Consider the following 65,475-nt stretch of genomic DNA (forward strand, 5'->3'; position numbering starts at 1 on the left):
GCAAACAGTGTGACAAAGCAGTTTCAAAAAACTGGTAAGTGGTCAGGAAAAACTTTGAAATGATAAGGAAACCCTGAATCAAAATGAAAGCCATGCTTGTCTGGGCGTTATCAGTTATTGGGTTTATAACATGGTACTCTTTCATAATTTTATACTACAAATTAAAACAGTACCAAATGTGTGTGAAGGATGTTCAGTACTAGAAGATTATGAATAAAAGTTCTGAGATGAGCACGAGTATGTCTGTATGACTACAGCAGGAGATCTTTTTACATACGTTATGGTGGTTCCTCTGCCCAGAGTGTTGCCTCGTGGGTCCTCGATGACCGAGAACTCATTCGAGTCAGACTCCCAGATGTGCTGGGTGTCGTTGTTGTGCTTGGATGTGACGATGACTTTGTCAGCCACCAGGAAGGCCGAGTAGAACCCGACTCCGAACTGACCAATCAGCTCAGAGGTGGACTGGCCTTCTGCCTGCATATCAGTCATTTTGTTGAGGAACTCGCTGGTGCCCGACTTGGCGATGGTACCCAGGTTCTTCACAAGTTCCTCTTTGGTCATGCCAATGCCAGTGTCAGTGATGTGCAACATGTTCTTCTCTTTGTCCGACTGGGGAGAAAAAAAAAAGAAAAGAAACAGTCAATTTCTTGCTGTTTCCTGACTGTACTACAGAAACCATGCTTCATTTTAAAGGAGCCTCTTACTAACTGCTTGTCTTGACTAAAAATTTGTTTCTCTTTGCAATGCAAAATAATACCAAAAGCTCTCTTAGGTTTCACTACTGAAAGCCCTACACCAGAAATGGTCCATGGAACACACCTTAATCTTAACAGTCAGCTCTTCGTTCCCAGCAAGTGCATCGTCATTGGTGAGAGACAGCAACCGGATCTTATCCAAGGCATCAGAAGCATTAGAGATCAGTTCCCTCAGGAAGATCTATAAGAAAACAGGAAAATTAAGTTTACCTACATGTAAAGAAGCGGCATTAAATTTTCATTTATTTTCATGCATCTTTGCCTCACCTCTTTGTTCTTATACAGAGAGTTGATGATCAGTTTCATCATTCTGTTCACTTCTGCCTGGAAAGCAAACTTTTCAGATTTTTCCCGAAGTTCTTTAATCTGTGCTGCGTTCAGTCCGTCAAGTTGAATGGCTTCTTCCTCCCTGGTGAGAAACGCACACAAGACAAATCCCAAGACTCTCATTAGGGTGATGGTGCTCGATCAAGAAGTCTATACTGGTGTCACCTGACATTTAAATGTCTAAAAAGTAGTCTTGTATATAATGTGTAGATTTTAAGCAACATCTTTGTGGAACATCTGAGTAACTTATAGCTTTGGGTTGTAAGAATTTAACACACTAACCTCTGAACAACTTCATCGTCCGTCCTCGAGCCATCTCTGCTCTTACCCAGGTCATCCTCAACTGTACCATCTACATCGACCTCATCTTCTGCCTTAACAGATGCTGTGAGAAATCAAGATATGAAATAAATATAAAAACATTACTGAAGCTCAAAACAAGGTGTGAACAATATGACCTGCAACCTGTTTCAACTTGCATTATCAAATAAGGAAACCCTAATTACACACACACAAAAAAAATACCACATTACATGTCATATATAGACTAAAATTATTTTATTGTGGATTAATGGGAAATAGCATTAACTTTACTCCTCTTCCCATTCAAGTATTCTGCAGGAAAAAGCTAGCTAGCTAAATTAATTTAAGCTAGTCGGGAGGAAACTTAAGCAGGCTAACAAAAGCAAGCCGTGGGGTGGTAAAAAGGTTTAATATTAATATATAATCTCAGAAAAATATAAAACAAACGAAGCATGACTAGCTAGCTAGCTAGCAATTCTGAGGAAACTTCTAGAAGCACATGCAACCGAAGCCATGATTCTGCAGCTTCCTCAAGATAAACGCCTGGTCAAGTTCACGTTCAAGGCTGACAGAGAAACCATAACGTTACTTACTGAACACAAGAAGTGCACAGAAAAGCCCTAAGATCCATAACCGCTTCATTTTCGGAAGCAGAAACGTGTTATAACCCAGCACAGGACAGGTTTAAAGCTGCTGAAGCGCACCACTTCCCCTGTCAAGTCCCAAAATGCAGCTGCAAAAAAAAAGAGACAGAAGTCGGCTTTATGATATTCTGGATTTAGAGGCGATGCGCGAGCGAAGTCGACCAATCAGAGCTCCCCACGCACAATACCGCACCAATCGCTGAGCGAGCTACAGCCACGCTCGACCAATCACCGCTTTACATGTCCGACTTCACGTGGTCAAATCGTGGCCTCTCTGGATTGGCTCGGGTGTCTGTCAAACACGCTGCTTTTTTCTCTCTTTTTTTAAGAAGCTCTGCTTTGGTCCCTGATCTGGAAGCAGTTTTAATTTCTGGTAGAGGTGGTGTCGGATTAATAAAACTGATCCTAAATAAGTGGTGGGCGGATTTAGTTTTTTTTTTTAAATCCACCTTTTCTAGGGTTCAATCCGACATCCGGGTCAAATAACATTAGTGTTCACCTTAATGACCAGATGTTGCTATGATCTAATGATATGTGTTCTAGATCACTGACCAAACTGTGATTCAGGAAGAATCTGGGATCATTACTGTCTAATTCTCAAGACTGGTGTGATGAAAATGTTATTAAAACATAAAAGTTTTCAGTCAAGATTTTAATTATATAAATAGAATTATAATATATAGAAAGTGTTCATTAGTTTACTATAACAGTTTCTCTGACAGGCTTATACTTTGTAATACATTATAATTTACATCCAGCCATCTAGGAACCTCTGTAGTCCAACTAGGGATCGTGAAGGCGAATGGTGACCATTATTTTTATGACTATGTTGGGACCTCTGGTCAACATTCACATGCATATTCACACATTAAGGCCAATTTTGGGAATGCCAATTAGCCTAACCTGCATGTTTTTGGACTGTGGGAGAAAACCATAGTACCCGACGGAAACCAACCAAGCACAGTGCTCAAATCGTCCCACCACAGACCTGAGGTGGGAATCGAACACAGACCCTAGACTTGAGAGGCCAGAGTGCTAACCACTAAGCCATAATGCTGCTACAGCCTCATTTGCATAGTACTAACACACAAGGAGTTTTTATATGGTGAGCACTCTGCATAGCCTAAAACGAACTAAATATAAAATAACAGATTACAAAACTATCTCAGCTGAAAAAGAAAAAAAAAAATCTACCGATACTTACTACTCATCAATCTAGACATTGGTTGTAATTTCACCATTACAAGTGGTGGAAGTGGCCTGGGAAAGACTGGGGTAAGGAACAGATACACAGTAATGTTCAGATGAACTGAGATTTTTTTTCCTCATCATGGCTCGACTGGTTTGGAGAGATTTCCCAGGACCAAAGCATCCCCACCTCTGACCTGTGCTGTTGATACAGCAGGTCTGATCGGCTTCATGGGTCTGTGCTGTTGATGTTGGGTTCTGACCCTTCCATTTGCATGTCACAGAGGATCTGAACAAACCTTTTTCCAGTCTTGTACTATCTGGTTTAACTGAGCCTGTACCCACTGTGGCTTCATATTTAGCACGAGTGGCCTACCTGCCTCAGGGTTTGATGTGTTGTGCAGTCTAAGATTTTTTTTTCCACCAAAGGTACTGCTTCATGGATGTTTTTGTTTTCCCCGATGTACCTCAGAGACTGTTGTGCATGAAGTTCCCAGGAGAGTCTGATGCAGACAGCACAATGTATTACATTAACACAACTTATATATAACATATATATTATGTTATATATGTAACAATATATACTGTACATTCTGCACTATGGTGAAGTTCTCTACAGTCTTTTGAAATTAGCTGTTCCACAGAACTTTCCACTTTCATCATGTCTTCCTAAGAAGGTACGTAATATCCTCACCCATGTCAAGTCAATTGTATTTATTACATTTCTGTTGGCTTTTGGGCAAGATTTTCGTGAACTGCATTAAAAAAATACTTTTGATTTTTTAAATGGATATTAACTTCATTAAAATTATTTATGAATGGTACTTGAGCCTACCCCCACCCTCACATTCATTTTAAATTATATTAAGCAAAATAAATGGGAACAAAGGCTGCAAAGTGCCTAAACATATTGTATGGTTGTTTATGTAACAACCTGAGCAGCAACCTCATTTCCCCTCTCGTCTGTTCCAACCACAGCATTAGACATCACCAGTATACTAATCACTGGCCTGATCATTTGTCACCATCTGCACCTCTTTCTCACTGGTTCATTCCTTAAGTTAGATGTTTTATGCTTGAATGATTCATACAGCAACTCATTATGTGGCTTATCAAATGAAAAAAAAAAAAAAATCAAGTACAGGGACTGGGCTAAAACCAAGAAACAAAAATTTGCCAAAAATCAGAACCAATAAAATCCTTCAGGAATCCTGGAGAACTATTCCTCAAGACTACATTCAAAATACATGAAAGTCTGGCTTTTTTGAAGCAAAATATGAAGAAATAAGGGGGCCCAAGACTTTTGCACAGTACCATATAATACAACTGTTTCCTGTTAAATCAGGTATGGTGGCTGTAAAATAAGAATAAGCAGGACGAATAAGGGCAGATAAGTGTAGGTTACTTTACTTAAGACTGCATTGATATCAATCTGCATGGTTAGATAACGTATCTCCGTATTTTCCATTGGGGCCTGGCATGTGAGCTAAGCAGTACACACAACTAAGACACTGGAGTTGTGCTTCAGAAAAGTGTTTATACCTTAATAGATAGATCACAAGTAGAAATCTCAACAAAGCCCCAGTCATTTATTTACACAGTATCTGAAAAAAAAAAAAACATGCTTATTAATACTGGTTGGCTTTTATTCATTGTTAGCCATGTTAGGCATTAGTGTCGAATATTTTGTGAAAGACCTGAAGTCAGGTCTCCTTAGACCTTCTCATTAATTTTGATCAAGATTAAAGAAGCAGAAAAACAGTACTCTAACACCTTGCCAAAATAATAAAAATTCAAAAAGTCTTCTGTCAATCGCTGTCTAATTTATATGATTTCTCATGGAAGATCTGCTCACAGTGCAGTGAAAAGCACAATCTAAAGCTGTACTGAAGCAAAGCAGATATACAAAGCAAAGATTTCTATTTCAGACAGCGCAGAGAAAGACGTGCTGATAAAGGGAAATTGATAAGCTTGCATAGTTTGCATAAAAATATAATTATGCATGCACAGGAGATATGATATCATGATGGTTATGTAGTGTAATTACATACGGAAAAGGGTATATACAGTATAGAACAAAGGATGTCATTTTTCACCTAATTTGCTTTTGTGGATTAACTTCAACAAACAAGGGTTAACAAGTTTCTTCTTCTATAAAGGGTGCAGATTTTTGCACTCAGCTCTATTTCACACGGAAGACATCAAGCTTAACACTCTAAAAGGAAACACTGCCAATGATCTACAAGTTAGTTCCTGTCATCACAAATGCTGTAATCATTATAAACAGCCTCTGTTCTCTCTCTGGATGCAGCTGCAATGTCTCAAAGTTTCAAATGCACTGATACTGGAGTCCTTCTCTAAAGGTTAAAAAGTGATCACAATATCAATGACTATAATATAAATCTTTGTTAAATAACAACCAAAAGGTATGTATGTATGTATTATTATTATTATTATTATTATTATTATTATTGTGCAAAGTGTACACCATACCAAGTCTCTGTGTATGAGTTGCTAATATAGAAACAACAAAGGATTACGAATGAACTTTGCAGCTGGAACTACTGCCGGAGCTACAGTAACAAAAAAATCAATCAGCTCTTTCTGACCAATCACAACAAAGTATTCAACAGTAATGTGTATACAATGATAGTTAGAGATAATTCAAAAATATTTTTCAGCATTAGTTATTTATTATTTGCTTATGGGATATATGTATTTATAAAAATGATTGAATGAATGATTGTTAATAGAGTTGGGTCAAAAGTTTTGTAGTTGTTGTTGCTCTTATGGCTTTTTTTCATGCGTTTTGTCGCCCCCTTGTGGTTATATTTTACTGTTACACACATGCTAAAGTACAGATGACCTCACCAGCTGTTAGGTCTTTTCTTAAACCCGCTAATGGGAAGTCAAATGAGGACTGCACCCTGTATAATAATACATTTTTGCACATACACCCCTTTTAAAATTGACATAGTTTAATACATTAGGAAATTCATAACAAGGTGCAGATGACACACATTTATTTCATTTACTTAAAGCTAATGGTTACCTTCCTGATAGTTTCTGGGTGAAAGAAAGAAAAATGCCCCCCTATTTAACAGTTTTCTACAAATCAAAGTTCTTTAAATATTACTGAGAAATACACTACCTGGCAAAAAAAAAAAAAAAAAAAAAGTTGCACTCCTCAAGATTTCATTGATTTATGTGTAAAAATAATTCATCATGCTCCCAGAACCTCTCTTTCACAATTTAAGTTTTGCCCTGTGCCAGTATAGACGTGATAACCTGGTCATCCAGTATACATTCAGGTAAACAACTGACTTATTGCTGACATAACGTTGCTGAATCTAGACCTGACCCACTGGTAAAACCCCAGGTTATAACACTGCCTCCAGAGCCATGTACAGTGGGCACTGTGCATGGTGGAGCATCGCTTCATGCACTTCCCTTCTTACCCTGATGTGCCCATCACTCTGGAATAGGCCCAATTAGGACTCTTCAGACCACATGACCTTTTTCCCGTGCTCTAAGTCCAATGAAGTTATTATTATAATTTTTTTTCAATTTTGGCCACACAGCTGTTTAGTCCTAATCTCGAGAGTTCTCATTGCGTTGTGTGGGTGAAAATGCTCTTACTTTCACCATTAAAAAGTGTGATGTGTGAAGTATGTGATTTCTACTGTCATTGTGTCATTTATTTGCCCTGCATCTATACTAAGCATTTAAGTAATCTCCATTCATGATTTGTTTCTGACCACGTTTCTTCAACAGAGTTAAAGGTTCAGCAAAGTCCTTAAAGGTTTCAATAATGTGATAGACAATTCTTAACACAAATCCCATTATTTCAAATCTCCTTAATTATTTTCTGTTCTTGATACATGCCAATAATTTGGCTCTTCTAAAATAGTGACTTTTTTGGCCAGAGAGTGTATTATATTCATAGTATAGCTTACTTATGATAAAAGAACATTTGCATAAGTCATTTTTGCAATGTTTTGTTTAGGTTTTTACAATAAAAGAGTTAGATTTAACAAATTTACATTATTTATTGTCCATTTATAAGCCTTTTAACTAATTAAGGAAGGAAGGAGAGATTAAAGGACGAAAAGAAATTAAACACTAAATAAAAAAGGGCAAGAAAGAAAAGAAGGATGGAAGGTCCAATGAGGAAAAAAATAATCTTGAAAGGAAGGAACGAAGGTAATGTATACCCTAGGGTCGAACCCTAACCCTTTCTTCCTATAACAGAAGGAAAGAAAAGAAAGGAAGGAAAGAAGAAAGGATGAAAAGACTACAAGAAGAAATGATAGAAGGAAAGAAAAGACTAGTGGAAGAAAGGACATAAGAAGGCAGGTGGAAGGCAGAAAAGATTTTTAAAAAGTAAAAAGAAAAAAAGAAAGAAATGTCATTTATTTCTTTCAATATTTTTTCAACTTAGAAATTTTAAAAAATTGTTTGAACAGAAGGAAGAAAGGAAAGTAACATTTCTTTCTTTAACAAGGAAAGATTGAAATAAGGACAGAAGAAAGAAAGGAAGGATGGATGCAAAGCTTAAAAAATTAATGAAAGTATAAAAAAGTAACGTATTTTTCCATGTATATTTTAATCCAATTCTAAAAATAAATAAATAAATATTCTGAAACGTCCTGACTTTTATTGTGTAATCATGGCCGCGTCCGGCCTCAGTCGGGAAGTGACGTTGCAGTGGGCGTGTCGGCAGCGCGCGTGGCTATCATGGGAGTCTCAGCGTTGATTTGAGGCAGCGCTTAAAAGAAGAACATTTACTAGGAAAAACAAGTGAAAACAAAAATGGAGAGCAGTAACACCGCAGGACTGATACCCAGTCAGGTATAGTGTGTGTTTATATGTATGTGGAAGCTCATGTCAGTTGTATCGTGTATATTTGGACTTCTAACGAGCTCGTGAACGTTTGCGCGTTTCCTTTGATTAAACATTTAACATCAGTGGGTAAACAGGTGTAACACGTGATAACTGGACACACGTAGTGACTGATACTCGTATAACCGGTGAGGGATAAATCTAACGGCCACCTTGTTGCCGGGGAAACCCGCGCGCACGTGTGTGCGTGAAAAATAAATACTTACGCTGTACACGTTTTAACCGTTAGGCACGACTGGACTTTTTACGCCTCCACAAACCCCGCCTGCTTAATTACGATTGGCTAAAAAGGTATACGTAAAAACGGACTACCAATGAGATGTGGGTACTCGTCAGAAGGCGGCATACGTCTAGCCAATCATATTAAAGGAGGCGGGACTTGGAGGTTTTATATGCGGAAGTAATTTTATTTTTATCTTATATATTAACTTCGTACAAGGTATAAAATGTAAAATTTATAATTTTTTATATAAAATTCTGCATTAAAAAAACTTCAATTGAAGTTAGTTAATAATAAGAATAAGAATAACGACAAGGAGAGCAAGCATTTGTAGTCAGCACTAAGTAAGATAAAGTTTGATTATTATTATTTCAGGGTGAAGTGGATGATAACATGCATTCGTCTGAACATGAGAAACCCCCTGAATTACCCGGTGAGATTTCTAAGTCTGAAGCTGTACTGCAGGCCCATGATGTCTTACCTGATCCAGATGTACCAGGACTGATTACGGGTGTGTCTATGTCAGAGACTGTGGAGAAAGACTCTTCTTGCCATGAAGTCGTATCCGGGTCAGGAACAGCAGAGCTTACCCAGAAACAGGACGAGGAGATGGAGACGTGCGTGCTCGAACAGAACCCAGATCAGGGCTCGGATGCTGACAAGAGGACCGTAGAGAAAGACATAGTGAGTCCCCTCCTTGGAGGAGGAGGATCGCTGGCCTTGTTGGGCAGGCAGTACAGGGACGAGAGCTCAGACGACCTCTCGGACAGGTGATGACGCAAAACACATGCTGTTTTCTTAAAATGTTGTGCTCATGGGTCTGATAGATGTTACTTTATAAAAGTGTGCATACAGTTAAAAACAAGTTAGGCAGACAAGTTATAATAATCGTGATGAAAATAATAAAATAAAATTATTTGTTATATGTAATTAACAGCACAGTGAATTAATTTTTTTCATATATTCCAATTAAAAGCTGGGGTAAGAGCGCAGAATCATCCAGGATACAGTACCCCTGGGCTCAACAGTGGGAACTTGTGCATAATGAGTGGGTCTGAAACCAATGTTTGATAATGTAACTATATAAAATGCGCTTCTGTTGCGTCACTTGAAAGCTTCTGTGCTTGTTACAGAATGATTTTTATCTGAGGCTGATTGGCCAATAACCAGTCATTGCCAATCCAACTGTAAACCAGCCAATTCTGGTCACTGGCTGATCAACCGGTTCATCTCTGTAAAAAAATGTAAAAATGGTTAAAAAGTTGGTGTTGTGATACATGAATGACCCCGAAAAAAGTGGGACTGTTGTTTGAAGGGTCCCTGGTTCGAACCCCAGAGCCACCAGCCTGTCACTGTTGGACCCTTGAACATGGTCCTTCCCCCTTAATTGTTTCGACACAATTGCGAATTGAGCTGGCACCCTGACTCCATAAAAAAAATACTGACAAATCTTTCTATTAGTGCCTGATGTACCTAGGTACAATGATCTATTAAAACATAATGGATGTATTTCTTATAACCTGTTGGTATGTTAAAATTTTTTTGCATACCTGTCTGTGTTAATATTTAGGTATCAAACCCCATTATAAGGCTATATTATTATTATGTTAGTGTTATAATGTGTATATTTGGTGCATAAAAGAGCTAAAAAGCTATCTCTAGCTATATTTAAACAATGTTGTAATATACGACATGACTATTTTTATATATTTTTTTGTATTGTTTTTCATATATCAAATAACAATAACAAATGCACCTATATATAATTATAACATTCTTTACCAGTGAGTCAGATTCATCTTCATCCACATCCTCCTCGTCCTCTTCTTCCTCATCTGACCTCGTCATTACGGTTGAGCAGGATGAAGACGAGGGTGTGGTTGCTTCTGGGAAAAAAACAGCACCAGTGAAAACTCAGGATGAGCTGCTTATTGAGGTGAGTGAGCATGTGCAGTGTTATCAGTATCAGTGCTATATGTGCAGAAGACGTGTATTTTAAACAAGGCTCACAAAAAACATTTTGGTAAAAAATAACTGAATTGTCTGCAGGAACTTCCTGCAGTGGAAAATCTGACCATCAGTCTTCCTGAAGGCACCGACCTGGAGCCAGTTGGAGTCATCTCGAGCATTGTGGATCAACTCGGTATGTTTACACAAACCCAAATCCGCAAGTCAGATGTTGCAGATAAAACTGGCCCTTTTTAGTTGCCATGGTTACCGTATGACCGTGTTAACTAGCTCCATGGGCGATCATAGAGAAAATTATGAATAAGTTATCTCCAGATCTCATGTTTGTTTCATTTTCCAGTTATTGTCGAGTCTAAAAAGGACACTCAACCCCTGAATGACGACAGTGTCCTATTCACGAAGGACAGGGTGTCTATCGGCAGGGTACGCTCTGTACTCATACGTTCATATGCTTTTAGGATTTCTTGATTTCAGAGATTAAAAAAAAAAAAAAACTTTTACTTTGTCTGATTGCTCACCGTCGATGTATGAATAAAACAGAATCTTTTGATCTGTTTTTTTTTCCCCCTCCTACTAGGTGTTTGAAGTGTTTGGTCCAGTGTGTCAGCCGTATTATATCCTGAGATTCAACTCTCAGGAGGACATAGAACAGAAGGAGCTCAAAATAAAGGAACCGGTTTACTTTGCCCCCAAAATCAAAGACTTCACCGAGTACATCTTTGTAGAACAGATCAAACAGTGAGAAACTCCTTTTGTAGATTACACATTGCTTGTTTACAAAGTTTACTCATAGCCCTTTTGTTACTTACATTTTTTTCCCCATTTGATTGATGTGCTGATTTTTTTATGAATGCAGAGCTAAAGGATCTGATGCTTCTTGGAAGAATGACCAGGAGCCGCCACCTGAGGTAAACATGACACTACAGAGCGCGGAAGTTTCAGAGTGCAATAGAAAAGCATTTTTATGGCGTTACATTACACAAAACATTACACATTACACCCGGCAATTACACAAAAATCGTATGTTAAAAGCCACAGATCTGCCTTTTTCTCCAAATTTTGTGAGAGAATTAGTGTTAAACCCACTCATTACACACACTTACACCAGTCTCAAAGCACTGCGAGCGCTAACTAGTTGAAAATCATGTGAGTTAGTGGTGTTTGCAGCCACTCAACCTGTGCGCTCACTGTCCGGTTAAATCTTAAAACTTGAAACTTATGTAAAACGTTGCCATTTCTTTATAATCATTAGTGTTCGGTGTAACACGTTACAAAGTAAATGTTAATCTCTTGTATTTTAAGTTATTTAGTATTGTTTGTTTAAATTCTGCTCTTGTTTAAGTGAGAAAATTAATGTGATGAGGAACAGGCTACATTTAATTACTTATTAAACTTTTTCACATTTTTTAAAAATTGTAATAGAACAAACAAAACATAATATCGAATCGGGAAAAAAAATTTTGATACTTATAGAATCGCAATTTTAATTGAATTAGCACCCAGGTATCGTGATAATATTTTATCGGGAGGTGATTCTCATCCATGTCTAATTTAAGCTCTTAATCCTATTCCTTAAGCAAACTTTAATATTTTTAATAGCTTAAACAGCCAGGAATTTGTCAAGAATGCTGTTGTATGAGTAGTGAGTGTTGTAGTGAGTTCCCATGTCTGGATCTTAGAGAAGCTAATAGACTTTGTTTGTTCAGGCTCTGGATTTCAGTGATGATGAGAAGGAGAAAATGGCCAAGCAGAAACTGAAGGCCCAGAGGAGACCACAGCAGCAGAAACATGAAGAGTCCGACTCAGGTGAGCCACACCCATAATACATTTAGCTTTTGTACAGCCTCTTTACCTATTGAAGAATCTAGTTTCTCTTACACACTTATTCTCTCAGCAGACAGTGAATCCTCCGCCAATAGACCTCCGCCTCCTCCAAGGAGAAAACCCAGGCAGAACAGGAACTCTCCACGCGGCCGGCCTGCGCATCACGAGCACCATGCTGGCTTCCACGCTAACTATCACGCCAATCCTCATTTTCAACAGGATTTCATGCACCGACCTCCTCCCGACCCATACAGACCCCCTTTCCAAGGGCGTGGGTACCCTCCTTACCCCCAAGCCCCACCTCCTAACATGCTTATAGATCCCTGGCACCCCTGCCCTTACCCAGGACCCATGTTCTATCCTCCACCACCTCCACCTCCTCCAAACTAAAAGTATTGTCTCCAAGCTGGACTGACTGAGAGAAGAAATGACATTTGAATTTTTTTATGTAATTCTATAAAGTCTTCAGAAATAACAGTACTTAAGTCTGTACTTTTTCTTGTTGCTGTGGATGTAACTGGATTTGACTGTGTATTTGAAAAGGACAGAGTTTGTGTAAATAGATACAGAATATGAGGGACATTTTTTTTTTCTTTCCCCTCAGGAAATTTGGTTCAGGTTAAAGGTGTGTATCGGGACTGGAAACCCACAGGACAAAACATATTAAACATAGGATTAAATTTTTACAACGTGGATACATTGGGGTGAATCTGTAAAAAATATACATTAAGTGAGAGTTTCTGCTGTGACATTTGGATGGTAGGGTCGGAATGCCGTGTATCTACAGTCCAGGCTGGTTGTGGTGTAGAGGTATTTTTCTGGCACACTTTTGGGCCCCTTGGTATCAACTGAGCATGATTTAAATGCCACAGCCTACCTGACCATATTGCTGATCATGTCCATGCCTTTTTGACCATGGGATAATGCGCTGCGTCACAAAGCTTTAATCATCTCAAACTGGTTTCTTGAACATGACCGTGTACTCGGATGGCATCCACAGTCACCAGATCTTAATCCAATAGAGCACATTTTTGATGGTGGACTTGTGTCATGGATGTGTAGCTGAACAATTTGCAGCAACTGCATAATGCGATCATGTTAATCTGGACCAAAATCTTTAAGGAATGTTTGCAGCACCTTGTTGAATCTATGACATGAGCAATTAAGGCAGTTCTAAGGGCAAAATGGGTCCAACCCAGTACTAGCAAAGTGCACTTAAGTGTATAATGCGGCCAGTCAACGTATAAGGACCACTGATGTTTCTTTTTTTTTTTAAGTTTTACTCCTAAACTCTTCTTAAAAGGTACAATACATGCACATTCGAAGTTAAAAACAAGTAAAACAGCAACAAGTAAAGTACAGATAAATCTGACAATCTCTGCATTGGAAAATGTGCAGTTTATCATTTTTTAATAAAAAAAATAAATAAAGCCATTGCATGTTTTTTTATTTATTTATTTATTTATTTTTATACATATGTACATGCTATCAAACTTTTTTAAAGAAATACTTCAATGTTGTACAAATTAATCTCTTCCTATATCTGATAACCCTGGACAAAACTTGGGACAATCAAAACTGTTCAGGTTTCACCATGAAGTCTAAAGACATCATGCTAAATTCTGACAATTTCATTTTAGAAACAAATTTTAAGCCTGTCGAATCAAAAGTTAAGTGTTTTTAAGTACATTGCTGTAGGTCTGGGTCGTTTTCCTGCTCTGCACACTGACTAGGAACTGAGATTGCAAAGGGTTAAATTAATAATAAATACACTGTAATGTTGTGGAATTTGCCCCAGATTACTAAATCAGGAAAATTTTGAATGACTAACACTTATGGTAATATACTTAAGTGTACTTTAGTTTTGATTTAAGAGAGACTTAAAGGGATAGTTCGGGCTTTTTTTTCAAGTTTAAATTTACAGTTTGGGGTTTTGGACCTTGGTATGGGTGAAATTAATTCTCTTTTGTAATTGTATTGCTTCACCTGCGATAGAGAATGTTTACTTAATTTAAGGTTGATCCAAGTATTTTTGTTTGCTTAATTGGCTGTAGTTTAAACTTTTGGAAGATACTATTATTGTAATAGTACGATACTAAAAAATAAAAATAGGAATAGCAGAATAAGTAAAAAAAGACAAAAGATGAGATAAAATTTACAAATAAGCAAATAAATCCGCAAATAAGCAAATATGGCAAATACTTTATTGTCAAGGAAGTTAATAGAAAATTGTAGTGCAATCTGTGATGTGCAAATTGTAGCAATCAAAAGTGAGTAGGAAGTATTGAAGTATTGACAAGGTTCCTGTTACAGAGCCCCCTGGGGGTCATCTGGTTTAAAAAGAAAAATAGGTTAGAATCTGTACTTTTGGTACCCAAAACTCCCAATGCACATCCCCCTGGCCTCTTAAAGAGCTGTATGGCTCCGAGTCTGTCACCCGAGCAGGTCTTTGACCGAAGTCTGTCACTAAACATAACTTTTATAACTCGGTGTGCCAAAAGACACCGTCCTGCGTACGTGAGGAGCTGTGCAACTGGTACTATTCTGACCATGTCTATATGACGACAGATCAGGAAGACCTTCAACGAGCTCAACCCCCCGAAAATGGCAAAACTATTCGGCGAATTGTGCATGATAATAGTCAGAGAACAATCCACAGCATTGTTGCTATTGTTGGCGTGTCATATGAAACAGTCCAGGCAATCCTCACTTGTGATTTGAACATGCGCTGTGTTGCTGCCAAGTTCATCCCCAGGCTGCTGACCCAGGAGCTGAAGGAACAAATCTGCCAAGAACTCCGTCAACGTGCCGTGCTTCATTTCAAGGATCATTACTTGTGACGAAACTTGGGTGTACGGGTACGACCCTGAGATGAAGCAATAGTCTTCACAGTGGAAGAGCCCATCTTCTCCATGACCAAAAAAGGCGAGGCAGGTCCGGAGCTCCACCGAGTGCATGCTTATCGTTTTTTTTGACATTTGTCGCATTGTGCATTGAGAATTTGTTCCCAGGGGCCAGACTGTCAATAGCAAATTCTATATTTTAAAGAGTCTGAGGGAGAGACCAAATATGTGGTGCACGAATCTTGAATACCATAAGCAGCTTCTGTAGGCTCAAAGTAATGTTCGGATAGTTGGAAAAGTCTTATTTAACCATTTCAGAAACAGAAATTGGTAGCTTTCTAGTTCATGACAAAGCAAGAAACTCCAAACTCCACCTTCCCACTGCATACTGCTTCTAATCCATGCTTCCACCTGCGAGAGTCATTTAAAACGACATTTAATATGGAACTGGGATGAGTAACAGATCATACACCGAGATGTCGTCTGGATTGGTGCGATAGATCTGGTATCACGTCTCTGATCCAATTTTTGCTAGTGTTGGTCCAGCTGTGTATATCAGGGTCACAGGGACATCTGACTTTTCAGGAGACTGGTCATGTGCAGCTGAGTACCGCCAGCAGATTTACTAGTTCCTGTGGAATCTGGGCCAGTTGAATGGAAAGCATGGGCCTTGTTTGTGACAAGAGGCGTCTGAAACAGGAAGGAGCCGAGTGCTGTTTATCGCACCACAGCAGTGTGACTCCTTACTTGGGCTTCCTCTTTAATACCATGCTGAAGTGTGTGTTTGTGAAGGTCATTTACAATAAAGTTCTTGCTTTGTTGTGAGATCATTTCTATAGCAACAACAAGAACAGGGACTTATTAATTGGATGCTCCACATTAATTAAAAAAGGGTGGAATCGTTGCTATGGGGAAATGTTCTGTAAGGAGAGGTTTCTGTAGCATTTATGGAAGGTGTCTTCAGTGTCAGCACTGGAGATGTAAATGGTGTTTGTTTAGGTGTTGGCTTCGGGAAGGAAGCCTTGCTAGTTTTTCAGTGTCTTGATGTTTGTTAGGTCACAATACAGAACCTTAACTGATTTCTAATCATACTATAAAAATGTTTTTTGCAGAAATCATTCATTTCACGTCTGGAATGAAATACACAAAAAGGACACAGGTGGACCAAGGTCCCTCTATATGCATCCTGTATCCACTGTATATGACTGTATATTAGCATTCCTTACACAGCGTCATCATATGAGTGTGTGAGTGTGTGCACGTGTGTGTGCCCTGCGATGGATTGGCTCCCTGTCCAGGGTGTACAAGTCTTCTGGAATAGGCTCCGCCCCTGCGACCCTGAATTCAGGATTAAATAGTAATGACGATAAGTCAGTATACAACTCTGTAAACAAATCCAGTTATTTTAAATCTCCTTAATTGTTTTCCGTACTAGGTGGAATGGTGCCTTAGTGATTAGCACTGTCGCCTTGCACCTCCAGGGTCCGGGTTGGATTCTCGTCCAGGTTTGATTCCCACCTCTGTGTGGAGTTTGCATGTTTTCCCTATTTTTGGTGGGTTTCCTCCGGGTACTCCGGTTTCCACCCACAGTCCAAAGACATGCAGGTAGTTAACTGGTGTTCCTAAATTGCCCATATTATGTGATTGTGAGAGTGTGTGCACCCGGCCCAGGGTGTAACTTGCCTCTTGCCGATAGGCTCCAGGCCCCCCTGCAACCCCGTATACAGGATAAAGTGGTATGTGTTTTCAGTAGTTTTCGAGTCATTTGTTTGGCTTTATATGTGTTATTTATTACTTTTTCCCCCCTGTTTTTATTTCTAAGGGTGCCAACATTTACGAGGGTTTATCTTTTATTCTAAAAGTCCCACACTGCTTTGTGGAGTTGATTTTTTTTTTATATGCTGAGCTCAGAGACCTGAAGACTAGCAGAAGGAGGAAAAAGATGGAAGAGACAGATGTTTGGATGAAGAGGGACATCAGAAAGAGTAAACATCCAGCAAAAGGAATTGAGGAGAGGAGAAGAGTTGAGCAAGGAGAGAAAGGGGGAGCAAAAGAGCAGGAGGGATGGAGCGACAGAGAGCGAGAGAAAGAGAGAGAGAGAGAAGGAGGAGGAGGAGGAGGAGGAGACTGGGGAAACGACAGAGAGAGGTGATGAGCAGTGAGCTGCAGGAGTATTAGCTCTCGTCCTCCTGAGCAGCAGATCTCATTAAAGGTAAGTTTGTGAAAGCTATGTGTGTGTGTGTGTGTGAGAAAGAGAGAGAGATTGTGTTGCTGCCAAGCAGTCAATAATGCAGTTCATTGTTTTGACTTTGTTTTGTCAGAGAGACAGGATGAACACAGGAAGGTTGATTGCTTAGAATAGAAAAATCTAAATCATAACTGTTTTTTTCCTTTGACATTTAGATATATGATCTAACTCTATTTGTGTGTATGTGTGTCTTTGTCTCAGGATGAAGCGACCATTGAGGCACAGTGCGTGTGGAGCCTAAGGTTCCCTCTCAGGCATTGTGTGTGTGTGTGTGTGTGTGCCTTTCACAGTCCTGCGTCGCTGCTCCTGCTGCGTCGGATTCTTCACGTGTGTAGACGTCTCTGATCCCCTGCCAGCCCCCCTCTCACGTTGCTACGACAACCATGGACTGCGGATTGCGTCTGCCTCCTGTCATCGAGGAGGTCATGGACTCTGCAGGTGCATACGTATATGATATGTGTGTGTGTGTGTGAAATCGTAGAGTGTGTTTACAGGTGCATGTTGTATTGTCCCGGGGCAGGGAGGAGACAGTAATAATACTTGTGCCATTGTGTCTCTGTCTCTTTCATGTTTTGCTCTTGCGTAGTTGGTGAGCATGGGCACCACGGATTGAAGTCAAAGGATTGAATCTGTGTTAAAGTTTTCCATGGTGTGGTGATACATCATGGCATTGTTGGCCTGGTGCGATTCCAAAGGAAAATAAAAATGATGCGTGCCAGGTTTAAGCCGTTCCGCTAGTAAAGAAGAGGCAGACAGAAAGACATTGTAGGAGATGATCACCAGAGAGACAAATTAAAAGACAGAGAGTCTGCAGGAGGGAAGCAGACGGCCAGTCCGTCTGTAGTGACACGTTTTTTTTGCGTATGACTCAAAGCAGATGGCTGAGCATGCTGAGTGTGACACGGTGCAAGCGCCATCCGGCATTATGCAAGAAAATATTGGTCATAATAAGCAATATACGTCCATTCCGGCATCACTGGAGCAATCAGCAGTTAATAGGCACGCAGTATGTACAAAGACGTCTTGCTGTTCCTGATGGCTGTCTGGGTTTCATCACGTTCTGTCTAATAACGGTTGGGCATGAACTTTTTTACGAGCATAAAAACAATTGTAAAGACAATTGTAAACTTCACTCTTGAATTTGTTACCAGATATGAGCAGATGTCTCAGTTACAGCAGGGTTTAATAGAAAATTTCATTTATATAATCTCAAACCACTTAACAGTAAAAGAACAACAAAAAAGAGCTTTTCATGTTCTGGGTCACAACAAGAACTCAATTGCAGAATAAAGTATAAAAAGTTATATTGTTCATCTCCAAGTTTTTTTGTTTTTTTTGAATGACATTCAACTTCTTACTTCTGAGAAGTGGAGATGTGGTAAAGATAACAAACCTTGATGGACTTAAAGATCCAGAATGCAGTTTGGCTACGGTATACACTATACTTATGCTCGGTTATGCTGGATAATGATTGGCTTAGCTAGATAGCGATCTATGAGATAATGGGTGTGACGGTGTTGATTTGATTGAGCGGAGTGTACAGACGAGGACATGAGAGAGCTGAGAGGACTAAAGGGATAAAGCGGTGCTGTATTGCCTTCTCTGGGCATATTATTATTATTATTTAGTGTGGATCAGAAAGTGAGCCCGAGAGATAATGTGGATGAGATACAGACATAAATGAGACATGAAATAATAAATAAAAAAACAGGCTTTTTTCCACACACACACACACACACACACACACACACACACACACACAAAAAGTCTTAAGTGAGGCTTGGGTGCCTTGATCATAACAACAAAGCTGTAATAGCAATTTTCTTAGGAGATTGTGTATTCCAATACATTTCTCCAATGATGTAGGTAATATCATTTCATCTTAACCTCGATTAGGTTTTATTTAGTCATAACCTATTTTCAACTTTTTCAATCCATGACATTAAAACCATCAACATTAAAACCACCTAGGTCTTGGGTTCCCCTTGTGGCACCGGAGTGCTCTGGACGCTTGGTGTTGGCTCCACAGGGCGTCTGGGCTATTGTTTGGGTGTCTGACACCAGTGTGCTGTGAGATGGGGTCTCTGTGGATCTTCTTGTTTGTCCAGTGCATCCCATGGATGCTTGATCAGACTGTATTCTGGAGAGTTTGAAGGCTGGGTTAGTGCCCTTGGGCTTCTTGACTGCTGGACCCCGTGCATGGCAGGTTTTAATGCACTGGGTGTTCTGGTGCTTTTCTGTCACGGCCAGCATTGACGTGATTTTCAGTAATTTGTGCTGCATTGGCTTTTCTGTCTCATTGGACTGGACGGGCCGGCTTTTAATCAATGTGATGGTGAGCCGTGGGTGTCTCGATCCTGTCATTACTTTACTGGTATATAATTGATTATCAATGTTATTTAGTTCACCTTCTGAAGGTTTTAATGTTATGGATGAATATAACTCACTCATTTATCTCAAATATTGGCTTCTTATTAAAAAAAAATAAAAATATATATAGCGTCTTAGTAATGTGTTTAAATGATGATATGATGAAAAGCACACATTGCTTCAAAATCTTCCACAGGTGAAGATCTAGTCACTGCAGATGCCATAGCACATGATTTATGCTTTCAGTGATGCCTTGTCCTCTGTGGATGAATTAAATTCCAATGAAATGAAACTAAAGTAAAATTATAACACTATATAATGAAAAATTCGACCAGGAATTTAAATACAAATTAAGTCTTGGATGCAACATAAAAAAATTAAATAAAAAAAAAGACGGACAAAGTTTTGTTTTGGTTATTTTTCCTTTTAAAATAATCATTTATGTCATATACTGTACTGTACACTGTTATATCTATCTGGTTATATATATTATATACTGTATATATTTGGTTGTGTTGTAGACTTAAATGCAGGCTGTTTTTAAGGAGTAGAAAATAGAAGGAATGAAAAATGACACAATGCAAATGATCTCTTGTCCGAGAGCCAAGTAATTCTAATGGCAATGACTGGTTTCATTATGTACTGTATGTTTACAACAAGGAGAAATGTTTAAAAAAAAAAACATTGAGACAAAGAAGGCTTAAAAACGCTGTAACACTACCCTCAGCATTGGGAAACTGAAGATCTGATAAGGCTACACAACATCAACACGACAGTGGCTGATTTGTATTTACAGCGAGCCTTTGGAAAAATACTGCATGTGTGGTCATTTCCAATTTGCATGTTTATAGAAGCTGGATTTCTGGCGGAAGGGAAAGTGTAGGCGCTCGCTTCTGGTGTGCTTTTTAAACCACTCGGGCTAGAAAGTTATTATTAAATCTTGGAACATGCATGTTCTTCAGAGCAAGTTTTTCACTGACTTTGAAGGAGCATTTCATCTAACTAAGCTATTTCCTGCATACAGCAAGGGAGGATTTCAATATAAACTCAGCTGGGAGTTATTGTCACACCCCTTTCCTCGTACAGTCCTAATGTCGTTCCAGGCCCTTTGCACGTTGCAAGTTTGGGATGTTAAAGTAGTTCCTGGGAGGCTGGCGTTTCAGATGTGAAGCACTGGGAAAAGTGCACATATATAAAGAACACATAACTGTGTGGTGTTATTCGGCACAGTCAAAAGTCCCGGTTTGACTTGAACACCCCGAAATATTTTCATACACATTTAAATAATGGGTTTAAAATGTAAAAATCTGTATCTAAGGCTATCTCTGGCTGCAGAGTTTTTTTCCCCTACTCCAAAACACACACACACACACACATACACACACACACACATGTGCATGCATCAACACAAACAATCAGATTCTAAATTTTTCTATTCCAGCATAAAAAATAAAAAAAACTACTAAATTTATACAGAGTTCCCATTTTTCATGTTGCCTCACAACCTGGAAATAAAATGTATTGTTTGAAGATTTGCATCATTTCATTAACAGAACATGCCCAGAACTTAGATTTTTATTTTTTTTATTGTTAAGCAAACAAATAGGACAAAATAACAAAACTTCAGCGTGCATAGAATAGAGTCAGTACTTTGTAGAGATACCCTTTGCAGCAATTATAGCTGCAAGTCGATTTGGACAAGTGTCTATGAGTTTGCCACATCTTGCCACCTGAATTTTTCCCATTCCTTAAGGCAGAACTGCTCACGCTCCTTCACGTTGGATGGTTTATCAAAAATATCCGTGTATTTAGCACCATCCATCTTTCCTTTGACTCAGATCAGTTTCCCAATCCTTGCTGCTGAAAAATATCACCACAGCATGATGCTGCCACCATCATGTATTACTGTGGGGATGGTGTCTTGGGGTGATGGGATGTCTTGGGTTTGAGCCACACATAGCGTTTTCCTTGGTGGCTAAAAAAAGTAAAAATCTGACCAGAGCACCTTCCAACAGGGGACCACATGTCTTTTGGCAAATTCAAAACGTGCTTTCACTAATTGATGGCTTTTTTTCTACGGAGTGTACAGCTTATTGTGATCCCATGCGCAGATACACCAGTCTCTGCTGTGGAACTCTGCAGCTCCTTCTGGGTTACCTTCAAACATGTACTTCATCAAACATTTGGATATTTTTTTATAACCCAACCCTGACTTGTACTGCTCAACAACTTTGTCCCTGACTTGTTTGGAGAGCTCCCTGATCCTCATGTTGTGACGCTGCTTGCTTAGTGGTGTTGCAACCTCTGGGGCCTTTCAGAAAATGTGTTTTTATACTGACAGAACTTGCAACACTTAGATTGCACACAGGTGGACTTTGTTTCACTAATTATGTGACTTCTGAAGGTAATTGGTTGCACTAGACCTTTTGAGGGGCTTCATAGCAAAGGGGGTGAATACCTATGCACATGCCAATTTTCTTTTAAAATTCTTTTTAATATATATTTCTATATGTATTTTATATGTATAAAATATATATTCTTCCTTTCACTTCACCAACAATTTTGTGCAGATCCATCACATAAAAGTTTGATTTAAAAAAATGTAATTTACAGGTTATAATGTAACAAAACATGAAAAATGCCAAGGGGTGAATACTTTTGCAATTATGTGCCCTTTGATGGATAGTATCCAGGGTGTACCCTACCATGTGCCCTAAGTCTCCTGGGACTGTAAACAGGATAAAGCGGTATAGACGATGAGTATAGAGATGTGGTACTTCAGACATTACAATGGAGGGCACTGAAGCACTTCATAGAATACTGGGCACATTTATGTATTATGGTACTTCAGTGGGTACTGCGGAAGTACTATGGTACAGTATGTACCATCATACTTTTATGAATACCATGGTACTTACGTGGCACTACCCAATTCAGCAGGTATCTAAACTGGTACTGCCTGTCTGATACCACGGTGTACGTAGACATGGACAAATTGATGGGAACATTCTTTTGAAGCCACTGAATAATATAGGGTGGATAATATTCCATTGAAACATCTGACTAATCAGAAATGTCATCTGTTTTTTCCTTGACCCACTTGGAGTCGAGCACTTGCTCTAGGTGGAGGCGGACATGTCCGCAAATTGACATTTTAACTCCAACAGAAAATGCAGGGGGCCGGTGTACGTTTCCTTCCTCCCCGTCCCTCAGTTTTCCTTTTCCTATGGGCCTCCCTTCCTCTTGATAACGCAAGCTGTGTTGTTTAGCTGCTCTAAAGAAAAGTCCTGGAGCAAGCAGAGGCACAGCATCAGGGTTAATCGAGAGGATATTCAGGGAGCCTAAATGCAGAGAGAAGGAAGATATATACACTTGGCTGGTGAGTAACTTGGTAGAGGTTTTGTGGTTAATTTTTTTTTTCTCCTTGATGTCCATTTTCCATTCTCTCTCTCTCTCTCTCTCTCTATCTCGCATTTCCTCTATCTTACATTTTAGTACATATACTGTACAGGTTGATGTGTTGGTGGCTCAGTGGTTGGTCTCTCGCATGCCATGATGCAGAAGGCTTGGGTTCGATTCCCAGCCAATACCCAAATCCCAGCCACTGGATGCTGTGCTGGTCCCAAGCCAGGATAAAAATGGGAGGGTTGCATCAGGAAGGTCATCCAGGGTAGCACCTGTGGCAAGTTGTTGTGCGGATCCGCTGTTGCGACCCCTCAATGAGAGCAGTTGAAAGACTAACAACAACTGTACAGGTTAAAGTGTGCAACCTGGCAGTGGTTAGTGTTAGCAAAACTCTGTTACTTTTCCAACAAGCTTGTCATTCTACAAAGTAAGGAGAGGAAACTTTTGCAAAACCAAAACTGCCATGCCAGTTTTTAGATTTTTTATTATTTTTTTAAATCAGGAGATCCTTCCTCCCTAAATTGAGTAGCTGGTCCTTAAACTCTTTACTTAGGCAGTGGAGATCATTTTTTGTTTGCATCCAATGATGCTGAATATAAAGTCCAGATGCTGGTTGTTGAACACAAAGGATGACGTCATTTCCGTTTAGAAGCAGGTGATCATTATTGCTGGTAAATCCCGTTCCCATCTAGGGTGGAGGAACTGTAACCATGGCAACAAAATGTGTGTCAGGCATGCTTGCTATAACATCATACAGTTTATAATCAGCATGCCTGAGAGAGCCAGGGAAAGAGAGAGACAGAGCGAGAGCGAGAAAGAGAGAGAGAGAGAGAGAGAGAGAGAGCCTTGCTGGATCACCTTAATCATGCAGGGTAAGCACAGCTCATTTTCTTTCTCTCTCTCTCTCTCTCTTGCAATCTCCTGTTTCTCCATTGCTGCAGGGCCTGGATGGAGGTGATGTGAATAATTCATGCCTCTCTTCACTGCACCAGAAATCTGACGCGTTCTCTCTTTCATTTTTCCTTTCTCACTTTCTGTCTCTGCTTGCATAAATCTGCTGCACCTTTAAAAAAATGTATTTTAAATATTCTGTATTAGAAATGCACATACTGTATGTTTCCGGCTATTTTTTTTTAGGTTTATCCTTAACCCTTGAATGCTAAGGGATTATCTCTGATATAGAGAATCTTAACCCATCTGTAACACGCTGGAGAAAATCTAATCTTTGCAAGGCATTTCCCTTATAGCGACTGAAACAAGCCTGATATTTGCAAATAGGATGCACTGGATGTGAAGCTGTATCATTAACTGTGTTGTGGATTCTCTACAGGCTTAAAAATAGCAAACCTAATTCCTTCATGATGAACAAATAGTGATGGTTGTTTGAGGGCTGGGACTGAGTTAGCCAGTATAAATGAGTTATAGTTTGCAACTCTCTCTCTCTCTCTCTCTCTTAACGAACAATCACATTTATATGAGAGCCACCGAGCTGCTCTGATGCCTTTACGTCATGGTTGGGCGAGACTTTAATTGAGCTTACACTGAGCACATGAGGGCAGAGACGTAAAAAAAAAAAAAAAAAAAAAAAACACAACACATTTATATACCATCTGTCCAAAACTCGAGCAAGCCTTACAAAGAACAACCTAAAAAACTGACAGCTAATGGAACAGAATAAACTTTTGTGAAACTTTTTACAATATAGATTGCAGGGGTGGACAAATCAGTCTCCTGGGCTCCCAACGCAAACAAATCCCACTTACTATTGTGTATGGAGAATTTCTAGTGCATGTTTAAACTAATGCACTTCACTTTGATGCTGTAACTATGTGCTGTAGCATATCCTGCTGTGCTGTACAAATCTGCCAATAAGCTTGCACAATAAGCACACAATATGTCACCTTATTGCAAAAATACAGGGCTAACAAGCTGGAAATTATCGACTGCCTGGCCAAAAATAAGTCACACATTGTAATATTTTGCTCAAATTCATAAAGCTTTGATTATGGCACACAATGTGTGAAAGTGATTCTTCATGCTACCAGAACCACTCTTGCACAATTCGAGTCGTGGAATATGCCCGTGCTAGCAGGGGAAGAAAAACTCCATAGATATGGTAACCTGTATTTAGTACATTCAGGTCATCAGCTTACTAGACCTGAACAACTGAAGCAACTGATCATAAAACTGCCTACAAAGGCTTGTACAGTGGACACATGTGTAACCTTCTTACCCTGACATGCCCCTCACTCTAGAATAGGATCAATCTGAACTCATAAGGGGCGGTACAGTGACGTTAGCAATGTGGCCTTACTCCTCCAGGGTTAACGGTTCGATTCCTACCTTAAGTATACAGTATGCTTGTGGAGTTTGCATGTTCTCCTTAGGCATGGTGAGTTTCTTCAGGGTACCCATGTTTCCTCCTACAATCCAAAGATTACTGTAATTAAGTGTATGTGCGCTGTGCCCTGCGATGGATTGGCACTCTGTCCAGGGTGTACTCTACCTCATGCTCAGGGACTACTTGGATAGGCTCCAGGCTCCCTTCAGACCCTTTATCATTCTCACTAACAATTAATGTTCTTATGGCCACACAGCTGCTTAATCCCCATTCTGTACATTTTCATCACAGAGTGCATGTGGATTTTTTTATGCAACTTTACCAAGAGTTTAAGTGATCTCCAATAGTGGTCATTTCAGATTAAAAAAAAAATAATTCTGACCACATTTGTAGTATGAAGTCGGCAGTTCAGCACTATCCTTACAGATTTTAATAATGTGTTGGATGGTTCTTAAACTAATCCCAGCAATTGTAATGTTTTCTTTGCTTGATGCAGGCCAATTTGTCCCTATGAAAGGGATTTTTTGGTAAATGTGTGATGCAAGCAAAAAATGCTGCATCTCATAAGGAAAAAACGTGACTTAGTGACTGTTTGTTAAGGGTGCAAACATGACAGAGCATTACAGAATCAGGACATGTTACAATTATAGCCACACAGTCACCTTCTCTTTATAATGCATTAATTATTCACATCAATTGAATTTTATTGTCATTATAGATACTGTATATCTGGCCTCAGGTGTAAGCATATAACACATATTAGTGCAAACTGGCAAATAACTAGTAAGACAGGAAGAGAACATTTAATGAAGTGCAAGACACAGTTTTAGGGCAGTGTGCAGGTCTTGTCTAAGGTTACTGGAATCGGATTGTCAAACTAACTCACTAGCTTGGCATATGGTATTGCATTACATTATCAAGTCAAATCACTTTTATCTACTGTATGAAGCACTTTTATAAATAACTAGTGTCGACCAAGGTGCTCTAGATTGGCTCGGTTACGTCTAAGCAGTGAAATCATGGAGAAACAATATGAGACGAAACATTACAATTGAAAAAACACCACTGTATAACTAAGAAGAAGAAATTAAAACGTCATAAGGATCCTCCTCCTTCAAATGCATGAGAAAATACATATTATAAGGGGTGTTAAAGTCAAACTGCGACTTCTGATGAACTATCTCGTGATTGTTGGCACAAAACCGACTGACATTTACACAAGTCTTCAAGCGCGGTACGGTGAAGAGACTCTTAGCCGCAGTTAAATGTTTGAATGATGCAAACATTTTAAATAAGGTCCCAGCCTTATTGATCCCAGCCAAGGTGGCTCAGGGTCCACTGCAGTCGCTTCCATAAACATTCAGCAAACGCCTGATCCTTGTCACCAACCTGGGGAAGAGACGCATCTGTCTATGGGAACTGTACATACAATCATTCACCAACACCACTTGTTCATTACCGGAACTCGGCTGTGAGATATTGCTACATTCTCTGTACAGTCCTGACATCGCTCCAGGACAATTTCATATGTTTCTGCTATTGAAGGAGTTCCTGGGAGGTCAGCGTTTCAGACATGAAGTCGGTGGTTATAATGGCTTGAGCATACAGTAAGTCCCTGACTTACGAACATTCGAGTTACGAATTTTCACAGATATGAATGGACAGAGATGCGAACTAATCATGGAAGTAGCTTATATTGTACATAAAAGTGTATTGAACAAAAAATAGACACTGCAGTGCACCAGATTCAAATATTCACAATTATATACAGTAATTACAGCATGTAAGTGAATGTATAAAATGTCTAAAGTCTGGTATATTGTATGTGTACATGTGTTGGGTTGCGGGAGAAATGTGTCGGCCTCACCAGTTCAATGAATCAGTCTGGGAGCATGATGATAGAAAATGCCTGTCCTGTAAAGCTGTCCCAAAGGTGAATAATCGTAATTCCAGAAAATCATCAATGAGACACTGTTTACAGTCTTAAACAGCTCTAAAACAAAATGGCGTCTGTTCCAGAGCGCGGTGAACACAATGTACTGTAACGTTATCCTTCCCTTCAGCGTCTTTTTTTCTTTAAACGAGGTCAGCTGCCGCTGCTGCATTACTGGGATTCCCCCTCGCAACTTGAAGGCCCAGTCTTACTAGCTTATAATGTGGAACCATAATACCAAACCAGCGTGTTTTTTTTTCTTTCTGCTTTATATTGTATATTTTTGTCAAAGATGTACAAGACTCACTTGGTCTGACTTACGAACAAAATCGAATTATGAACATGCTCTCGGAACGAAAACTTTCTACCTTGATTGCATCTAAGCACTAGTGAAACACTGAGATAGTGTAGTTTGGTATTAGTGTAGCAAGTGATTATATAGAGAAATATTATGAGACCTGGAACTTATTCAGAGTTACAGCATGTAGGATTCTGACTTAAGGCAGTTTTTCTTGCTTGTTGTCAATTGAAGTGAGGAGCAGCTTCCATTCTGGCACTACTGTCTGACAGATTGATGTAACTACAGTATGTACCACTGAATATTATATTTTGTACTGTAAAACTATGGAATTGTATTTGAGACGAAAGAGGATTGAACATTTTTGGAAGGTTTTATTATAGATAAAAGTATAAATGAATGTAAAACAGATGCATGCGTGGTCAGCTTATCTTTTAAGCCTTAAGTTTTTTTTTTTTGTTTTTTTTTTACAAAAAAGTATATTGAATCATCTATCATTTTTAATTAAACCAATACTCACACAACATTACATTTCCATTTAAGGCAACCAAAAGGAAACATTTACAGAGAGACAGATGTGCATGGCATTTCACATAGACTTTTATCTTCATTGATATTCTTTCAACGCAGGCTTGGTCTTGCCACTGAATGCAACTGGACTGTGTGTGTTTGTGAGGATAAATGTGTGTGCTTCTGATATATGCTTTGAGACAGATTATCAAGGTTAGAAGGTAGCCTTGGGACCCTGTCACTCAAGTGTTTGCATTTCTGTACTCACAATTTAACTCTTTTAGTCCGGGCTAATTTTTCCTACTACTAATGTGCGTAGTAGTTGCTTTGCGTGTAATGTTTTGAAAAAGAAAATTATAGGTGTATTATATAATGCTCAACAGCAAGCAAATTATGTTTGTGTGTATGTGTGTGTGATCCATCCACTCATATGTCTGTCTATTTTCACTGGCGTCTCAGTGTTCTTTGCTGTCACCCTGTATTTAGCCAGCTGTGTGTGGCCTCACCTCTTCTGCAAGATAATCTTTCTCAGCTCTTATTACACACACACACACACACACACACACACACACACACACACACACACAGAAGAAAAGCGGCAAATTGCAGCTATCTGCAGTGATTAAACGAAGAAGGGACTGGGCACAGCTGATGCTATGGCTCACTGAACTTCCTGCAATTAACTGTTGTCACGGGCAACAGTGATGTCAGCATTTAAATGCTTTGATGCAGCCCCGAATCAATGAAGCAGCTTGTTTCGATTGTGTGGCTTTTATGGAAAATGCATGATTGTTTTGCCAAGTATAAAAATCACAATTCAGGAAAAAAGGAACTTGTAAATTCTCTTCATTCAATCTTAACCCTTGTACTTGTGTATGCATTTCATATTCTCTCGTTTGCCTTCAGACATGGCATGTAATACCCACATAGTGGCAAAAATGTAGAGCAGTAGTGAATGTGTCGTTTCAGTTTCAGACAAATGTCTACTGTATACTTTGTGTATGTTTATCTGTATGCATGTGAATGTGTGAGTGTGTCTGCGCGCACATGCCTATTTTTCCATCCCTCTATACTGTACTTCTCTGATTTCCCAGTGGGCTGGGGTGTGAAAGACTCTTTACCATCCTGTGTCGCACCAGACACCTTCCTTTAGACCTGAGAATGAACTGACCCCGTTTTGCCCTCAGAACTGCCTTAATTCTACGTGGCATTGATTTAACAAGGTGCTAATTTCAGTCAAAGTTGCTCTTCTATCAGCTTGAATCAGTCGGCCCATTCTCCTCTGACCTCTAGCATCAACAAGGCATTTTCGCCCACAGGACTGCTGCATACTGGATGTTTTTCCCTTTTCACACCATTCTTTGTAAACCCTAGAAATGGTTGTGTGTGAAAATCCCAGTAACTGAGCAGATTGTGAAATACTCAGACCGGCCCGTCTGGCACCAACAACCATGCCACGCTCAAAATTGCTTAAATCACCTTTCTTTCCCCTTCTGACATTCAGTTTGGAGTTCAGGAGATTGTCTTGACCAGGACCACACCCCTAAATGCATTGTAGCAACTGCCATGTGATTGGTTGATTAGATAATTGCATTAATGAGAAATTGAACAGGTGTTTCTAATAATCCTTTAGGTGAGAGTATATATATATATCCTTAAGGCCACCAGCACTGATCGGTGCATAGGGCAACGAGAGTTCTCCATTGAGGGGGAATCTCCATGTATATAGTTCACATATATATAGAGGTCTGCAGGTGTGCAGACCTCTATATGCTTTGGAAATTTGCTGTGTGTTAACACAATGCTTAGAGGGAAAGACATACAGTAAACAAAGTTCTTAGAGAATCAATTGTTGCTGCACATCAATCTGGAATGGGTTATAAAACCATTTACAAACAATTTGTAGAAGTTCAGCGTTCTACAGTGAGAAGAGGAGAGCATTCAAGACAGTTGTCAATCTTCCCAGTAGTGGACGTCTAAGCACATTTATGTTAAAGTCCATGACAGCACAATTAGAAGAAGACTGAACAAGTATGGTTTGTTTGGAAGGGCTGCCTGAAGAAAGTCTTCTGTATAAAAAAAGCACGGAAATACGACCGAGGATGGACAGATGGGAGCAAAGTGGAGTTGTTTGGCCTTTATGCCCAGCGCCATGTTTGGGAAAAACCAAACAGCAATTTCAGCAGAAACACCTCATAACCATTGTCAAGCATGGCGGAATGAGGAGGAATGATGATTTGTGCTTATTTTACAGCAACAGAGGCTTGGGCACCTTGCAGTCATTGAGTCAACCATGAACTCCTCTGTATCCCCGAGTATTCTAGAGGTAAATCTGAGGCCATCTGTCTGACAGCTAAAGCTCTGTCTTGCCATAGGACAGTGATTGAAAGGACAGGAGTAAATTAACATCTGAATGGCTGAAAAATAAAAGAATCAAGGTTTAAGATTGACCTTGTCGAAGTCCAGATGTTACCCCAGTTCAAGTTCTGTGTTGGATCCTTAACAGAGTTGTGCATGAGCAAATGCTTAAAAACCTCAATGAACCTTAATGAACTAAAGCAATGTTGTAAAGGAGAATGGGCCCAATTTTCTCCACAACAATGTGAGAGACTGATAAAGTCATAAAGGAAATGGGTTTGAGTCCCACCTTCAGGTCTGTGTGCATGGAGTTTGCATGTTTTTCAAATTTTTGGTTCTCCAGTTTCTTGGGTCCCTGCGTCTTCATATGGAGACATTAGGTTTTGGGTTTGCTGCACCTTATACTTCATTCTGTCTAACTCAGACCCATTGTCCTCATTAGCAGACACTTTATAGCATCATCTAATGGTACAGAAGCAAAAGCACAATACTTTTACTTACATATTAGGTCATACTAATCACAAATATATAGGAAAATAAAAAAATATATGCTAAATTAAAGCTTGTGTCTTAAGATGCTAGTGCCGCATCAACACTATTTTTCTTACATCGCCTGTCGCATTTCTTGTATTTTTCCTGTGCTTTAGTGTTGTTGTGTTTGATCTGGAGATCTGGGGTATGTGTGAGATTATGTGTACGTGTGTTTGTGAGTCAAGGTTAAGGACGTTGGTTTTTGGTTACCCAGCTATTAGGAGTGAGATCGCAGCTATAAACAGGAAGCTAATGTCACGGCTCGGATTAGTGCCAGATGAGTGAGGGTGAGAGAGAGAGAGAGAGAGAAGGAGAAAGATATAGAGTATGGTATTATGGATCATGACTCATCCCATGTCTCATCCCATGTCTCCCCCTTTATAATGATAAGTCTCCCTGATTGTTTACAGTTTCAGCTGAAATGGTGAATGAAGGGTCATACTGTATAGGGAAAGCTGGTTCATGTGATCACATAAACTGTTGTAATGTATGTGTGTGTCCCATTTCCCTGGCATCTCTCCTTGTAGTAATGTGACCTGAATAAATCACCTTTTTCTGTTGTTCTGGGAAGCTGGGAGCCATCAGACCCTCCGGTCACAGTATGTTCATTCGGCAGATGGATTGTTATGTTGAATATTGCATACGTTTAATCATATCACTGTGAGGCACCTTAAACCCTTTAGTGTTGATGGGTTATGTTTCTTGGCCTGTATCTTAAACAGTGATTGATGCCATGTTGATGATGAAGTGTTACAGTAAACAGGGGTCAGTGGTAGCTCAGTGGTTAAAGCATTGAACTATCGATCGGAAAGTCCCAGGTTCAAGACTTTCTCAAGTTGCTCTTGGATAACGCCGTCTGTCAAATGCTCAAATGTAAGTAAACAGGAAGACTTGCGATGTCTTCTTAGCTGCATTAATGCCCTGCCTTGAGTGTGTTACAAGACACATACTGTACATGTATTTTATGCCATACACATATAAAACATGATATATTCGCATCATGATGCACTTTTCTTGATTAGTTTTAGGGCTAATTCACCTGTAACAATTCACTTGGACTTAAAGAAGAAAAGAAATAAAAAGGACAAACACAACTCATCTATGTTTTCCAGCATATTTTTTGCTTATTTACATCATTCTAAGGCATTTTAAAAGCAGTTAATTAGTTTTCATAGTTGGCACCCTCCTTTTAAATATAATTTTACAATTTTACTTTCTTTCTTTCTTACTTTTATATTTTTATATATTAACATTTTTTCTGTTTTTTTTTCCTCCTTATTTAGACAATCCCAATCCCACCTGATTTAGGACTCTCCCCTATCTAAGGGAAGCTACTAACCAGGAGGCTACACATTTACATTTATAGCATTTGGAAGACACCCTTATCCAGAGCAACATACATTTTTTATTTTTTATTTTATATACATCTGAGCAGTTAAGGGCCTTGATCAAGGGCCTAACGGTGGCAACTTGACAACCACTGAAATACCCCTGTTTCCCAATTACCACACAGCTGTTCTCACAATGTTAGGGGACAGCATAGCACACTTAGGGGAATGACTATTAGAAGTATAGTCATACAGTAAGTGTAAGTAGAGTTCTGACAATATTGCTATCTAGGACTCCCAGCCAAGGATAGCTGTGGCATTATTGGGATTTAAACTCCACAATATCCTGATGACAGACTGGATTGCCTTTCTGTTGCATGAGCTTAAAGTCCATTTTAAGGGGATTTGTGGAAAACATTATCAATAGCAATAAGGATGTGACTTGGTGGTGGCGGCGGCATTCTATCCTGTCACCTCGCTCTTTGTGCACACAAATATGAATCTACCAAAACTGCCATTAATTTACTTCTCCCAGACATGGATCTGATGATCATTATAAATATAGATGTTTCAAATAAAAAAAAGGTACTATGCCAGATGGTATGCGTATGATTGCAGGTTTTCATCACGCTAGAAGACACTGATCTATGCATATGATGAAATAGAAATGAAATAAAACATTGGAGATGAGTTGTGTCCTCCTTTATAAACATTAAGAAAATATAAATAATACAAACACATATAAAGGACATGGGAATAAGCTGAGAGAGAGAGAGAGAAAACAGATTTGATTAATCCTCCATGGTGATCTAAGAGGATCAAGAGTGTCGAATCGTCTTGTCAGGCCTGTCGTCTCTGTGCAGGTTTTATATTTAAACATGACAGCTATTAAAGCCAGGAGTGTTTGTTACACATGCTATGGCTCAAAGGATGCTGTCATTCAGCTAGTGTGTAATCTGGTATGACGCTTCCGTCGTTTATATATTTACAACCTGTCATTAATTCATGAGCTTGAGATTGTTTCTGAGAATGCACTAGCCGTGACTTCGGTGACTGCACACACTCTAACACACACACGCACACACCGTTCAGCTTGTCAGTGCAGTGACGCATTATTGAGACTCAGTGTCGTCATTTTGTGTATTAAAAAAATATTTCATAACGACACACACATCTATGAAGAAAGATAAAAAAGTTGGAATGAGAAAGAAATAGCTACGTGTAGTGGGTGTGTGTTTGTGTGTATACTGGAAAACGGTGGTCACTGGAAGGGGTAAGAACACAAAGTCCGGTTCTATCGAAAAAGTGGGAAAAATAAGTTTTTAAGTGATGGACAGAGAGACAGAGAGAGAGAGAGAGAGACTATTTTTATCCTCCTGGCTCTTGAGTCTGGTTTCAGATGAGGGACGACAGCAGGGCAGGAGACAGACAGAGATTCCACTACCATCCGTCACCCTTAAGGGGAAAAAAAGGAAAAGACAGTAAGTGAGAGAGAGAGGGAGTCTGGGAGGGAAGAAAGAGGGAAGGATGAAGTAAGGCCACTCTGTGATGGATTTATACTCTGCTTAATGTTGATGTACTGATGTTCCCCATGAGCTGTGAATGACTTGATTGGATATAAACTACACAAACACACATTACTGATACAGAGATCCCTCTCAATTCTCACAGCAATTAATTTATATATATAAATTATATATTATATATATATTACACTACTATATAACAACAGCCCTGATAATATCACTGGCAGTAGGGTTTATATGAATGTGCTTGTTTCCATAGTAACTTGCACAAGAACTTTTAAAGTGGATGCTCAACATAAGGTATGACTAAAAGGATTTTTTTTTTTTACTACAGAAAACTTACTTTTAAAGTCTTGATGCTGTACCAGTTATGCAACAGTTTCGTGAGTACTGTAGTCTTAAATGTTAGTGCTTTTTAACAGAGACAGAGACAATTCTTTGTCTACTTGGACTTCAAGATGGAGGATTTTGTGGGGTGTTTTTTTTAGGTACATTGGAACCTTGGATTACGAGCATAATTCATAAACCAAAGCAAATTTTCCTCATAATAAAGTATGTAAACTCAAATCATTCGTTCCACAGCCCCCAAAAATAAATACATAAAAATAATTAACACAACATATTAAGTAAAAAAAGCTAATTAACATAGTCTTTACTTGAAAAAAAAAAAACGTAAAAATAAATCCTGATAAGTGTTTCCATTTATGCGCATAGGCGCTGTGTGTATGTGTGTGTGTGTGTGTGTGAAGCTAAAGTAAGAGGGGCGGAAGAATCAGACCCTCCCCCTCCCTTTTCTTATCTTACACAGTAAACCTTTTTCCTCTCTTATTTCACACACACACACACACACATTAACGGAAAAATTGCTACAACATCGCTAACTCCTCTCGCATGAGCGCAAGCTAACGGAATCACTGCTGTAAAGTAAAAAAAGCAAACAAATTAAACTGCACTTTACCTTTAAAAAGAATCGCGACAGGGCAGTGTTTCTGTGCAAAGTGTGTGTGTGTGTATCACACAAAGCTAATACAGGGAGGGAGAGAGAAAATGGATCTTTAACCTCTCTAATGAGACTTGCTTTTGCTTTACATGCGCGCTGTACACACACGCATACAGACACAAAATAAAATATAGTCACAGTGTTATAATAAACAGTACACGTGCGCACGGATGTTAATTATACCAGTATTTATTATATTAAGACCCACCAAGGAAAGACGATTACCCACAATTCTGCAGCACAAGAGAGAGAAAAACCGTTGGCTCAGTTGTTATGACGTAACGCTTGGCGTCAAAACAAGAAGCACATGCGTGATACATGATACTTGGTACTTGTAATCCAAGACTTGTTCGTTTTCCAAGTCAAAATTTATTAAAAGTCTTTGCTTGTATTGCAGAACACTCACAAACCGTGTTACTCGCAATTCGAGGTTAAACTGTATTTTAAAAAAAGAAGGAGAAAGAGGCAGCATGGTGATGTAGTGGATAGCACTGTCGCCTTACACCTACAGGGTTCGGGTTTAAGTCCCACCTTGGGTCTGTGTGCATAGAGTGTCCCCGCATGTCCTCCCTGTGCTAGGTGGGTTTCCTCCGGATTCTCTGGTTTCTTCCCACAGTCCAAAGACATCCAGATAAGGTTAACCAGCGTTCCCAAATTGCCTGTTCTGTGTGAATGAGTATGGGTGTGTGCCCTCCGATAGATTGGCACCCTCCTGTGTGTACCAGGGCCTCCATGACTCTAAATACAGAATCAAGTGGTATAGAAGATGAGTGAGTGAGTGAGATAGAAGAGAAACTGGTGGAGGACCAAATGTTCATAGCTGAAGGATTCTTTACAACATATGACTATAAATAGATTAAAACAGGATAACATCTCTTTTTTTAGTTCGTACACATGCATAATTGATGGCAAATGTGCTGTAATAAGAGAGGAATGTCCTGTCTAACCCTGCCATTGATAATTTTCCTATAACAGCACAATAAACAATGACTTAACAATGATTAACATTACAAGTTCCACCAAATATCATATCATATAATGATACCGACTGTAATAAAGCATTGTAAAGTAGTTGGCTTTCTCGATTTAATGTAACCCTCACTACATGGTTGGAGATCTTATCCAACCCCTATTGTGGAACCCAAAGTTATGCCCTTGGGCTCGTCTGTTCACTAATTCACACAGGTGTAAGTTGAGAGGAGGTGGGGTCGAATGGAGAGGTCACAGGTCAGAGGATGCACAAATGTTTCAGCTGTCTACATTCCTTTGTCCACCACACCTGCCACTCTTAAAATAAACTCCATCCCTGTGAGGTGCAGTACATCTCTGCAATTCAAGAATCGTTTGTACATTTGTACTTAGCTCATGCTGATTAAAATCAACATTGTGAGTACAAAATTCCAAGAGCGTTCGGAATTTCAAGAGAGGCAATACGGTAATTAAAGTCATCATAAGGGTGGAACAAATCTTAGAGCAATTGCAACCTTGATTCATACATAACTAAGTGTGTCCATCCGCCCTACCCCTCTTCTGCGCATTCAAGATACGGTATATGACCGGGCGTAGAAACAAATAGCAAAAAAAAAAAAAAAAAGGTTTTAAATCTCTAGGTATTGTAATAATAATAATAATAATAATAATTATAATAATAACAACAATAATAATAATAAAATCCAATTCTTTATACCAAATTTTGACACTAGGTGGCTCCATTCCTGATTTTTCAACATTAGCCTTAGTGCTGAATAGTGTGTGTGTGTGTGTGTGTGAGAGAGAGAGAGAGAGAGAGAGAGAGAGAAAGGCTCATGTGTTATACTACAAAATGACTTTACTGCCAAAGTCGTGCACACACACACACACACACACAAATCAGAAATTGTAATAAACAACATGATGACATAATCTCACAGCCTTCACCGTCTCCCTGCACCCAGATGTTCTGTATTTACTCATTGTATGATATCTGACATTATTGTCCTAAAAAGAATCTTTCTTAGATTCTTGTCTCTCACAGTCTTCCTGTCTCTGTCTCAGATGATCTGTGTGAGCTGAAGTCCGAGCGTCCGGGTCTGGGTGATGGACTGACGGACAAAGAGCGTGAATCCCTGGACAGTAATGAAGAGAAGGAGGAGAAGGAGGTGGAAGTGGGGAATGGAGAGAAAGGCCTTGAAGAGGAGAAGGAGGTGAAAGAGGAGAAAGCGGGAGACGGAGAAAGAGATGCGAAGAGAGAAGTGGAGGAGGAGGAAGAGCTGGAGGAGCTGAGAGCGCAGGTGGTTCAGCTGCTGCTGGAACTGGAAGAGGCAAGGGAGGTGTCCCAGAGGCATGAGGAGAGCTACAGCGAGCTGCAGGGTGTGTGTGTGTGTGTGTGTGTGTGTGTGTGTGCGTGCGTGTGTGTAGTGTGTGTGTAGTGTGTGTGATAAGTGGTGAACATGTTGTTTTTGTGATATCGCCTTCGGGATTTCCCAATCAACATGCTCAGCTGTCCCTACCATGTGTAACATTCTCTCTCTCTCTCTCTCATACACACACACACACACACACACACCAATACACATTTCTTAGCATTCTCAATCATTCTTTCTCTCTCACTGTGTCTTTAGGGCTTTTGGAGGATGAGCGTTTAGCCAGTGCCAATCAGGCCGAGAGCTTCACGAGACAGATCCAAAGACTTCAAGGTACTGTATCTCATTACAGACACACGTGTGCTCAGACCTCGATTTTAAAGGACGGCGAACGTGTTAAAAAACCACATCATGACACATTAACACTTTTCATGACACTTGATATGCATCATGTCATGATATGTAGTTAGCTACCAAAGAGCCCATGGATTAGCTGTAGCTGTATTTCAGATAAGAGTATTTAAAACACTGTCAGTAACATCCAGATGCTACCATACTGGTACTATAAGATGCAACTTTTTGAAGTGACTCAGAAGAAGGAGTAGTCTCGGAGAGTGATTCGTTCATTTTCTACTGGGCGCGGATCACAAAACCTCCGTAGGTTATGTACAGGAAACAGAAAAGAGTAGTTACCTTTGAGTCTTTGGTTCAAATCGTTCGTTCTTTTGTTACGTGACTCCCATAGACACTATGCAGTGCAATAGATTCAAAAGAATAAACGACTCGGACCAGAAGATATAAGAGGTGAGCTACTCATTCTGTTTATTATAATATGTCCTTAGCTACATTGTAATAATATTTTTATAACTGGAACTACAGTATAGCCAAAATTTGTGTATATAGACATGTTGGGGGTCTTTTTATTGAAAATGTAACATTTTATTTTATTTCTGATAAAAAGAACGCAATGAACTAAATGATTTAAAAAAGATTTGTTTAATTTGATGAACAAGATTTAAAGAACCGAGTCACTAAAATGATTGATGAACTTCACATCACTATTGTACCTCATGCCCTGAGCTCCCTCACATAGGCTCCAGCCCACTCCTGACCCAGTACAGGACGAGGTGTATATAGAATTAGAGAGAAAGAGACAAGCCAACATGGCTTAATGGCTTTAAATAATGGCGTAAATAATATTTGCCTCATATAGACTAACATAATTATTACATTTCTAACATGTAGAAAAGTTTCTTAGTAATATCCTGCAAAGAAAAGTCTTTAGATGAGCAAATAAAAATTTCCTTTGATGAATAAAGTTGTCGTCCCTTATTGTTTGAGCAGGAACTAATGAGTGCTTGAGTGTCTAATCTGTCACTCTGTCCCTAGTGGAACCAAAGATACGTTCTGATTTATAGAACCCATTTTCGTATTTATAACCCTGCCTGGAATAACTAATGACTTCTCTACTTCTGTAATGCTTTCTCTGGGGATACGACTCTTTATTTTAAAAACACTGGACTGGATTATATAACGGGAAATAAATATTTGTCACATTAAGTCAGACTTCACCCGGTATTTGAGAGAGGTTTTATGCATGACCATGATCTATGTCTATACCAAATAAGGTTACAATCATGACCTTAGTGAAAGCCCTAAGTGACCCTAAGTGAAAGCTCAGGGTCAACAGTCAAGGGTCAACTTCCTGTCTTTTGGCATGGCCCAAAAACATGTCTGCCCCAGGTTAGAACCCACCTCCACAACAGACATTTATACAGCATGTGAGGAACACTCTCTATCCCTATTGCCATTCATTACTGTTTTCAAGGTTGAATTCTTTGCTACTATACTATACTATACTATACTATACTATACTATACTATACTAATCAATACTATACTAATCAATACTATACTATACTATACTAATCAATACTATACTATACTATACTAATCAATACTATACTAATCAATACTATACTATACTATACTATACTATACTAATCAATACTATACTATACTATACTATACTATACTATACTATACTATACTATACTAATCAATACTATACTATACTATACTAATCAATACTATACTAATCAATACTATACTATACTATACTAATCAATACTATACTATACTAATCAATACTATACTATACTAATCAATACTATACTAATCAATACTATACTATACTATACTATACTAATCAATACTATACTATACTATACTAATCAATACTATACTATACTAATCAATACTATACTATACTAATCAATACTATACTATACTATAATCTGCTACACTTTATTGTCCACATTTCACCATACTCTACTGTCCTGCTGTCCTCCACTATTCTAAGGCATATATAACAGTATACTGAATTATACTACACCATATGGTAAACTGTTATATACCATCCAATACTGTCTGCTTCAATCAAATTCTAATCAGATCTAATTGTAATGTTATACCATACTATACTCCACTATACTACAGTATATATAAAAGTATGCTCAATTCCAAATGATTTATAGACAGTTCAATAAATTTACCTTATATTTATAATATCAGTTACAAAACAAACTCTTTTGTAGAAATGACAAACTGTGATACTCTACATTATATAATACTATAGTAATCAGATTTCTGATTACTAATTGTTAGTATTATCATCTCATCTACTTTATAACAAGAAATCACAAGCAAGTAAACTAATTACCATAACCTCTGCTAGGCATCTTGTGTTTCTGCATGATCTAAAGTAAGTATTTACATTATGTCCTATGGGAAAATGCGCATCGCAATACGAAGTTTAACCTTAATAATTCGTGTGCAGAATGGATTAAATTCTTTTGCCGAGGTACTGTTTTATTACCATATAAGGAGTGAGTAGAAGAAAGAGGAACCAGGGAAATTTAACACCATCTGGGGGAAAACACCAACATAAATCTAACTGTTATTAAATCATTATTATCAGGTTTTCCATCTTGTTTCTGATGGAACAAGAGTGTTTCATGTTATATGTTGATAGCGTGCCCATTGCCTGATCCTAAATTATCATTTTAAATGTTCCTTAATTAATTTTCTGTCTAAACAGTACGACAAATACAGTACATTCAACATCAGATTTTAAACTACAGCTTCACAGCTGTACAATGGTTTAACATTATTCCTGTGTTAAGTCCCTGCTGAAGCACAACTGCCACAATGCAGCTGTAATTCCCATTAGGGAAACTATCTAAATAAATTCATTTTAGTACATGCAGAAAATATCATGCTGAGTATCTAGTACATGTTGTATGTGTCCTGTGTCATCAGTTTGGATTTTGTGCCTTTTCCAGCGCAGCTGTAGTATCATTTAATTTACTCAACAGACAACCATGATCAAGTCTTTAAGTGACTTAAGAGAAGAACAGATTATTTTGACCACACACAGCAAAGACAGTTTTGTAATGTGTTCATACTACTTTACAATCCCAAACCTCTGCACTAGAGCAATGCTTTATTGGATGCAATAAAGAACCAGGACCTGATCTTATGCTTTTACTGTACATTTTTTCTCATCAGTTGTTCCATTTATTGTTTCGTGTCCCTGCAGCCCAGCTGCGCTCTGTGCAAGAGGAGCTAGACAGTCTGGAGGAGGAAAAGGCCAGTGAGCTGTGGGAGGCCCAAGAGGAGCTGCGTGTGGCGCAGGAGGAGGTGCAGGAGCTGCAGCAAGCGGCTGAGGAGGCGGCAGCCGAGCGTGAGAATGACATCGCGCTCCTGCAAGAGGAGCTGTGCAGGCTGCGGGCAGAGCTGGAGAGACTTCACAACACCACCCAGGAGTATGAGTTAGAGCTGACTACACTGCGTGCCGAGATCAGCATGAAGAGCCAACGCAGGGATGACCAGGAACATGCAGGCACACAGGGTCAGTTAAACTACACTCCACTCCACTCCATCCCGCCCTATTATTCTATAATATACCACTATACTGTACAGCAGCATGATGGTAGTGGTTAGTTCTGTGACCTCGCACCTCCAGCGTCGAGAGTTCGAGTCGCACCTCTGGTTTGTGAGAATGGAGTTCGCTATGTGAGTGAATAAGTGTGTGTATGTCCCAAGCCCAGTTACTGTAAAGGCCGTGGGTTAGGTGGACGTGTGCAGATACCATTTGTGAAAAGCAAAGGATGACCGAAATCAGTGGACCAGTGAAGAGCCATCGACACCAATAGGAATAGTGTCCATAGTTCATAGAAAAGCTGCAAAATATTTAGTAATCAAAATATATAGCAAGCACTGGAGCCTTACCATATGCAACTAATTCTATCGTACTAGATGTATATTATAGTATAGCACAGTGCAACTCAGGATAGTATAGTATACAGTAGTATTGTAGTATTGCAAAGTACAGTATGCAATAGTGCAGTATAGTATAGTACAGTCATAGGTACTGCTAAAAGAAAACCTAATACTCTGGGCCTTTAAGCTTGACAAACTATACTATATAATATGATATGATATGGTAGTATACTATACTATACTATACTATACTATACTATACTATACTATACTATACTATACTATACTACACCACACCACACTATACTACACTATACTACACTACACTACACTATACTACACTATACTATACTATACTATCTGCTGCTATATTATAGCACACTTTATTTTATTGTTTACACTGCACCATACTTTACTGTCCTACACTGTATATTACTAAATTATACTACACTATATGGTACACTGTTATATACCATACCATACCATACCATACCATACCATACCATACCATACCATACTGTCAGCTTCTATCAGATCCTAATTAGATCTGATCCTAATATTATACAATACTATACTCCACTATACTACAGTATATGTAAAATTATGCTCAAATTCAAATAGTTTGTAGACTTAAATTAAAATAATTAACTTTATATCTGTAATATTAGCTATGACCAAAACTGTTTTCTAGAAATGACAGAAATTGTTTACAGCGCGATACATTGCATTATACTATAGTCTAGTAATCAGATTTCTAATCACTAATTGTTAGTATTATTACTTCATCTATTTTGTAATAAGAAAGCAAACCTATTGCCATAACCTCTGCTAGGGATCTTGTATTTCTGCATGATTTAAAGGAAGAGACCACCCAGATATGCATTCCTCTGGAGAATCAGGGCACTATCAAACAAGATCTATTCACAAACCCACTGCACACCCACTCTTAGTACAGAAACCTCTTACTGGAAGGTACAGTAACTGCCTCTAATTAGGAGAGAAGCCGACTCCAACACGGCAAAGTTATGTTGAAACACAGTGTACATCCACCAGCCTCTCTGGGCCTATTAATAAGGGAATGTGCATGAGAATGTGTATACGAGAGTCTGGGGAGCGTGTAAGACCTCCATAGTTTGGAGCACAACACAACTGGTGTTGTATTCCCTATTTTTGCTTTTTGACCAAACAGGAAAAAACAAAAATCAGATGACATTAAAATTTTTATGATGTACTCCCATATTTTTTAAGATACTTTGATGCTAAAGAGAAACAGAGTCCTTATAATGATCCCTACCATCTTGTGCTAAAATTTTTATTACAACTTTATGATAGAGTTTGATTTGAGAGTTTTAAAACAGTATGCTTCAGCTACATGCTTGCTTTCAAACCCAGCTCAGCTTCCAGTGTGTAGCAGGTTTTATTTCCTGATTTTTAGAGGCCGGAAAAAAATTTGGTTAGTGCTCGATGTTTTTTACACACCCCTGCGCTTAAAAACACACTTGGGAGCGTGGAGATCTAGAGTGGAATTAATGATTAATGATACAGTAAATCTTGATGATAAATGAGGGGGAGTTAAAAGGTGTTTGTTGTGTGTGTGTGTGTGTGTGTGTGTGTGTGTGGAGTAAATTCTTATACATACTGTAGAGAGTGAGAGAGTTTAAAGTTTTCGGGCTGTATAGGGACTTGAGTTATGGGGTGAAGTGTGGTGTTAATACTGAAAAGGTGCACATCTGTATTCAGACCTCGGGTGTAACTACAAAAAGATGGTCAAAGGGGTCAAATGCAACAATCCATCTACAGGGTTGAATCATTCATTCTTGCTCAGTGCCTGTATGGCCGGGATTACAATGGATTAAAGTCGTACTACTAGTTTCTTTATATTTTGGCAATTCAATAAAATAAAGTAAATGAAAACTAGACATTTTAGATCAGAGCCACTTCTCAAATCTGAATACAGAAGGGGAAAAACTTGAGATTTAAATGTAGCAGATCAGTGTTTAGACAGCTTGCCCTTTCAGTTGTGGCAACAGTAAGTAACAAAATATTATTATTATTAATATTATTATTATTTTTATATTTTATTATGATTATTATTTTTACTGTATTATGTAATAATAAGAATATTGATAATAATAACAAGAATAATAACAATTATTATTATTATTATTATTATTATTATTATTATATCAATATGATATATTATGAAGGGCATTCAAGTGAAACCAGGACTCACAGTTATGTGGGTCAAAACTACCTTTTATTTCTACACCACTGCACTTACCCCAGCATTTCATTAGTGCTTGGATACCATCAGGATTAAAAGATTTCTCAGTACCTCACACTTCAAGTCTAAAACACTAGCCTCCCAGGAACCTTTTTAAGGGTTCAAACATGTTGGAAATGGCTTGGATTAAGGTCAGGACTGTAGTATCCGAGTTTCTGTGATGTGCAAGTGGTCTCTTCGAAGTGTCTCTTCTGCAAGTTGGCAAGAAGTTATGTGTTGATTTTCAAGGATGAGGCGTTTGTTCAGGGGAATGACTGCAGTGAACTCCGAGCTGACTCAGCCAGAATCTTCATTCACGGACATATAGCCTTTAAAATGTTTGCATCATTCAAGTGTTTTACTGCAGCTAAGAGTCTAATCACCGTGCTGTGCTTGAAGACTTTTGTAAATGTCAATCAGTTTTATGTCTTCATTCATATAAATACATATTTAAGTCAACAACCTTGAATAGCACCCTAAGTGCATGCAGGAGTGTTTGTGATTGTTGGTATATGTCTAGTCTGTCTTATTTTAGGACGATGACCCAGCCAGTTTAATATCTAATCCCAGTGACATTGCTGAACATGTGAATCAAAATAAAACCTGGATGTGAAATGAAGGACATGGATGAAAAGCAAATGCTTACCAGACTATATTTTAGATCTTTTATTATATATCACTGGTGGCTTTTGTCTCATGCTGTGTTATTCTTGACCTGATGAATAACTTTGATTTATTTTAATGTGGCATTTCACATCATCATCATCATGATCTTTTCATTCAGTGGTTAGAAAGGCTGTAATTTGGAGTCAGTTTCTCAGTGGATGTCATCGCTCTAGGCTATCCAACATGAGCTCATGAATCATCATTAAACTCGTATTATAGAGATCGCATCAAAGAGACAGATACAGTATGAAAGAAGGAACAAAGTTAGAGAGATACGTAAGTGAGGGCGTATATATTTAAAATTAAACCTGGAAATAAAATTCAGAGTTTTTTTATGGACATTGTCAGTACTTGGACATTTACATGTACATGGGACAAAAAAACAACAACAAAAAAAAAACTCATTTATGCCCATATACTTATTTCATGTGGTTATGCAAAGCAGATACAACTCAGAGCATCAGTTACTAAATACCCCAAACTGATCCTTTAAAGATGAAGAAAAAAATATTCCTCGGGGTTTTAACTGTCCACTTTCAGTGTGTCTGTGTCAATCACAGACTCAGACTCCTGCGTTTGGCTGACAGGAGTGGAACCTGATGTGTTATTTTATTATTTTAGCCCAAGGTTTTAACTTTTGTGCGTGCTGAGATGCTTCTCTGCTCACCATGATTCTAAACATGTGCATACATGAGTTACTATATTGTTCCTTGCAGTTCAAACCATCTGGCCAATTTCCTCTTATCTCTCTTATCAACAGGGCATTTCCACCCACAGAACTGTCGCTCACTTGTTTTTCACACCATTCTGTGTAAACTCCAGAGAATGTACAGTATTTGTTTAAAAATCCCAGGAGATCAGCGGATTTAATTAATTAACTCACTCATTCATTCATCCATGCCACTTACCCTGTTGCAGAGTTGCTGGGGGTCTGGAGCTTCTCCCAGGGCACTTTGGGTACAAGACAGGGTGCCAATCTATCGCAGGACATGCCCGCACACACACACACACACACACACACACACTACGGATAATTTAGAAACACAAATTAGCCTTATCTGCAGGGAGGGAGGAATACCTGTGGGAGGAAACCGGAGCACCAAGCATGGGGAGAACATGCAAACATGCACACAGACTCGAGGCGGAATTTGAACCCTCGACCCTGGAGGTGTGAAGCCACAGTGTTACCCAGCAGATTCTAAAATACTCAAAACAGCCAATCTGACACCAACAACCATGCTACGGTTAAGGTCACAGAGATTTTTTTTTCTTTCTGATGTTATAAATAAACATGAACTGAATCTATTGAATCTGCTCATGATTTAACACAATGTGATGCTGCCACATGATTGAATGTTTAGAAAACTGCATGAATGTGCAGGTGTACAGGTGGTTTCAATAAAGATGACTGTGGCTGTATAATCTAAACATACAGAAATCCATAATACACTAAGAAGTTCTGAAGTTTCAAGAATGTGTCATTTATTTAAAAGAAAAAATACTTAAGAGATAAAGAGGAAGAATTTATAGTAATATCGTCTGTCCATAATGATAATTAAGGGTTGTTCTGTCTTTTCTTTTATTTTGAATATTATTGTTCTGTGGGCAAACATCTGTGGGTAACGTGTTTACACTCTACACCATTTCTGATGCATGAGATGATATATGGTTTTATGACATCATGCTTATAATCGTTCTCTTTAATAACCTGTTTAAATCTGGCTTATCCAGATGGACAGAAATGCTAGAAATGTGTGTAAAGCAACACAATGTCTACATTATGATGTGGAAGGGAAATGCTCATTTATACCACCTTAGTGCACTTTTAATATCCTACAAACTTGCTCATTGATGGAAAATATATTAGATCACCTGCTTTTCCTTACAACAGCCCTTTTGTTTTAAACAGCAGGCATTTGCGCTAGTCTTGCAGTACAGTTGTGCACTATGTGACCAGCCTTTCTAATGCTTGTGCAAGCTCTGAAACACATATGGCATGTTTTAATGTCGTAATGAGAGAGGGCCTCTGGTGAGGCATTACAGTGTTTGCAGGAGCGTCGATGCTCTCTGCTTTCCTTCAGCCCGCTCAGTGGCAACAGCTCATCTATATTAAGATGGAAACTGTAAACAGCATGGCTTTCAGTTCTGCCTACAGCCCGGAGGAGTATATTGAATTAAACACCACTGCAGTGGTCACATGACCTAAATCATTCATTGTTATCTGATCTGGGCTCGAATGGACAAGAGAATGATAAAATGGTTGAGCTAATCTCAGATTTTCTGCCTGACCTTCTGATGCCCTTTGGGCCACACTCATGCATAACACACACATCGTACTGGCAGCAGGAAAGAGAGATAACGGTTGTTCCTATTAGATTTGATGGAGGAGGCAGCGCTGGTGCAGCATTGTGGAGGACATTTAAACAAGAAATAGCTTATTGGCCAAGCAACAACAACAAGCTGCTGTTTTGTGTTGCTCTTATAACCAGGGACCTTTGCACACATACAGATGGGACACATTAAATATAAAACAAACAGTAATTGTGTTAGTAAAGTGTTGAACCACAATGAGCTATCAGAACGGTTTGAAATGGACTTGTACTGGAAGGATGGAGCACACCATACCATAGCAAACAACACTATTCTGTAGTAGTCCACACTATGCTATACTAAGATATGCTATGTTATGCTATGCAATACTATAACAACCTTATACAGCATGACATTATTCTATACTATGTAGTCCATATTGTATAGTGCAACATTAAAATGTATACTATCCGGTCATATTATTTTATGCTAAGCTCTCCTAGACAACACTGTTGTATGCTATTCTATAGGCCTACTATATAGTATATACCTTATACCCAAGATCCATAGCATCCTGTCATACTACTGTATACTGGTCCATGCAACACTATTCTATTTGATACTTTATTGTACTGAACAACATTTATATATTTCTTAAGAATTTAAAACATCCTGTCTTACAATACAATATTATACACACATTATATCATGATGTCATAGTATACTTTATTATACACAAGGGGTGTTTAAGTCAAAATTCCCGCGCATGAAGGGGTAAAATCAATTGACATTTACAAAATGAGACTCGCAGCATCAGGAGAACATTTGAATGGTGCAAACAGTTTAAAGAAGGCTGTACGTCCATGAATGACGAACCAGAAGGAAGCGGCTCTGAGCCCATTGCAGTCGTTCCCGTGAACATTCATCAAGTGGAACTCCTGATCATTGAAAATCTACAGATAACATATAAGAAGTGACGCATCTGTTGGTGGAAATTGTACACACGATCATTCACAAACATCACTTGTACATTATAGGGACTCAGCTGTGAGTTATTGCCAGATCTCCTGTACAGTCCTGACCACGCTCCAAACCATTTCGACATGTTTGGGCCATTAAAGGGGTTCCTGGACAGCCAGCGTTTCAGACGTGAAGAAGGCTCTGGCACACTCATGGCTCCGGTGTATTGAGCAAACTTTCTGTCTTGATGAAATCCAAGCACTAGTGAAACGCTGGAATAAATTTATTATATGTAGCAGGGTATTTTTATATTGTTAACGATTATTATAGATTGGAGAAATAAAGGTGGTTTTTACTGTCATAACTGGATTTTGTTATGCTGCACAATTAGTCCCAGTTTGACTTGAACACTCTTACTATATGGCACTATGCTATACTGTACTACACTATACAGGATCTTGTGTAATTTATTATAATAAAAAAACGTGTCTTTCATTACAAATTCAGCTAAGACAATGTAAATTACTTACTTTTTTCATCCATTTATTTTGACACTTAACATATTGAACCCATGTGTTCTGTTCCTGAATTGTGATTGGACAGGAGAAGTGGGACAGCTGAAGGATAAATGTCGTTCCTTGATGGACGAGTGTCAGACTCTGAGAAACGACAACCAGTATCTTGCTGAGAAACTGCAGCTGCTGGAACAGCAGAGAGACAGGTGAGTGGCCATAATGCCCGTCAATCAAACAACCACAGAGATCAGTCAACTAAAAAACAGATAAAAGCTAAATGTAATTACAGTATTTCATAATCCTTGTGCATGTGGAAAAGAAATAATTATATTTTGTTTACTGATGTTAGACAGGCACTAACACATCATTCAGTTCATCATACTGTACTGTATGGTACAAAAAAAACCATGTTTTTAATCCGGACAGATGTATTTTTTCTTATAGACATATTTGAATAACCACACTCAAAACAGTTTTAGGTAAAATAAATCTCATTTTACTAATTATCCTGATTATATGTATTTTTTTTTATTTTTTATCTTTAAAACAAATCTTAGCAGAATTTCTGTCAGTTTAGCTTACTCATGCTAGCTGGCTACGCTTGACAATGAAGATTATGGATATTTATTAGCATGACACTTATCTCAGTAATGTTATCAGCTAGCTACAGTAGCTAGCATTAGTGTTAAATAAGTGTTATCAACATTTAATTTAAACCTCTTTGATTATTATTGCCAAGTTGTTAGCTAGCTTTTCATCTTTATTGGTCAACATTTATATGAATTCAAATCCACTCTGTGCCTATGTTGTTAGCTAGCTTGCAAGCTTTATTAGTATGAATAAAAATCCTTTGAGTCATCCTGCCAAGGGTGTATGCTAGCTAGCTAGTTTCAGTCATGAAGATTACAAACATATGTAGAATATGATTGTAAATCCTCTCCGCAATACCACAATATTAGTTCACATGCTAGCTGGATGACAAAGCAAATGGGCCTTAAAGACCCATTCTGCTTTCTTTTCAATATCCCTATGCACTTAAAGAAACGTTTCCAAATGGCTGTGTTGGTTTCAATCAAAAATGCCACACAAAGCATTTTTGCGAAACAGAGTCACGTTACGATTAACCACACTCCGTGTGGGACAACAAGAAGTCAAGTTCCTTCATGCAGTTCTGTCAAAGCAGTTACAATAAAGACATGAAACACTAAACAGCTTTTATCATCCTCTGTGTAATACATATAGAGAGACATGGGAGAATTTAGAAACTGTCTACGATCGCTCCCAAATGATTGCTTTGACATGTTTCTTTTTTACCAACATTGTGAAAGAATTCCAGTACCATTAAATTTTCCTTAGTCTGCATAGCAGTAGAAGGACCAGCTACCAGTTGCTACTGTAATACCCCAGTTGGCTGAAGGTGAAAATAGTAAATAAGTAGGAGTAAATCAAGTAAAAGGTGTCAGGAAATATACCATAGTACAGTATTATCATGCTATTTCAAATATTACCATTATAGTATATACCATCGGTATATAAAACCTACAGTGACATTGTATCCAAATACATATACTTCCACTTACTTTTACGATAACACCTTCCACTCTTCTTGGGAGCTGTCCACACAATTTTGTGGAAATTTGTACCCATTCATTCTATAGAGCATTTATGAGGTCAGGTACTGATGTTGGACGAGAAGGCCTGGCTCTCAATCTTTGTTCCAGTTCATCCCAAAGGTGCTCGATGGGGGTTGAGGTCAGGGCTCTGTGCAGACTCACTCAATCACAATGTTTAAAGTCCTTGACTTGTGCACTGGGGCACAGTCATGTTGGAATATTAAAGGGCCTCCCCCACCCAAACTGTTGCCACAAAGGTGGAAGCGTAGGATTGTCCAAGATGTCTTCGTATGCTGAAGCATTAATTTAATAATTAACAGATATACTTTTGCCCTTATTGTGTATGTTAATACATACTACTGGCATGGTGCAGTACAGGCATTACCATATTAGATACCTGCTGAATTTTGGTAGACATGTGCTACCCAACAAGTACCATAATACTGACCAATGTAGGGTACCAACTGTAAGTAACATATCCCTTCGAAAGATACTACAGTGGTTTAGGGAAGTAAAAAAAAAAACACATGGTACAAGTTTTGTTTTCATCATCACTGTAAAATAAAAAGTAGAGTTCAGTGTCATGGGCACCCAAACCCCATCTGAGTCAAAAGTCAATGCTAGCCATGACCTAGCCTTTGAATTTCCCAAATGCCAATCTGATTGATCATCCATTGAATGCACCAGAAAAACAAGCCTGATCCATCCTGCATCCCACAGCACCCAAAGGATCTGCTTCTATCGTCCAGTTGCCAGACATAACAGCACACCCACTGAGTCCATTTGGAGCTACGCCCAAAGGAGCTGAGCCGTACTAGAGGAACCCACACAATACTGGGCTTAATGTTTTGGGTTTTTACAATGGCTTAATTATATTCAAAAAGTCCCGATACAGTGTAACACTTACTCACGGACTGTAATGAGAGTATGTGTCGTCCTTTTCTGTCCACCCTTGGCTGAAGCCCATGCCTTTGTGAGATCTGTGGCAGACGATTCTGTAGTAATCCTCTTTAGAGTGTAGGAGTTCAGGAAAGTTTAAGATGGTGGTTTTGAGGCTTGGATCATATGACTGAATCACTATTCTGTTCTTATCCCTTGTGCATACTGTAAACAAGTGTTAAGACTCAATAGATTATACTGAGACTGAATTTGATATGCACATATATATATATATATATATATATATATATATATATATATATATATATATATATAAATAACATATATTAAACAGTATGATGAAGAAACAGTATTGATGTTGTTTGATGTAATTTTGATGTAGGTGATAGGATGCACTCTCTTCTTTGGGGAGCCAAATCACTTAGGTATAAATAAAGTTATGAACACAAACCCTAACCATTAACTTTTTTATATGACCTGATTTTGGTTGGTAGCACAGTGGTTTAGTGGTTCGCACTGTCGCCTTGCACCTTTTGATTCCTGGCTAGGCTTGATTATGCATGTTCTCCCCGTGGTTGGTGGGTTTTCTGCAAGTACTCTGGTTTCCTCCCACAGTCCAAAGACCTGCAGGTTAGGCTAATTGGTGTTCCCAAATTGCCTGTAGTGTGTGTGCGATGGTTTGGCACCCTGTCCATGGTGTATCCACCTTGTGCCCTAAGTCTCCTGGGATAGGCTCCAGGCCCCCGTGAGCCTGAATACAGGATGAAGCGGTATAGATGATGAATAAGTGAGTGATTTTTGTTGGTCTTTGTTTATGATCAAATTACCTACCACAAGTTACCACACTCTGTAAATGTCTTGCTCACCTGCTTCACTGCCTTCTTTTCTCTGCTCTTAGAGAAGAACAAGATGGTAAGAGGGTGGACAAGGAGCAGGCAGTGAAGACCGAAGTCTACATGAGCATATTGGAGATGGAGCAGAGGAGCCAACAGGTGGAATCGTGTCTTCAGAAGACCTCGAGTGATGACAAAGCTATGAATCCTGAAAAGAGGAGTGAGGATCTTTCTGAGGTGTTCATTCTCCGTGACCAGCTAAAACAGGCTGAGGAGAGAGCTTCCCAGGTCCAGAGAGATGTATGATCACCTTACAACCACCAAATAATTTTGAGTGTAAAAGTTTGCACCTTCTATAATTTTAGAAAATACTGAAGGATTGAACCTACAACTCCCGTTCTTTCTTTCTTTCTTTTTTTCTTCCTTTCTTTCTCAGTGTGAGGGGTTAAAAGGAGAGCTTCTGGAGCTGCAAGGACTTTATGAGAGCAGTCAGAAGGAACGGGCTGAGCTGGAGGTAGAACTACAACGCTGCAGGGCGGAGCTTGATAGGCTGGCAGGACGGAAGGCACAGGTAAGTGCTTAAAACCTAGTGAATGGTTAATGAAAAACAATTATTTACCTCCTCCTTTAGAAAGGTTTTGCTTGTTACAATACAATAATGATATAAAACACTCAATATTCAATGCTAACATGCGTCTGCTTGTACGCTTGCAATAACGGTCATCAGTGAAGACTCTGTTTCTCAGTGTCCGTGTCGTTCAGATCACACCATCATTGGTTAAGTCTGTGTGTCTCAGCTTGATCAGCTGGTCACCTTCTCACACACATTAATTGTAGGCTTTATGTTTTCTGTCTCAACTTGTCCTCTTGTGTGTGCTTTAGTCAGTCTAACAATGTCCTCAGTAAGCACTTACAAAGCCATAAATCAAATATTAATTATTGTGTCTTGATCTAGCTGCTGATTAAATTCCCTTTATAAATCCTGAACATATCTTTTGTGCCTTTCACTATTATCATCTTAACATACCCTGTTTTACTGTGAAACACAATTTATTAATTTGCTTTATGTCCTTAGGGTGTACTAACTTTTGTACATACAAATTGAAGCCCATGTGTGTCTTGCACATATTGTTCCTGGGCTTTATGTTTTTTTGTATTAATTTGTCCCCGTTGGTGGTTTTATGGTCTAATAAACTAATAGTTCTCATATTAAAATCTTATTTTAACTCTTATAACAAACCTAACTTAAAATAAATCTGACAACAAGTTTGACTTTCCTCAACCATACTAATGCTTGTGTACCAATGTGCACTAAAATAATGCACCATACTCATGTTCCTGAAATCAGATTCCATATTCCTGATTTTTAATGTCTGTATTTGACTCCAGGAAAGATATTCTGTCCGTCCAGCTTGAGTACTTTGTCTCACATCACTCGCTCGCCCTCATGGTGCTGGTGTTATCATTTTGAGCCTGCTTACACTGTGATGCTGTCAGAGTTCCTCTGCTAGCATGTACTAATTATACAGTGTGGAAAGACCTTTAAATGGCCTTTGACCCTAGATGATTGATGGGATGTGTGTAAAGTCTGCGTCTTGTAATTTAACCATCATTGGCATGTTCTAATAGCAGTGTTTTTTTTTTTTCTGTTTTCCCTTTCCTGTGGTCTGCCATTGCTTCATTTTGTTGCTTTTTAACCCCTGTGTGACCATACACCCTGCAATCACCACACACACACACACACACACACACACACACACACACACACACAATGCAATATAAAATTTTGAACTAATTAAATGTTTCCTTATAAACCTGCTGATCTATCTATCTATCTATCTATCTATCTATCTATCTATCTATCTATCTATCTGTCTGTCTGTCTGTCTGTCTGTCTGTCTGTCTGTCTGTCCGTCCGTCTGGCCACTTTGTCATCATGTTGTCCATCTATCTATCTATCTATCTATCTATCTATCTATCTATCTATCTATCTATCTATCTATCTATCTATCTATCTATCTATCTATCTATCACTCTGCCACTATACATCTGTCTTTCTGTCTGTCTGGCCACTTTGTCATCATGTTGTCCTTTTATCTATCTATCTATCTATCTATCTATCTATCTATCTATCTATCTATCTATCTATCTATCTGTCTTTCTGGCCACTTTGTCATCATGTTGTCTGTCGATCTATCTATCTATCTATCTGTCTATCTATCTATCTATCTATCTATCTACTGTATCTATCTATCTATCACTCTGCCTCTATATATCTGTCTTTCTGTCCGTCTGGCCACTTTGTCATCACATTGTCCTTTTATCTATCTATCTATCTATCTATCTATCTATCTATCTATCTATCTATCTATCTATCACTCTGCCTCTATATATCTGTCTTTCTGTCCGTCTGGCCACTTTGTCATCATGTTGTCTATCTATCTGTCTGTCTGTCTGTCTGTCTCTCTGTTTGTTTGTCTTTTTATCTGTCTATCTATCCTGTTTTTTCATCTCCTCATTCTGTCTCTGCACACATTTTATATATACACATTTTCTGTCTGTTGTAAACCCTTATATTCACATTGAATTATAATTTTTTTACGTTTTATATCATGCATGCCGTCTCTCACCTCATTTTATTTTTCTCTCTTTCATCACTTCCTCCCCTCATCTGTCCCTGCGATTCTTTTGTGTTTTATCCCCTCTCAGAACTCCTGTCCTCCATCTGAGTCCCCTGTTCTCTCCATACCCTTCATAGGAATGGTTGTAATAATGGCGCTGATATGGTGCTGCTGGACGGAGCTCTTGTCCTAAACTGGGAAAGGTACGGCGCTTTGCCTTTTCTTTCTCTATGACAATCTCAATTTGACTTCTGGACACACAAACTGAAGGAATGCGATATGTTTTAATGGTAATGGATGATCAGAATTATTGCAGCGTAAATGTTGAATGCTGTACTCTTTTGTTGAAGTTTTAGAGACGTGCACATTGTTTCACAACCATTGAAGCATACGAGCAAGTCTAAAAGATCCTATCTGATGTCGCTGTGCAGATTTTACTACAAAAAATGACTGGAATTTTTTGATACCATACTTTGATACGAATTACACAATGTTCAAGAAGCCATAAACACATTTTACCAAGAAAACACATGGAAACGCTTGTATGTAACTTTTAAATTTTGCTTTGGATTTCTTCCTGCAATCCTCATGTTGGGTAACGAGCCAGGTTAATAAACATGCTGGAAAAAAACAGTCTTAGGGCCAAAAACATGTCAGAAACCTTCATTTCTATGTGTAATTTGTCGTGGCTTGATCAATTCGTTGGACAGTACTGCGCAAAAGTCTTCAGCAATGTTTGTGTTATGGCTTCTGCATTACTAAGTACTAAAACATTTCCAAGTTTTACTTTTGCAAAAACAAAGTGAAGTGTTACAGAGAAATGTTTGTATGTTAGTTACGAAAGCAATATATTACATTGTTAAATTAAGTTATGTCCCGGTATGCTTACTGGCTGGCTCCTAAACCAGGAGAAAGACACACACACACACACACACACACACACGCCTATATCCAAAAGAGGTACAGTATATAAACACTAATCCATTTCTGCTACTGAGTCTATGACATCAAAGCCTATACTCATGTCATATAGAAACAAGAAGGTTCAGGTGAGTGTTACAGTACCCAAGAACAACGAAGAAGTTGTTTTATAGACATTTAACTAAGAACAAAAAGAGAGAGAGGCATGGGAAAGTTCATACAATGTCAGAAAACCCTTAAAGACATAAAAGGAAAATAAAATAAAAATGTACACAAAAAGAGTTTTTTTTTAATCAAATATCAACATTTAGTTTATTACACTTTGCTGTTCTTTGCATCCTTTCTCACAGTATGTATACATTGTTTAATAGATGTCTTCAAGGCATCTTTCTTTTAAAATATTTGCATCTTAAGACTATAAAGTTATTTGCATACAGAAGATACAAGACCAAAATGCTATTTTCCTGACTTGAAGTAAAAAGGTTCTTACTACCTGATGAATATGTACTCTTTGTGTCACTACAAATCAACATCTATCCGATAGTTCTCTCAATAATACTTTAACTGGCTGGATATTTTTAATTATAGAATAAAGCAACTCAACTCACAGAATCAATAAAAGAAAAAAAAAACAGAATAAATCTAAACTTTTATATAAATGTAATAACTTATGTAATAACTCTGACAGATTCTTAGGTCTGTTTTCTTGGAGCCCATTAAAGGTTGTGTGTGAAAATCTATAACAGAGTTTCTCTTTAAAGGAAGATTTCAGGAAGACCCAATTAGGATGACTTGAACTGTTGAGGACCTGAGCACACAAAACCCACCAAGATCCATAATATTGCATTCTATACTCCTTAAGGGATCCTTAAGTGTTCACTGGATGGTTAATGGTTCAGAAGTTCTACAGATTTCTACTAAGACACAGGATCTTTCTTTCAAAAAGGAAAACCTTCAGCTGTTGGCACTCTATATAGAATGGACCTATTAAGAATTCATTCTAGTCTTGCCCTTTTTTTCTTTCTTTTTTTGTCTTCAACCTCCTTTTTAATGATTGCAGGTTAAATTAGGTTCAATAGTTTAAAAATGTGGACTTATTAAACTTTGCACATTTTGAAAACTTTCATGAAACTTAAAACTTGAAACTCTAGGTCTTAGCACTAAATAAACAGTCTTTTTGGGGGGATTTTTCTCTATTTTCTTTCCATTTTGGTCCCCTGTCCATTCCCACGCACCAGACGTCTCTCCTTTGTCATGCACCATTTAGAAGTGAGGTTAAAGGCTAACAGACTTTCTTCAAGACAGGTGACGCTAACCAACTGTACCTGTTAACTCTTGCTCCACTAGTGGAAACACACTCAGAGTAAAGCGCTATCTTTCTTCTTGCACATACAAGGGCCGTTCAAGTCAAACTGGGACTTTTGATGGTGCAGAATCAAAACAGAAATCAGTTATAAGAGTAAAACCTCCTTTTATTTCTCTATATAATCCCCTGCTGCACTAATGCATTACTTAGTACACTACAGCATTTCACTACTGTTGTACTTGTACAAACATGTATGTGACAAAAAAAATTTGTGAATCTTGAATCTAATGCACGTATGCCAGTGTTTCAGTACCATCAAGGTAAAAAAAGGTAAAAAAGGTAGCTCCTTCACAGACATACAGCCTTCTTTGCACCATTCAAATGTTAAAATTACATTTGCATTTACATTTAGGCTTTTCTTATCCAGAGCGACTTACAAAAAGTGCTTTAAAGTTTCTGTCAATGGATAGATAAAGTACTTACACTGGGTTACTACTGTAGGTTACTAACTAAATGTTTTACTAAGAGTCTTATCAGTGTATTGTGCTTAAAGCCTTCTGTAAATGTCAGTATTCAAACTCACAATCCTCAAAAGCTATGTAGAAAGTTTTTCAGTTGAATCAGATAAGCTATTTCTGAAAAGATAACTCTCTCTACATATAGTAGACATCTTAATAATGCATTCGAACCACATCCTGATTTTTAATGGCGTTTTCAGGAGGCCTGATGTTTGACACAAAAAATCCTGGCCTTAGTGCATGGAAAATAGGGGCTTTACCCTCAATTTGAACCTTTGTAAATTTCATGCATCCTATAGCAGAGTTAAATCAGATTTTGAAAAAAAAACAGAAAGAGTTCTACATCTGATTTAAAATATCAGTTCAACTTAGCTACTTATCCAGCATGGAAGTGTTCCTGCTACTTTTCCTTTTGATCACCCATTCAACTCGCTTTGGTCTTTCATGTATTAAAATCACAGCGAGCAGATATGTTTTGCCTCTGGCCATTCTGGCTTCACTGGTGCTGACACCTTGAGTGAATATATAAACTGCTATGAAAACTTTTCAAGCAGTGACCTGAGCCTGAACCAGTGGTGAATTCTGATCATGATAAATGTGGTATAGCACAAAATACTGTGCTGTGCATACAACAGTCAGAAATGGAGATTTATGAATCTATTGGAGGTTTAGATTTCATGCAGTGCAGTTGCCACGCTCAGTAAGAAATGAAGTAATGACATGCGTGTCATGTGCACCCTGAGACCTGTAGTAATCAGCAGTCTTTTTAAAAATATGATTCTTTTTTTTCAGCATTACTGAGCAGCGGGACCAAACTAATACATCCCTTATAGGGCAGGACACACACACACACACATACACACAATGAGAGAAAACCACTGTTTTTACCTCTCGAAAGGTGTTAAAAGTTTAATAATAGCTTGTTTCTTGATTTTTTTTGGTCTGTGATGTAATAGGCCAACCGGAAATACAATACTAATAAGCTGAAAGGGGGCATACTGTATGCGCCACCCTTCATTACATTACATCATGGCATTTGGCAGACATCCTTATCCAGAGCAAATTAAAAAAATTTATTTTACCTTATTTTACATCTAAGCAGTTGAAGGATAAGAGCCTTGCTCAAGGCAACCTGGTGGTGGTGGGGTTTGAACCTGGAACCTTTCAAGCAGTAATCCAATACCTTAACCACTGGCCACCTATTGTAGCAGAGTTGGAATAAATCAATTTATCTGCTGTTCTTGTATAATGGCACAAGGGCGGTTGTCCAGTTAAATGGCCTAGTCGAGCTATAACCATAGCTTAGTTTTTTTTTTTTATGTATAAATATACTGAGTGACTTAAAAATGCTGTGTTTAAAATTGCTGCCTTGAACAAGGTTGGGGGCCCAGTATATCAATACCCAGGCTTTCAAGGGAATCGCCATTGGCTAGAGGAAATAATGCCAATTTGAATATTGAGAATTTGTTAAAGGTGATAGCTATTGGGTATTAGTATACTATATGTTTTACCTTAAACTCCCATGTTGTTTTTGTTTATTTATTTATCTTCAATGGTGTGTTCAGGGTGGCGGATCTCAAGTCTATTTAGGGAACACAGCTGTGAGGAGGTTAAACACCCTGGACAGAATGCTAGTCCATCACAAAGCACCACACACACTCACACACACACACACACACACACACACACACACACACACACACACACACACACACACACACATTCACACCCAGGGGCAATTTAGCAAAGCTAATTTACCTACCTGCATTTTTGAAAAGCTGAAGAAAGCCAGACAAAATTGGTAACAGATGGAGTAAATCCTATCTCCTACCTCTTCCTCATACATGAGCTCAGTGGGACTTTGATTAAAAGCGGTGGGAAAGTATATCATCCTTGCTTCTCACAGCAAATTTTGAACCTAAACGTTCTAAGTAAAAACCCATAACAGAACGTTTCCCTTTTAGAAAAAAGTAAGGTAGATACTGTTTAGAACACTAGAACCATTGACCATCCAGAGAACCACTGAGAACCCTTTCTTTCCCTAGCAGATCCTAGTGGTGACCTTCTGCTGACTTCTGAAGTGCTTGTACATTATTTGGTTGATGTTAACATACATAGAAGCTGATCTGTTTCGTAAAAAAAAACAATTACCTGACAAATTATCGTGTACACATCTGAATGACACTCTTCTTCCTGTTGACCCTAGGAGGAAGAGGGAGACTGGAACCTCGTTATGCTGGTTGCCATGGCAGCAGCAGCTGTTTTGCTTGTACCCAGTTTGACCCGAGCGTTCGGCTGAGTCCTGACAGGAAGTGACCTCGATCAGGTCAATCCTATTCACTTGCCTGCTTATCTTTTCTGTGGTAAATATTCATGGATACAGTCACACATATACACTACTGCCATAATCAAACTCTCTGCGGAAACAGACTGCACAGTTTCAGTGGAGAGAAAAAAAAAACAAGAAAAGCACAAAGAAAAATAATCAATCACATTCACATGTGTTGCTTTTGTTTCTTGCTTCTGGCTGCGTGTGCCTCAAGTCCTCTTTCATCACCCCTGCTTTGGACAGTCTCTGGCTTTAGACGTGCTGCTTTTCAGATGTACTGTGACAGCATGTAATATGTGATACTCAGATTCTTCCAGTCGTATATTACTTTTCAAATACAGTACAGACAAGGTTTTTTTTTTTTATGATATATTGTTTAGCTAGTTTTACAATAGAGCAAAAGCAACTATCTCTTGTAAAGCATGCATTAGACAGTTTAACCAGCAACAATGTTAAATGTATATGTTCTGTACCTAACTGTTGGATCAGTCAGTTTGTAAAGTTTAAAGTATTTTTCATTTCATTTAAAAGGAGGTAAAACTGTTCAGATGGTGACAAGTCATAGATGAGACTTACAGGATTATGATATCAAACCTCACCGACAACACAATCATAAACTTATGTATACAATATTTACACTGACAGTATGAAACACTACTAAAGAACTGCTGTATAAATTCTAACACTGGTTATCATTACCATTTTCTGTAGAATAGATATTTTGTATATATGCGTGTTATTAATATGACTTGATGGAATGATGTTAAACATAACTAACATATACAGTAGAAGAGAAAGTTATTTTTGTAAAAATCTGAAATGTAGTGAATCTAAAAACATTCCTGGAGTGATATTATCGACCTTACAGAGAGACATATTTCAGAGCAAATATTCCTCTCAAACAACTAATACAGTGCAGCTCACAATCAGTAAGACTTCATTGTTTTTGGCTCTGTATACCACTCATGAGAATTTAAATGGAAAACAAAATTATAAAGTCCACTTCAGGGGAGCATAAGCATTTCCTGCTCAATTGGATACTCATGAAGCATAGCATCATCCTTTCCTGTCCGAAGGAGTTAACAAAAGGTCTAGAACTGGCTCTGGATATGATATTTTGTATATCTGGAGTCTGTTATTTACCAGCGTGAGAACCAAAGAAATGTCAAGGATTGTCAGTAGTTATAAGGTAAACTTGCAGAATAAATGAATCAGAGACATGACCACAAGTGTCTCAGAATCAGATATCTGGCAGCATTATTTCAGAGACACAATACAGAACACCATGAAGAGAAATGTAGCATAAATACAGTAGCTTTTCCTCATATATGCAGCTTCACAATGGTTCCTAAGAATTTTTTTTCCAAAGAAGAAGGTAAGCAAATGATGCAGTTTCTCTTCAGACATCTTTTATCACCTAGAGACTTGCTCAGTGAATACTACTACTACCACTACTACTAATAATAAATAAATAAATAAATAAATAAATAAATAAATAGATAATTCATTAGTTTTCTGTAGATGTTTCATCCTGGACAGGGTCACAGTGAATCCAGAGTCAACCTGAAAATACTGAGCATGGTAAGATAGTCTATTGCAGGGCACAACTGACACTTACAATATAACGTACAATGCCAGTTGAAAAATTTGGACAAACATTTTAATTCAATGTTTTTGTTTAATGATTTATTTTCTACATTCTAGAACAATACTGGAGATTTTAAAACTATGAATAACACATATATCATTAGGTAATTAAGTATCGACAATGACAGTCAGTTGTTATTTTCAAGACAGGAACGTCAGTTGTTCTAAAACATTTCTTGCAAGAACAGTATTGTTAAATGCTTTTGCAAAACCCATCGAGCAACATGGTAAAACTGGCGTTCATGAAGACCATGGCAGGAAAAGAAGACCAAAACATCAAAGTTCATTTAGAGTTACCAGCCTCAGAAATCACCAATTAACAAGGCTTTACATATTTCAGTTGTCTCCAGTATTGTTTCATGATGTAAAAAAATATATATATATATATATATATATATATATATATATATAAAAACATGGATCATGAAATTAAAAGTTGTCTTCAAATTTAAAATCAAATCTGCAATAAAATCTTAATTGATTCTACGTAGACATGAGCACAATATTAAGTGTCTTAAAATCAGTTTTTCAGTGTCTCAAAATCAGTTGCTTGGAGTTATTTCCCCTGATTCTTTACAGTTCTGGCTTATAGCACATTGTACATTGGCTTTGTACTTGGACTGTACTCAATGACAATTAAACTAAATCAAATGTACAGTAATTTAATAGAAAAAGTTAGATATTTGAAAGGCTTACATTTTGCTGTTTTCCAGGCCACAAAATTTAATTTTCCTGCTGACTCAACTCCCATTATTTATGCATTAAAGACGTTAAGACGAGACTGCCCTGACTTGGTATTAAATTTATTCGGTAAAGCATTACAATGAAAGTTGGTAATAACTGTTTATGTATATAAGTCACAAAATTAGACAAAGCATTTGCTTTCTGATTTTTCATCTTGTTCATATGGATTTCTCTCAAAAACCATGCCAGCAGGGTGAATTACTACTCCAAACTGCTTCTAAGTGTAAATGAGTGGTTTTGCTAGTCATCCATGGTGTTCCCAGGACAGGCTGTGGATTTACTGTAACTCTAATTTGTCCCTTAATTAGCTCCAGTGAAATACAGTATCAAACATTACTGTTTATAAAATCCATATGAATTCCTTTTTTATTCATTCATTCCTAACATAACAATGCCACTAAATTTAAAAGAAATGTTAAAAAATCCATTTGCTTGAAAAACCAAGATGTGTAGCACAAATACAGTAGCTTTATCTTAAGTACATGCAGCCTTACTTAGAAAAAAGAAATCCTAAATGTCTAAATGTGAACTTGCACAACTGATGAAATTTCTGTTAAAAAATTTATTTTGTGTAAAAAAAAAAAAATATGTTAGCGAGGTTTAATTGAAAATGATAATCTTTGCATGATGTAAAAGTGATAATTGTATTTCTCCATGAACAGTCTTAAAAATTTTGTTGTAGTTGGCAAGTAATTAGAAGGTTGTGAGTTTTAATCCCTAAAACATCAATCAAATGTTAAAACCTATAAATAAAGGTCCCTTGTTGGTTCATTCAACTGAGATTTCTCCTTCTGGAGATGCACAACAACTAAATGAAATATAAAATGTGTTTTCCCCCCAAGAGTACAGGGTTAATGAACAGGATTGAGGTTCTTAAAGGCATTGAATCACAAACATCAACATTAACTAGAAAGCATGAGAGATAGAATGAGCACAGCATTGTATGCTATCACTCTCACATTTAAAAAACCCATATTTTTTTGAATACTTGCCTGGTTGCTTTATCTTCAAAGCACAAAGTGGCTCATAAATACTGCATATTTAGGTAACTTTGTAATAAAGTGCGATAACATTATCGAAAGTGTTTCGTATCACGGTATAGTATATAACCGATTATTAGTACAGTACATGCCTTCAGCCAACAGTGTTATATTGTCTTTTATACCACAACGCTGTATGCAGGTCAATCCTGATTGATAGGAATTATCTCATTTGAAGGGCATTTACAAACCAACTAACATTTACATAAGGCTTCAAGCACAATACAGTGATGAGATTGCAAATGTTTTAAAAAAGGCCATACATCCGTAATTGACGATCCTGACTGAGGTGGCTCAGAGCCCACTGCCGTTGGTCCCATGAAAATTCGGAGAGCAAAACACCTGATATTTGAAAAATCAATAGATTAAACGTGTTGCCAACTTGTGGTAGAGACGCGTCTGTGTGTCTGAACTGTACACACAATCATTCTACAAACACCACTGGCAAGTTGCAGGAACTCGTCAGAGAGTTATTGCCACATTTTCCATTTCCACATGTTTGGTCCATTGAAGGAGTTCATGGGAGGCCAGTGTCTTAGATGTGAATTAGGCAGACCAATCATAGCTTGGTCTTTCTTTTTACCTTAAAAAAATTCTAATTTGATGGAATTCAAGCACTTGTGAATAAGTGCATTAACCCAGTTTTTACTCTCATAACTGTGTTCTGTTATTCTGCACAAAAGTCGAGTTTGACTTGAATGCCCCTCGTAGTAATAACTTCCGCAAAGACTTTTACATGACATTTGTATGGTCATGCTTTCTGTAACTATATATTTATTTGGTATTTAGTATGGAAGGAGTCTCCTGTGTCAGTGTTAAAGTTGTAGCTTTAGATTATATAGATTTTATAGATGCTTCTTGAGGAACAAGAGAAGCTGCGTAAGTTTAAGTAAGAGAAATAAAGGGATTGACTGTTCATACAGTAGTTGCTGAAACATTTCGTTAGCGATAACAGAGCCTAACTTAAGTAAATATTACTGCAAACTTATTTGAAAAAAAATTGTCCTTTTACACAATATACTGTACATTACTCTAACAGAACAACAAGTTCTCCTCATCCGATTACAAACCAAACACCAACAACGCTGACATGTAGCTGAAGAAAATAAATGCACATAAAAGCCTGTGCCTCTTTTGTAACGTCGAAACATTGTTAGAGAACTCATGAGTTGAAATCTATTCAGGTGTGTTTCTCCTGTACATGGCTTATCTACAGAAAGCCTACAGTGTTGTACAGTACTGTCTTCCTACAGTAGATCCTGTCTTTAGACTTCTATGCTAGTGCAGCTGAATGTGTCCTGATCTGCCGATAGTGTGACTTGATAACGCATGCAACACAGTAACCACTTCTTTTCTGGTCATTTGTACTGTATAGTAGAAAAGATGAAAAGGTATGCAGCTTTGATGAGATGTACTGTGAACATGAGGCCTACAAATCGAAAGAATTCTTATATCAGCAGAGATATTGAGATTTTGTATAGTTTTTTTATTTTTTATTTAAGGAACACAGATGATAATCTGCGGTGGGCGCTTGTAAATCCCGTAAACCTGAATGTGTTTGCATGTTTCTCACTGTGGATGCACTTGCAGTAAGGATCTTTCTTCCAAACTAAAAATGTCAAGCAGAGCACAAGTCTACATTTGCAGTTTCTAATATTTTTTCTTTTTTTTTGTACAAAATAATTTTTGTTATTAAGTCAATTTATTCTCTGTTTTGTTTTGTATTGTCAAAAGTTTTCTATGTTTTTTTCTTTATGTCTATTTATAGTTCCTTCCTTCCTTTATTTTATATGGTCCCATCATTTCTAAATATGTACCAGGTATGTCTGTGGTATAGTTTCAATAGCACTGGGTAGGTATCTTTGTACATTCCTTGATTTTTTTATTTGTTTAATTTTTTTTCCTTATGCTGCATTCTACTTGATCACGTTAGTCTAAAAGAAACTTTCATCCTCAATTGCAAAGTCAGGAAAGCTCTCCTCAATCTAGTTCAGCAATGCTCACAGCATCCACAGTAAACTAATTAGCACTTTCTTTAAAAAAAAAAAAAAAAAAATCAGTTATACTGTACAAAGCTAGCTAGATTGTTAGCTAGCTTGGTTATTGCAAACAAAAGGCCGTACATGTTTTTCTCATTTGAAAATACCATAAATTTACGCAGGTTAAAAAATCACATTATATATATATATATATATATATATATATATATATATATATATATATATGTATATATATATATACAAATATAACAAATATATATATATATTTAATTGTAAGAACAGTTTTAGCTTCGAAACGTATTTTATTTAAAATGTTTTAAAATTTTTGGAACAAAGTACTTATACCAGAAACCCGGTACTTTCAAAATTTCTCTACACACATACCTGGTTAATACCTAGTTTACAGTAAGATTTGACATGAGAGTCACTGTACCTGCGAAATTACCTGTGAAAATTTGAGTAAAAAAAAAAATTACAATCTCTAAAAATACTTAGTTAACTAGTTTGTTACCTTTGATTTCTACATACTCGTCAAATATGATTTGTGTTTCGTAATGCCTTTAAATATAATTTTTCAGACTATTTTAGGTCCATTACACATTTGAATACACTGAAATATACCTACTTCCATTTTGTTACTTGTAATTAAAAGTGTGGTCCTACATTGGTCTGGTTCAATCTAAAAATGAGTGAAATCTGGAAGGTGATGATGTTTTGAAATGTATAGTTTGTAACTCTGTGGAGATGCTGTTGACTGTCTGTGTGTTACTCAGCTTCATTAAACTGTATTGTACAGTGTCTATTTGTGTAAAAAATCATAAAAACTTGATGTATTTTGGTAA

General features: G+C 38.0%; 3 protein-coding genes across 7 annotated transcripts in view; 2 read left to right on the plus strand and 1 right to left on the minus strand.

Annotated features, from left to right (window-relative positions):
* The window catches only part of hsp90b1 (heat shock protein 90, beta (grp94), member 1), a 6,365-nt gene extending 4,228 nt beyond the window's left edge, over positions 1 to 2,137 (minus strand). The window contains exons 1-5 of the mRNA XM_053508450.1: positions 1,979 to 2,137; positions 1,365 to 1,467; positions 1,023 to 1,164; positions 820 to 936; positions 278 to 609 (exon numbers count right to left, since the gene is read on the minus strand). Of these exons, the coding sequence (XP_053364425.1) occupies positions 278 to 609; positions 820 to 936; positions 1,023 to 1,164; positions 1,365 to 1,467; positions 1,979 to 2,027 (743 nt within the window). The 5' untranslated portion in view covers positions 2,028 to 2,137. The remainder of the gene's footprint in view (positions 1 to 277; positions 610 to 819; positions 937 to 1,022; positions 1,165 to 1,364; positions 1,468 to 1,978) is intronic.
* Positions 2,138 to 7,932: 5,795 nt separating this feature from the next.
* On the plus strand, positions 7,933 to 12,611 carry naf1 (nuclear assembly factor 1 homolog (S. cerevisiae)). The gene is made up of 9 exons (XM_053508267.1): positions 7,933 to 8,068; positions 8,715 to 9,109; positions 10,125 to 10,275; positions 10,389 to 10,482; positions 10,648 to 10,730; positions 10,885 to 11,045; positions 11,164 to 11,215; positions 12,014 to 12,113; positions 12,205 to 12,611. Exons 1-9 carry the CDS (start codon positions 8,030 to 8,032, stop codon positions 12,519 to 12,521), a joined length of 1,392 nt encoding a protein of 463 aa, XP_053364242.1. The 5' UTR covers positions 7,933 to 8,029; the 3' UTR covers positions 12,522 to 12,611.
* A 4,500-nt stretch (positions 12,612 to 17,111) lies between these two features.
* Positions 17,112 to 60,654, plus strand: LOC128534031 (coiled-coil domain-containing protein 136). Of its 5 annotated transcripts, none has more exons than XM_053508286.1 (10): positions 17,112 to 17,186; positions 17,513 to 17,660; positions 36,857 to 37,171; positions 37,423 to 37,497; positions 40,765 to 41,076; positions 48,250 to 48,367; positions 51,573 to 51,807; positions 51,944 to 52,078; positions 54,217 to 54,331; positions 59,080 to 60,654. In XM_053508286.1, the coding sequence occupies exons 2-9, from the start codon at positions 17,606 to 17,608 to the stop codon at positions 54,319 to 54,321; spliced, it is 1,350 nt and encodes a 449-aa protein (XP_053364261.1). In that variant the 5' UTR covers positions 17,112 to 17,186; positions 17,513 to 17,605; the 3' UTR covers positions 54,322 to 54,331; positions 59,080 to 60,654. The 5 variants fall into 5 exon arrangements, 4 of the variants coding, with proteins under 4 accessions (XP_053364261.1, XP_053364260.1, XP_053364262.1 ...); XR_008361444.1 differs by having other exon boundaries at positions 17,119 to 17,186; positions 17,424 to 17,660; positions 54,266 to 54,331; positions 59,080 to 59,102; XM_053508285.1 differs by having other exon boundaries at positions 17,119 to 17,186; positions 17,424 to 17,660.
* The last annotated feature ends 4,821 nt before the right edge of the window (positions 60,655 to 65,475 follow it).

The sequence above is a fragment of the Clarias gariepinus genome, chromosome 12 (assembly GCF_024256425.1).
Source record: "Clarias gariepinus isolate MV-2021 ecotype Netherlands chromosome 12, CGAR_prim_01v2, whole genome shotgun sequence".
Taxonomy (NCBI): Eukaryota; Metazoa; Chordata; class Actinopteri; order Siluriformes; family Clariidae; genus Clarias; species Clarias gariepinus.

Coding starts and splice junctions, on each gene's coding strand:
- LOC128534031 (XM_053508286.1), top strand. CDS start 17,606: ATGGACTGCGGATTGCGTCTGCCTCCTGTCATCGAGGAGGTCATGGAC. Junction 41,077..48,249: donor GGAACATGCAGGCACACAGG/GTCAGTTAAACT, acceptor GTGATTGGACAG/GAGAAGTGGGACAGCTGAAG. Junction 52,079..54,216: donor TGGCAGGACGGAAGGCACAG/GTAAGTGCTTAA, acceptor ATCCCCTCTCAG/AACTCCTGTCCTCCATCTGA.
- naf1 (XM_053508267.1), top strand. CDS start 8,030: ATGGAGAGCAGTAACACCGCAGGACTGATACCCAGTCAG. Junction 10,276..10,388: donor AGGATGAGCTGCTTATTGAG/GTGAGTGAGCAT, acceptor AATTGTCTGCAG/GAACTTCCTGCAGTGGAAAA. Junction 10,483..10,647: donor GAGCATTGTGGATCAACTCG/GTATGTTTACAC, acceptor TTCATTTTCCAG/TTATTGTCGAGTCTAAAAAG.